This window comes from Catharus ustulatus, chromosome 15, assembly GCF_009819885.2.
Source record: "Catharus ustulatus isolate bCatUst1 chromosome 15, bCatUst1.pri.v2, whole genome shotgun sequence".
Taxonomy (NCBI): Eukaryota; Metazoa; Chordata; class Aves; order Passeriformes; family Turdidae; genus Catharus; species Catharus ustulatus.
The window spans coordinates 12509710-12578253 of record NC_046235.1 but is presented as its reverse complement, the minus strand read 5'-3'; the positions used below and the strand labels follow the sequence as shown (position 1 = coordinate 12578253).

The 68544-nt window shown below is 54.9% G+C and overlaps 3 protein-coding genes across 4 annotated transcripts; 2 read left to right on the top strand and 1 right to left on the bottom strand.

The window, feature by feature from the left end:
• Window positions 1–8438: 8438 nt before the first annotated feature.
• ARSI (arylsulfatase family member I) lies at window positions 8439–11923 on the top strand. Its single transcript, XM_033073318.1, has 2 exons — window positions 8439–8947; window positions 9995–11923. The coding sequence occupies exons 1-2, from the start codon at window positions 8628–8630 to the stop codon at window positions 11397–11399; spliced, it is 1725 nt and encodes a 574-aa protein (XP_032929209.1). The 5' UTR covers window positions 8439–8627; the 3' UTR covers window positions 11400–11923.
• Window positions 11924–18181: 6258 nt separating this feature from the next.
• CAMK2A (calcium/calmodulin dependent protein kinase II alpha) lies at window positions 18182–51934 on the top strand. 2 transcript variants are annotated; one of them, XM_033073057.2, is made up of 19 exons: window positions 18182–18455; window positions 23837–23931; window positions 26770–26829; window positions 30385–30439; window positions 30687–30752; window positions 32286–32358; window positions 32696–32798; window positions 33239–33322; window positions 33893–33987; window positions 34372–34494; window positions 35228–35311; window positions 36614–36656; window positions 38350–38390; window positions 42889–42921; window positions 44008–44056; window positions 45261–45336; window positions 46146–46240; window positions 46590–46827; window positions 47010–51934. In XM_033073057.2, the coding sequence occupies exons 1-18, from the start codon at window positions 18394–18396 to the stop codon at window positions 46820–46822; spliced, it is 1470 nt and encodes a 489-aa protein (XP_032928948.1). In that variant the 5' UTR covers window positions 18182–18393; the 3' UTR covers window positions 46823–46827; window positions 47010–51934. The 2 variants fall into 2 exon arrangements, with proteins under 2 accessions (XP_032928948.1, XP_032928949.1); XM_033073058.2 differs by lacking the exon at window positions 42889–42921 and having other exon boundaries at window positions 18183–18455.
• Window positions 51935–54177: 2243 nt separating this feature from the next.
• SLC6A7 (solute carrier family 6 member 7) lies at window positions 54178–67914 on the bottom strand. Its single transcript, XM_033073056.2, has 14 exons — window positions 67479–67914; window positions 61691–61883; window positions 60881–61012; window positions 60071–60305; window positions 59453–59591; window positions 59111–59245; window positions 58363–58466; window positions 57693–57817; window positions 57216–57328; window positions 57004–57135; window positions 56634–56733; window positions 56194–56294; window positions 55822–55989; window positions 54178–54914 (listed from the first exon to the last, which is right to left on the bottom strand). Exons 1-14 carry the CDS (start codon window positions 67509–67511, stop codon window positions 54699–54701), a joined length of 1926 nt encoding a protein of 641 aa, XP_032928947.1. The 5' UTR covers window positions 67512–67914; the 3' UTR covers window positions 54178–54698.
• Window positions 67915–68544: the final 630 nt, after the last annotated feature.

Sequence of the window (68544 nt, the reverse complement as noted above, 5' to 3'; positions counted from 1 at the left end):
ACATTTGTCCTGCTTGGTGCCCACGTTGCCTTACATGGTCTCCCAGTGCTGGGTTTGGTGCTTTCTGTTCAGGAAACTGCATCTCTTTGCTTGATCTGTTGGTTTTACTGCTGCCTGCACTAGAGTGAGCACAGCTCACCCTGACCCATGGCTCCAGGAGGAGGCTGCTCCAGGCCCCTCTGCTTTGGAAAGAAGTTATTTGCACCCATAATAAAATCTTAGAATCATTAAGTTTGGAAAAGCCCTCTAAGATCATCATGTCCAACCATTAACACACAACTGACAGTTTCACTCCTAAGCCATGTCTCTAAGCACCAAATCTACATGTTGTTTCAACACTTCCAGGGATGATGATTCCACCACTTCCCTGGGCAGCCTGTTTCAATGCTTGACTACCCTTTCAGTGAAGAAATTTTTCACAACATCCAATCTAAACCTCCCTTGGCACAATCTCACCCTGCAGAGTTTGTCTGCAAATGCCATGTGCTGCCTCTGAGGAATCACTCCTGGAGTTTTCTGTTGGAGTGAAATACTCTAGTGTTCTCCTCAGTAAATTCAGCAGAGAGAAACTGGGTTTTATTCTCATTATTCTGCTCTGTTTCCCATTCAGGAGGGAGAAATACAAGCTCCAAAGTTTAATCCTAGATTTCTCTGCTGACAGACTCACTGCACAGCCAGGAAGGGAAATTCTGCTTGGCTTTGGGCACAGCTGATACAGCATCGTGGTTGTCCTGGACCTCTCCTCTGCTAGTTTAGGTCCAGAGGGTCTCTCTAGGTTTAAACCAGGACATTCTGGTTTGACTCCTCTTGGGAAGCAATAGCAGCAACAAGGCTCTTGTGTTACAAACCCAGGGTGAAGGGAAATGTGGATGCTCAGTGTTCAAAGCTTAATTTCCTCATATCTTGCTTTCCACCCTGGCAAAATATCTGTGGGCACCCTGGGCCTTCCAAGAAACTTCAAAGGAGGCAGCACACCCTCTTCTGTTAGCGCTGAAGACTGATGAATAATAGAGTGGACCCACCCACTTGTACTTTAATCTGTCATGTTCTATGGAAATTAAGCCTTTCTCTTACAAGAAGGCAATTTGTGCTCCTGGCATCCTGGGCGAGAAGGAGCTCTCATCTCCTGCTGGATTATTGATACCTTTTGTATTAAGCAATGCAGTGTCTAATTGGGCTCTTTGCCTGTTCTGAACCACTCCTCAGCACAGAGACCTTTTGAAAGGCTGGTAGCAGGGGCTTCCAACCCCTGTGCCCAGTGCTTGCTGCTGCCTGCAGGGATGGAGTGGGCAGAGAGGGGTCTGGCCATGCTCCCTGCCCTCTTCCTGCTCCAGCAGTGCAGTTGTGGACAGCCTTGATGCAAAACTCTTTGAAATGCTTGTCCTGAGCTTTCCTCCTCCATCTCCTGCCAGGATGGAAAACAACCCTTGCTGCTGGGGAGCAGCAGCATCTCTGCCACAGTCCCCCAGAGTGCTGAGCAAACACGTCCTGGATAAACAGGCATCCGTTTGCCCCAGGGGGGTACAGGTGCGAGCCCTGCTGGCATGGGCAGGTGTGTTTTCCTTGAGCTGAAGTGGGGTTATAAACAAGCAGGGTGCTGAGGCCATCCTGCCCTGCCCTGCTGTGAGCTCAGAGGTGAGAAAGGGCTCCTTGTCTGGGGCAGGCACCTGAGCCAAGCTGGGGAGCGCTGGCCTTCATCCTCCTTGTCCTCCATGCCTTGGCTCAGGGGAGCGAGCAGAGCTCTGGGTGGGCACCCTGCCCACTGGCCTTTGCATCTCCTGCCAGCCCAAACCCACTGGCTGCCTTTGAAGAGGTTGCACCTGAAAGGGGAGATGGAATTTAAGGGCAGGCAGGAGCCAGGAGGCTGCCCAGCCCTGGGGACAGGATGGCCAGTCTCTTGCTCTGCTGTGGCTTGGGAGGAGAGCCAGGACCCTGCTGGGGTATTAGGAGGACATGGAAGGGCTGGGGCTGCTCCCATGGACCCAGGAGTTTGCTGGGTCTCTGCACACCTGATGGCCATGGCTGTTCCAGGAGGGAAGCCTGTTCAGGGGCTCCACCAAAGGTGCCAGGCTGCAGCCTGGAACAGCTTTGGGATGGAGAGACATTTGCCAGGCGGGTGCTGGGAAGAATTGCTCTTTCTTTCCCAGCCCGGGTGAGGCTGAAAGTGATGCCAGCATCTTGCATACTTTGAGGATTGAGGAGTTTCTGTGTCTCCCATGATAAATCGTGTCAGGAATGAAGGTGGGGGAGTCCAAAATCAATAAGCTGGGGAAGCCAGTGTCAGGGTCACATGGCAGTGCTGCCAGAAACCAGCTATGCTAAAAGCTTAAATCCTTCCTTCCGCTGCCTTGGGACCTTCTTTGCTTCAAAGAGAGCCCTCAGAGGCCAGGGAACTGCTGACTCTTTTTTTATACATTATTTTTTATGCAAGGCTCGGTTTTTCTGGAAGGTGAGTGTGCTGGGGTCAAAGTGAAGTCCACCCCAGGAGCCTGATGGGTGCCCACATGCTCTCTATCTTCTATCAAACACTGCCACAGCTGGGCAGGTTCCTCATCTCCAGCCCGTCCTGCCTGTAGGTGAAGGAACTTGAGTTACTTCCCGTCATTCTCTCTGAAATCTGTGGGGACCCACATCTCCTCCCTGGTTGACAGCAAAGGGAATTGGGCATCCACACTGCCAAGCCACCATGTCAGCCCTGGGACTCTGCCACAAAGATCCAGTGGGGGACACTTCGCTTCAGGGGAGTGCTGGATTTTGGGCTTGAGAAGAGGGAGCAGGACGAGGAGGGAGAGCACCCAGGCAATGTGGAAAGCTTGCCATAAGGCATGGGAAGGCGGGAGCAGTGCCAAACCCATGGGCTCCTCTCCAGCTCTTCAAAGCAAGTCGTTAGAGAGAGGAGAGAAGGCGGCAAGCTGCAGTTTCCCAGAGGGTGGAGAAAGGCAAGGGAAAGAATATTATGTGAAGGAAGGCAAGCTGATGGACTGAAGTCTCCTGAATGAAAGGGAAGGAAGAAAACAAACATGAGCAGGAGTAATTTCACAGGAGGATTTGCACAATCATTGAGATGCATCATCACAGTGACCAAAAACAGAAGAAAAATTCCTTACCCTAAGAGAAACTTTTCTTATTCAGGGCTTTTATTTCCTATTTTGCTGGTGCTGCAGGACCCAGAGAGGAGGAAGGGGAGCAGCAGTGTTTTGATGGGGAACAAACCCTGGCCAAGCCCAGCATGTGTTGTTAGAGGCTATGGTTTACATTAGAAAAGACTCTAATGCTGTGCTATGGCTTCCAAGTGCAGTTTAATGGTGATGATTATTTTCAGCTGCTCGAATGGTGTGAAATACAGGCAGGGAATTGGAAAAAAAAAATTTGGCTTCAAGGAAAAAATCCAGAGCCCCTGTCAGAGGGACAGCTGATGCTCTCCTCTGTGCTCCATAACGTGGCTTTGGCATCCTGTGCCACGGCTGCTGCTGCACTGCTCCCCGTCTTTCAGCAATGATCAGGGTTGCATAACCAGGAACTGATGCAGATTTGCTGTTTTCTCTTCCTCTGGTTTCAGTTCCCAGAGATTGAATTATGGCATGTTCAAAAACCTCCGAGTTCCCCCAAATCAAACCCTATCCCTGTAATCTGGTCGAGGTCTTGCCGCAGTGGTTGTCACTAGAAAATTGGTTTCTGTCCACAGGGTCCATGTGGGCAGAGGCAGAGAGGTGCTGGGCTCTGTGTGGGGAAAAATGAGGTCCTGGAGTGGGCAAAAGTATATGGAGGGCTGGTGGGGAGGAGGCAGGTCCTGGCACTGCCAGCAGAAATGCTGCTTGCCTGAAATGCAGCAGGGAGGGAAGGTGGTCCTTGGGGATATCCCTGGGGGATAGGACAGGGAAGGGAGCAAAGAGTGCTCATGACAGAGAGAAGTCCAGGACAGAACCATTCACCAGGTTGAGGACATGATGTCCAGGACCACCTGGAGGCTCCCAAACTCATCTCCAGCCCCATCCTCTTCTGGGTTTGGGACTGGTGATGCCTCCAGCCTCTTTCTTTCATCACAAATTACCTGGCCAACCCCTCCTGTCAGCCTTTTCCCCCCTTTCTAGACAAAACAACCTTTCCCCATTCCTGGGGCTGCTCCCTTCTTCTCCAGACTTGCCTAGGCTCTTTCATCATGCCAATAAAAGAGTAAATGCATCACACGTTGGCCAGGGAGAGTGGAAACCCTTAAACATCTAAGAGGTGAGAGCGACAAGAGGTGTTTTTTCGAGGCTCCCTGATGCCCTGCTAGGTCAAATGTCTTGCTCTGAAGCAGGAGAGAGGGGACTTATTAAAAACCTTTCATTTTTCTGATTTTTAAGGTCCTGTTTCAGCAGGCCGGAGGCCAAGGCGTGAGTGGGGCTGTCGGAGGGGAAGGGCAGCGAGCTGACAGCGTGCAAACAGATTGTGCAATATTTGCCTTGCACAGAGCTCCCATTGTAAAGCCTGGGAGTTCTGCTTCCAATAAATCCCCTGCCATAATGCCCCATTGATGGCAAGAGAAAGGCAGTATTGAGGGCTGAAACAGCTACAGCCGCGGGAAGGGTTAAAAAAGAAAGAAAAGTGGGGGGAAAATGTTTAAAAAAAAAGAAAGATTTGAGGCTTAGTTTTAAACTTTGCTGTGTGGCCCTCGTGGCAGATCTCAGGCGCAGAGAAGTATGTGGAGCCTGTTTGCATAACCCCATTTGCAGCGAGCACTTTCGGAGCCAAAACGCAAGTGCGGCCGGAGCCGGGGGGCGGTGGGGAGAAAAAAGCAGGAAGGGCTGTGTTTATTTTCATTCTTGCCCCAGGCCACATAAAATTAATAATTTTTTAAAAAAGTAATAATTAAATATTTGGTCAGAGAACCAGCTGTGCAAATGTGAGGAGCTGTGCCAGCTGCAGGGATATGGAGGGACTTGGTCCAGGCGCTGGTCAGGGTTTGATGCCTCACAGGTCGTGTTCCTGGGTGTAAAAGCACCAAAAAGGAGCATTTTGGACTTTGGCTGGTGACCTTACCCTGGCTGCTGAGTGATTCCTCAGCATGGGGAGCTTGGTTCCAGCTGGGAAGGGTCTGCAGGCACCTGGAAGGGCTGGGCTGGATGCTGGTGGGTGATGCTCTGCCCACAGAGCTGCTGCCAGCCCCACATCCAGCACCCAGCTCACCTGATGGGCCTCCCCATCACCCTGAACTGGTAATGCCACTGCAGACCAGGCTGGAAGGGAGATTCAGTGTCTTTTGTCACAGCAGCTGATGTGACAGGGAAGAGCAAGGCTGTCCTTGCCAGGGCAGATGCAGGACCAAAGCAGGCAGGGTCTGCTGGCTGGCTCAGCATTCATGGCTAGGCCAGCTGCCAGGGGAAATCTCCGCATTGTACAACATGCTGGAGCTCTCCAAGGAAGCTTCTGGCCCTTGAGATATCTTTGAGTGAGGCTGGACAAATCACTGCCTTGAATTAAGAACAGTTGAGGGTTGCCTGCAGGCCCTGAGTACTTTTTCCATCCCCAGACCTTGTGATGCATTAATCACTCTCAGAGCAGCTGTGCAGACAGCTTAAATCGTCCTGACCCCAAAACTCCAGACTTGTCATTTCTTCCTCCTCCCCCCTGCTAACCACTCCCTTCTCCTGCCTCCTGTCATGATATCAGTGGGGCTGGTAGGAGGGTCCCATTGCACCCTATTTCCTGGGATCTAGGATGTTTTCACTCTACCTCTTGCTGCTTTTCACCCTTCTATCATTTCTTGGAGGAACACCCAGAAGGTGTCTATGTGCTGCTGAGACCCAGCCAGCTGCCCCTGAACCTTCTGAGCAGGGTCATTGCCAACAAATTCACTATTTATTCACCCCTTTGGCTCTTAGAAAAGCTCCCTCAGCTGAGTTAATTCTGCTGTTTCCTCCCCAAACCCAGGGCCAGCTTGGACCCATCACTGATTTAACTGACTGTCCTGGCTGGCACAGGTCCCCTCCTCATGTCAGCATGTGTCCATGTTCCTGCTGCCATCTCCTTCCCTCCTTTCAACTCTCTGAGCTTTGGCCACTGACCCCAGCTTAAATTCAGGATGACTCTCCCAGCCTGTGCCTCCTCATCCTAAGGGTGTGAGCTGGATGTGTCCCACCACACAGCTGTGGAGCAGCAAACCCACACACCCAGGAGGTGCTTGGCTCTGCTCCTGCTCCTCAGAGGTGGGATCCAGCCCTGTTCCTCATAGGTGGGCTCCAGACTCGCTCCTGTGGCCACATATCCCTTCTGCTGCCCTGTCCTGCACCTCCCTCCTGCTCATCCTCTGGCCCCAAGCAAGACATAGTTTATCAGTGATCTGTGTTGCCTTGAACACAGTTTCTGTGCCATGTCTCAGGCCTGACATCTTCAATTTCCTCTCTCCTCTGTAATACTTACCCAAGTGGACCATTATTTATTCTTTGGAAAGAGGTCTGATTACATCTGCTGGCGATAACTCTGTCTCTGGTTTGGGGTGTGTACAGAGCCATGTGTACAGGAGAACACAGGACCCAGGAGACAGGGATCCCCCTCCTCTATTTCCCTTCAGTCAGGTCCAGGTTTTTCCAAGAGGAGGATATTGTTCAAAATTAAAGGTGTTGGGGAATAAAAGGGAGGCAGCTGGTGGGAAGGAGTGAGGGAAAGGGAGAAGAGAAGTGAGCAAAAGAAATGAGAGATGAGCCTCTGGGGATTAATCAAACCTCACTGAAGGGCTTAGCCCAGCCCTGTTGAGCTGTCGAGTGAGCAGGGGTTCCTGCCAGCAGGGAAAAGCACAGAACACAGTTATCCATCCCTGCCTCCTACTCCTGTCCCTGCATCCCTCCCTGTGCTCCTGCAAGACCCTGAGGCTGAAACTGGTTCTGTACTATCCCTGTCCTTGACCCCATCTTCTCTGCCTGTGTCTAAAATTAGGAGGGAGAAACCCATCCTCCCTTTGCTGTTCCTGGAAGTCTTTGGGAGTGAGGAGCCTCGTGATACCTCCTCCCCACTCCTCCATAGTGTCCAGGGCTCTAGGGAGGGGCGTGGCGTGGGGCAGGGGGGACACTTGGGGACTGGAGGGTCAGTGGAAGGAGCCCAGGGAGGGGACCCAGAGGAGGAGATCTGGGAAGGGGGATGTAGGGGTCCTGGAACCGTCTGTCTCATCTGCTCTTCTGAGCCAGCCCTGAAGGCAGAGCCCTCCCAGACCCGCAGTGAGCCCCCACCACATCCCTGCAGTAAAGGCAGGTGGAGTGGCTGGGCTGGGGCTATTGGATCCCCATCATTTTGGGATTGCAAACAGCCACAGGACTCAGCTCCCAGCTGTGGCAGGGGTGGGTGAATGTTGAGTGGGACTGTGCTACCAAAATCCCCCTTCCTGGGCCATGTCCTTCGCTGGGAAAGTGGGGGGGACATGATACATACCAGGCATGAGGGGTTCCTGATGCCTGATGAATGCTGGCCCTGCAGAAGGAATTGCTCAGGGCCATTGCTCATCTCTGCCAAACCCCCCTGTGAAGCATCAGGGCACCCGCCCCTTGTCCTAGCACCCCAACTCAGATCAGTGCCCCTGCACTGGCAGAAATCTTTACTTCCACTAAACCTTGCCCCTGTCTGGCTGTGACAATGGCCCTTTGCTGCCTCAGTTTCCCCACTTGGAAAATGGGTGCAGCACCATCTACCACTCCATAGCGATTTTAATAACACCGGGAGTGTTAAAAATTTTTTTTTCCAGCTTCTCATTGTTCAGGATTTATTTGGATGGTGATCCTGTCAGTGTGGGCAGCTGGTCCCAGCATTCCTTCCCAGAGATCCAGCCCTTCTTCCTGCCCTGGATGCTGCAGGGGCTTCAGCTGAGCATCCCACCAAGGGTCTTGATCCGTGTGTCACAAGCCTCGGTGCAAGCAGGGAGGGAAGCCTCGGTGGCTCAGGGAATGCCACGCTTAGGACCCTGCATGCTCTGGGGCTTCCCTGCTTTTTTGCTGGAGCTGCTGAGCTGGGAGGGGCCGAGCCGGCAGCTCCCCATAAACCTGGCGGCTCAGACCAACCCCTGGACAGATGTTGGGGCTCTGCCTTGGAGCGGAGGGTGGGAAAAGGAGAGGGCGGCTCTTGCCCGGAGAGTGAGGAGGAGAGCTCGGCACCCCTGGGCTTGAACTTTAGCACCCTCTTCCGCAGGAGTTTGCAGACGAGGATCCTCGTATCCCGAGCAAGCCGTCCGGATAGCCGGGCAGACGCAGCGCTGGGGCCGACGAGAAGCCAGAAACTTTCTCTGACGAGGATTTTGTGGAGCTCTTCACAAAGAAATAACACAGGAAGGCAGGAAGTGTTTCCAACGCTCGGGACGCTGGTGAGCGGCTCCGGGCCGCCCCTGCGAGGAGCCCGTCCTGCCGTGCAGATGTGTGTGATTGGAGCGGCGAGAGGGTTATTTTCCTTTGACTAAAGGCAACCCAGCCCCGGCGGATTAAGCTCTTTGTGCGCACGCGAGTGTGCCTTGATGGAAGCTGCTCCCGCAAAACCAGCTGCGGGGGCTGTGGGGAGCATCCCGTAGGTCAGGGAGCCCTCCCGGAGGAGGGGCAGAGCTCCTGTTTTCGTGGCTCTGAGACCATGCCGGGACAGTAACTCCTTGGCAGGCAGTACCGTGCTTCGGGATGGCCGTCTATGCCCTCACGGGCTTCTCACTCGTCAGCCTGCTCAGCTTTGGCTATTTATCTTGGGACTGGATGAAGCCCAGTTTGGTGGCCGACGTGGCCACGGACCCCATGGAGAAATCACTGCCTCCCACCTTCAGCAGGCCACCCCACATCATCTTCATTCTGACCGATGACCAGGGCTACCACGACATCGGCTATCACGGCTCAGATATCCAGACACCAACGCTGGACAGGCTGGCAGCAGAGGGTGTGAAGCTGGAGAACTACTACATCCAGCCCATCTGCACCCCGTCCCGGAGCCAGCTGATAACTGGCAGGTAAGCCAGAGCCTGCTCACAACCTACTCATGTCCCCCTGTGGTCCCTTCTGTAGGTCTGAGGGGCTTAACCCCAGCTTGGTGCTAGACCAATGTCCTGGCGTATTGGCAGAGGATGGAGATCCTCCAGCGGATCTGGGTTTCACTAGAAAGCTTCCTGGGTGAGTTGATTTCCACACAGGATAAATAATGGCACATGGCAAAAGCACAAATGTGGACGCTGCTGGGTAATGGATGTCACTTTGGGAGAGGGTGGTCTCTAGTCAGGAGGTGCTTGGTGCTGGGCAAGGAGCTGTGTCCCAGGTAGTCTCTGACACATTGGCCTTTGGAGACTTGCTGTGAGGCCCTTGGTCTGTGCTTTCCCTGCACGCATGTTCAGTGCTGCACTGGCCAGCACAGGCTGATGTTGCTCCATTGCCCTTTCCCACAGAAGCACAGTCAGATGTCCCCTTATCCTGGGCCATTCTGCCTGCTAGGATAGGCGGGGCTTTCTCTGGAGCAGTGCTGTGTGGTCAGCACTCACTGTAGGAGGCAGATCCCACCACACCTGAGGAATGGGCCCCAGGAGGGTGCCTATGGATGTGGTCACACTGCCTGGGGTGGTGGAGCCCACGAGGGTCCAAGCAAAGGCCTTCCTTCTCTCCTGATAGTTCTTGAGGGGTCCCAGATGTCACACAAAGTGGTGTGCAAAGCAGGGGAGGACAGGGATGATGGGGACATTCAGGTGAGACTCTATGAACCCACTTGCTTGTGCTGCCCTGCTGTGACACAGCCCAGCCACCTCTCCAGGCTGGCAACAATGGGGACAAATGCTGGTGGCATTTTTGTGAGATGTCTGCTGAGCCTCCCTCTGTGTTCTTTGCATCTGCTTTTGGTACTTGCAGATGGATGAGGAGCTCCCTGTCCCTGGCTGGAGCTTGCTTCATAGGGTTGGGTGACATGGAGATCTGCATTTGTTTTGGGTCTCTAACACATAAAATGCCATCACATCCTCACCCAGCGAGGCTCCTCATCACCACTGCTTTCCTCTGGCTCTTCTTCCTGGCAGGTACCAGATCCATACCGGACTTCAGCACTCCATCATCCGCCCTCGGCAGCCCAACTGCCTGCCCCTCAACCAGGTCACCCTGCCACAGAAGCTGCAGGAAGCCGGCTACTCCACACACATGGTGGGCAAGTGGCACCTTGGCTTCTACAAGAAGGAGTGCCTGCCCACTCGCCGGGGCTTCGACACCTTCCTGGGCTCCCTGACGGGCAACGTGGATTACTACACCTACGACAACTGCGACGGGCCGGGCGTCTGCGGCTACGACCTGCACGAAGGGGAGGACGTGGCTTGGGACCAGAGCGGGAAATATTCCACCTTCCTCTACGCCCAGCGTGTCAGCAAGATCCTGGCATCCCACAGCCCAAAGGAGCCCATCTTCATCTACGTGGCCTTCCAAGCAGTCCACACGCCCCTGCAGTCCCCCAAGGAGTACATCTACCGCTACCGCTCCATGGGCAACGTCGCCCGCCGCAAGTACGCGGCCATGGTGACCTGCATGGACGAGGCGGTGAAGAACATCACCTGGGCCCTCAAGAAGTATGGTTATTATGACAACAGTGTGATCGTGTTCTCCACGGACAACGGTGGGCAGACCTTCTCTGGTGGAAGCAACTGGCCACTGCGGGGTCGCAAAGGGACGTACTGGGAAGGGGGAGTGCGTGGCATTGGTTTTGTCCACAGCCCCCTGATCAAACGCAAGCGTCGGACAAGTTGGGCACTGGTTCACATCACAGACTGGTACCCGACTCTGGTCAGCCTGGCCAGGGGCAACCTGAGCAATGTCCAAGGCTTGGATGGCTACGATGTCTGGCCTGCTATCAGTGAGGGCAAGGAGTCGCCACGCACCGAAATCCTGCACAACATCGACCCCTTGTACAACCACGCCAAGTACGGTTCCTTGGAGGATGGCTTTGGCATCTGGAACACGGCTGTGCAAGCTTCCATCCGGGTTGGGGAGTGGAAGCTCCTCACTGGCGACCCAGGATACAGCGACTGGATACCCCCACAGACCCTGACCAACTTCCCGGGGAGCTGGTGGAACCTGGAGCGTCTCACTGATGGCCTGAGGAAGTCCGTGTGGCTCTTCAACATCACTGCCGACCCCTACGAGCGCTATGACCTCTCAGAGCAGCGCCCAGACGTGGTCAGGACCCTCCTGATGAGGTTGGTGCACTACAACCGGACGGCCATCCCAGTGAGGTACCCTGCAGAGAACCCCCGGGCTCACCCAGACTTCAACGGCGGCGCCTGGGGACCTTGGGCCAGCGAGGATGATGGGGAGGAGTGGGAAGGTGGCCGAGAGCCCCTGAAAGGCAGGAACAAGAAGAAGAAGAAATGCAAGATCTGCAAGCTGCGCTCCTTCTTCCGCAAGCTGAACACCAGGCTCATGTCCAACCGCATCTGACAGGACACTCCCCCAGCATCCACCCATCCTGGCCAGGGTGGAGCTCTGGACTGCAGTGCTGTGGGGTGGGAGCGAGGGAGAAGGACAGGCAGGGAGGTGGCCAGTGCTCTCTTGCTCTCCCTTGCTCCAGGGTTCACTCCAAAACACCTCCTCTCCCTGGCTGGAGTGGTTGCCGCAGGGAGTTGCCCCCAGTGGGTGAGGAAGGGTGATGTGGTCTCTGCTGCGGTGCTTGGTGGTGGTGAATGACTGTGCTGAGCTGGGCTGGCCCTGCACAGCTGCTTCCAAAGAGAGAGACCCTTTCCTCAAGGATTCTGCAACCAATCATAAGCTTTAAGTGTTGGCCATTGCAAGGGCAGGAGGAAGCATGGGGAGCTCTGCCTTCGTGTTAACTCTTGTGATTTCTGTCTATTTACTGCTGGCTCTCAGCCTGCAGCCAAGCACCTGCAACCTTTGCTCTTGCTCTGGGAACTCGAGGGCCTCCCCCAAACCCAAGACCACCTTGCTTCTTTGTGGAGGGATGGATTCCTGACCATGGATGTCAGAGCTGAGATCAGCTTGGCTGGACTAAGTCATGCTGCTACAGTGACCTCGTGTGGGGCTATGGCTTCCCCTGTTCACTGGCCTGGGGGGCTGGGAGCAGCCCTGATGAGGAGCTGTGACCCATGGAGGCACAACTGGATGCTCTCAGAGGACAGGTGGCTCTCTTTGGCCTCACATTTGGGAGGCAGGTTTGCCCCAGGCTCTGGTGGTGGACTCCACATGGGTCAGCCACCCAGCAGAACCTTTCACCCAAAATTTGCCTGGAAACCCCCTCACGTGCAAGGCACCCCTGTTCCTCCCTATGAATCCTACACATCCAACCAGCCAACCATCCCCATCTACCCCTTCCCAGTGCTGGGGATGCCCCTGTCCCTACATCCCATTGCTGAACCTGGGGCAGAGGGAAGATCCCAAGAAGTTCTCTGCAGAAGCTGCTCTGCTGTTTTGTAGCTGCTGGACTCTGAAGCCTGGAGAATGAGGATGGTGGGGACGTCTCTCACCTGCCAGCACCACGCCACATCCCCTGGCCGCAGATGGGCACTGCTCTTCCAACAGCATGTGTGTGGGGAGGAGAACACACCTCCCCACCATCCACTGCTGTGGGGAGGAGAACAGCTCCCCATCATCTGCTGCTGAGGAGAACAGCTCCCCATCATCCACTGCTGGGGAGAACAGCTCCCCACCATCCACTGCTGGGGAGAACAGCTCCCCATCATTCACTGCTGTGGGGAACCAGCCCGTCCGATCGCCAGGGAAGCCAGCAGAGCTCTGGCCCCCGCGCCTCCGGCGGGGTGCAAGCGCGCATATGTGCGCTCGCAGGAGAGCTGGCGAGGACTAAAGGGGGTAAATAGCTTTAAAATCGTTTTGGATGCATGGTGCATTTCCATTTACACAATGTGTTTTACATTTCTCCCCACAGGTTTCTCTTGGTGCAGCGTGTGTAGGCGAAGGCCCTGCTGTGAATTTTGAAAATAGTTATTTTTGTCTCTGGAAAATGAGGCCCGTTAGGACTTGTCAGCTCTTGGATGAGCAGTGTGGGCTTTCTATTTTTTTTCTTTTCCCCCCTCTCTTTCTCCCTTGCAAAATAACATTCATTTAAAATCTGTCATTGAAAGATGTGACAATTGGCAGCATGCACACTGAATACCTTTCAGTGCTCTTTCAAGTCCTGTGTGTGAGAGAGGGATGAGGATGGGAAGAAAATGACATGTTTGTATTTTTTTTTCTTTTACTCTTAGCTGGATTATTTGGGGGTATTGGGATTTTCTATAGAAACAGAGGAAAAAAAACAGCTGACAGCAAGGCAGAAGAGAGGAGGCCTCTTCTTGCAGAGCTGGGAAGGAGTTTGAAAAGCTGGAGTGTGGCGGTGTGTGCGCCAGTCCCCGCTACTCCGTGCACGCCCATCAGTGTGCCATCCCATCCGTGTGCCATCCCACCCTGCTGGCTCCCTGCATCCCTGCAGGCACATCCCAAGGACAGGATTCCGAGGGGATGCAGCTCCTCCATCAGCCCCATCTTCATCCCTGCTCCCTTAGCGTGTTGTTCCAAGAGGACTGGTCCCCATGGCATCACCTGGGTGGAGGTGAGCCTCAAGAGGGTGCTCCACATCCTCAAACTACCTCAAATCAGCCAGCCTGGTCCCTGGGGATGTGCACCTCCAGTGGGGCTGCAGCACCAGCTGCCATTTGGCAAAGCCAACCAGTTGCTGAAAATAAAGCAACACTTTGCTGAAGAAGAGGAGGCTGCTGCAGGCAGAGTCAAAGCTGAGAGCAGGGGGTGATGCTGCAGGGGCTTGGGAACAAATATTGGCTAAGGGAGAGCTGGTGCTGAAGGAAATGGGAGAGCAAGGCTGGACGTGGGGTGGTGACAAGGCTCGGGAAACAGCTTTCATTTCCATATTTATATAAATGCATCCAAGTTTAGTCCTTCTTTTATTTTTTTTTCTTCAAAAATGGAAATTTCCATGAAAACATGTTTGATTTTTCTCCCTTCCATTTTACTAACATCCCCATGAAAATGTTTGTCTGGTCTCACTTCCTCTTTCCAGGTTTGAGTCTGCCGGGCTGATGCTGGGTTTGCAGTCAGCCTGGCCACAGTGATGGATCTGCTGTCATCTGTATTTTAATTAAAAAGAGTTGGATTGTGAATCTTTGCAAGAAGAAACAGCTGAAGGAAAATCTTAGTCCCTGAAAACAAAGAGGAGAAGTAGGCAGGAGCATCTTTGGGTGCTTGGAGAGAGCAAAGCCTGCAGCTCGGGGACAGCAGTTGTCCTTCACCACTAATTCCAGCTGTTCTGTGTCTGAACATTGGGCTGGGAAAGGAGATGCAACTGCTGCCACGTGTTCTGCTCATCACAGAAATGTTCATTAATGGTCTGTGCTGGGAAGAACGCGACTATGTGCCAAAATCCCATGTTTTCAGAGAGCTGAAGTCCCCTGGGAATGTGTGCGCACTCTGGCTGCCAAGGGGTTAATGCAGCTGGAGAGATGCTCAGGCGGTGGAGTTCCCTGCACTCGGGAGATGTTTTCACAGACAGGCTGAGGCTCCCCTCCTTCCTAACCTCCCTTCAAAGCGCCTGGCAAACCCCAGCAGCTCCAAAGCCCAGCAGGAGCTGGGTGTAGGATGGGGCCTGGGAGGGATGGGGCAGGGGGATGCACCCGGGGCCACCGGGGGTGGAGGGGTGGGGGCTGCCTCTCTGTCCGCATGGACTGGCTCTCTCCACCCCGGCTGATTCCATCCTGCTGGCTGGAGCGAGTGGGAAGGGGATGGGCTGGGAATGAATGGAGTTGGGATGGGATAGAGATGGGGAGGAGGATAAGAGGAGGGTGGGGCTGGGCTGGGCTGGGCTGGGCTGGGAAGAGAAGAGGAAGGGAGGGGGATAGGAGGGGGATGGAATAAGGACGGGATGCAGACAGGACTGGGGGTACAGTCAGAGCCTCTCCAGCCCCACAGGCAACTCCCACCCGAGAGAGGGAAGAAGCCCAGTATCAGGACAGGGGATGGGCATCCCAGCAGTGGGAGAGTGGCAGAGCACCCTGAGCACTTCAGAAGGTGTTCTACATCAGGGGCACTTGTGTCCTTTCTCCAGTGCCGGTGATCTGTGGTTTTGCAAGTTCCCCTCCACTCAGATCCAGTGCACGATGTTTCCAGAGAGCCACATGGCACCCACTGAGTGTCCCCAAGTATCACGGACATGTCCACAGGAGCGTCTTTGGCTGCTGTTGGGGAGAGAGCGGCACTGAGGACCCCCTGTCTCAGCCAAAAGCAGCTTCCTGTGGTTGCAGGAGCAAGTACTGGGTCCGTAGGGATAGGGGCAGGGCACGTTTGCAAACACAGCCCTAAATGTAAATCAGCTCTCCTCACCATGGTATTTGTAATCTTACCTAAAAATAAACCAAATTCAGCTTCGCAGGGGACAGCAACCGAGCATCCCCTAGACCCCAGCTTGCATGTGAAACTTTCCCAGTAATTTTGGGATCTCTGCAACACGTAATTGGCAATCTGGCTGGTTTGGTGTGCAAGGCACTGCTGCAAGCCCTGTCCCCTGGGAGCAGGGGCACCTGCTGCAACCCCCCCAGGACATGGGGATCCTTCCTGAGCTGCCCATCCAGTGTGTTTGGGGTTCAGCATCTGACCTCGGGTGCCCACCCTAGGGCAGCCCCGTGCTGGGATGCAGAAATCAACGCTCTGCCGGCAGAGCTGGAGCCGATGTGGAGAGCAGGATCCATTTTTGGACAGGCAGCCCAGTGATGGAGCACTGGGGATGGAGGTCTCCATCAGGTGGCCAGACCAGAGCACGGCAGCAGGAGAGCGGCATGGCTCCCAAAGCCCTGCAGGAGCAAATCTTGGGATGGCTGGGAACAGACACATCCTGAGAATATCCTGAGGCCTCTGGGAGAGGACTGGGACTTCTCCCCTCTACAGGGGAGCCCCCAGCCCAGAGGTGGAAGGTTCCACGTAGAGCTCCTGCCCCCCTCAGATCGTCCCCAGGCACCCAGGATTGGGACCACGCAGCAGTTCCTGCTTGGGAAAACATTATCAGCAAAGCAGAGCATGTTCAGCACGCAGAAGTCTGACACCCCCTTACCCTCAGAAGGAAAAAATGTCGAGGAAAAGGAAAAAAAACCTCCAAACTGAATAGAGAGAAAAGCAGAGAGGGAGAAACTTTTCCTGGAGAGCAATGTCTCTGCCAGGCAGGAGAACCCTGGGGAGGGAGGCAGGGTCTTGGTGGGGAGCTTTGCCATCATCCCCTGCCCGGGTGAGGGGTTTGGGGTGTCGGGGGTGCAGCAGGGACCCCGGGGGGAAGGAGGGGACAGATCCCTCCTCCTGGCTCCGGGAGCATGCAGAGTCACGCGTGTGGGGCTGAGCACGTGTGGCAGTGTGGGGGTGGGCACGGGGAGGGGGCAGGTCACATTGCGGAGCTCACGGGGACACGAACAGCAGCGCAGGTGGGAGGGAGGTAGGAGTGAGGCAGGGGCACAGAGCCGCCCATGGGCATCCACGGGCTCTTGGGAGTGGGGGGCTCTTCCCTCTGGGGTTCCAGGGGGCTGCTGGGGGCTGGCAGCAAAACGCTGCAGGAGGAGAGCACTCCCACAAACATCCGGGTGCACCGGCCCCCACGGCAGCCCCCCACCCCCTGGCACAGCCCTGGGGTGGGGAATAAAACCCCTTTTTTTGTGGGAGCAACATGGGGAGTTGTGCAGATGCCTGGAGGCATTTAAGGGACCATGGTGTCCCCGGGGCACAGAGGGCACATCTGCATTGCCTGCATCCCAGGTGAGGGTGCCTGGTGTGCTCTGCCCACGCCAGGTCATGGACAGGATGGGTTTGGAGGCCCCTGGGGACTGTGGCCCTATCCCTGTGCCCATCCATGGCTGGGAATCAGTCCCTGCTCTGCCACCAGGGTCCCCTGGATGGGACCAGACGGGAGGCTGGGTGCAGGGATGCAAGGTGGGGATGAAGGTGGGTAATGGTGCAATTAATGGAAAAACCATTAGACCTTTCTCCTCCTCCCCCTCCTCTTCCTCACTCCGCCACTTGCTGTCCTCCTCCACTTCCACCTCCTTTCTTCTCTCCCTCTCTGCTCCTCCTCTCTCCCCTCTCAAAGATTTCTCCCTATTTTTGTCTGGTTAGAACCTTTTACTTTTCCTTTTAACCCTTCCATGTCAGCCTGAAAGGGAACTCAATCCATCTCAGCTGCCAAAGGCAATGCCCTCCCCGCCGGCACAGGGAGTCCCTTCTGCTGTGATGAGGGTCCTGCTGCTGCAAAAACATCCAGAAACGGGACAAAAGCTTAGTAGAAAACTCTTCTGGGGGAAGTCAGCAGGTGGAAAGTGCAAGGGGTGGTGTAGACAGAGGGGGTGGTGCTGGATCCCCAGTGAGGGCTGGTGGAGACTCAGAGGGAAACCCCTTCCCTGAGGTTTTGGGCCTCACAACACTTTTATTGCACTTTTGTTCTTTCTTATATTCATTCAGCACAGCAGAGAGGCCACTCAGCAACAAAAAGTCCAAGGACTGGGGGGGCAGACCTTCTTTCTATTCCCACTTTGAAACTCCCCCCTTTCTACCCTGGCTTGGGCACCCCAGGGACACAGCCCCCCAGGACACAGCCCTTTTGCACCCCTCCAGCAGTGCTTCAGGCCAGGCTGCTTCCCCTCTCTGGGGGGAACCCCAGGAGCTGCTCCATGGGAACCCCAGGGCCTCAGGCGGGATGCAGTGGGCAAAGGGGGGAGTGGGGAGCAGCCAGCCCTCTGCAGAGTGATCGGGGCCAGCCCCTCTGGGGACCCTGGCTGAAGGCGGGACGGTGTGGGGACCTGGGGACCTGCCATGGTTTCTCCAGCTCCTCCTGACACACTTCTGCTCCATCTGCTCCCTCCTGCTGCAGCGTGTGCCCATGGCACAGCCCCCAGGGCCCCCAGGAGTGCTGCTGCAGGTACCAGCAGGGCCTGTAATTTTTTTTTGGAGGGGGGATATAAGCAGTTGCTGGGGTGATAGCATCCTCCTGCAACATGGAAACCACAGTTTCCATGGAAACCTTTTTTGCCCCAATTATTTTACCACTTCCACAGCCTTTAATTTGCCTTTAATAGTTGTTTTTTAGCCGTCCCCCCCTCCGCAGCAGGTGGGTGACCCCCGGGCAGCCCCCGGGCCGGGTCCCCAGCAGGGCCCTGGTCCCCACGGAGGGCGGCGGGTTTGGGAAGCAGTTGCCCCGGCAACAGAAACAGGGCGTTTCTGGCAGCGGTGGTCACCATGGGGACGGGGATGCTGACGAAGGCTTGTGAAGCTGAGAAGACAAATTGCCCTCATCATTATCTCTGGGCTTGTCAATCAAATATATTCCCTTATTTACCTCAGCGAGGAGAGAGCCCCGGGAGCACACGGAGAGGGAGGGAGCGAGAGGAGAGCTGCTTGCCCCAAACTCCGCACTGGGAGGGAGCATTTCCAGCCCCTCGGGATGGCCACCATCACCTGCAATCGCTTCACTGAGGAGTACCAGCTCTTTGAGGAACTGGGCAAGTAAGTTGGAGATGGGGCTGGGATGCTCAGAGCAGGGCTGTGCCCTGGCTGGGAGAGAGACTCAGAGGTGCTGGGAACTGCTGGAGATGAGGGAAAGGAGGTGTGCATGGAGAGAATGCAGCGGGAATCGGAGAGGGCACACGAGTGAGGATGGGGGCTTCCAGCCCCAGACCTGCTTCTCTGTCCCTGCCTGAGTTCAGGGGCTGCTGATGGGGGTTTGGCTGGGGGCTTGGGACACCCCAGAGGTCTGGAGTTGCCTGGGAAGGGCTCGGCTGCCCCTCTTAGGGAAAAGGTGCTCCCAAAAAAGAAGGCTGCTAGCTCCCCTGGGAAGTTCTCCAGTCGGGAGGAGGGACAGGACAGCCGAGAAGGAAAGCCAAAGCAGGGAATTTATCTGTGTGGATTCACTAGGGCTTGACTAGACCTGCAAGAGATCCAATCTGCCTGGCAGACCCCAGAGAATCCCGGTGGCTTTTGGAAAGATCCAGGGCATTCCCCACCCCTGTCCCAGTGCGGGTGAGCCATAGCCCTGTCTGACCCTGCTTTCCTGCGAGGAGGGCTCAGCTCCTCTGCTCCAGGTGTCACCGTGTGTGCCTGGATCGGTGCATGTGTGTGTGTGTGTGCAAACTGGGCTGCCTGTGCACAGTGAGGGGATCCTGGGGAGTGCTGAGCACCCCAGGGTGGAGCAGGGGATGCTCCAGGTTCCCCGTGTGGAGGGATGCTCTGCGTCCCGCCCAGCGTGTGGCTGTGAAACGGGAGCAGGAGTGAGCAGGCATGTGCCTCTGTTTTGGTTTCTGTGCCTTTTTTTTGGAGCCGGTGTGTAAATCTGGGCCGTATGGCCGCTGTCCCTTTGGAGCAGCTGGCAGTGTGGTGGCTCAGGGTGCCCGTGCTCCAGAGGGGAAGCTCTGTCCATCCATAGGCACAGGGATGCTCCAACCCCTCAGCCCTGCATCGCCCGGGCACAGAGCAGCCTGTGCCTAAACGTGTGCCCACATGCACGTGGGCGTGTGAAATGGGGGCGAGGGAGAGGAGAGAGGGCAGAGATGGGAAAATGGAGAGGCTGAGGCAGGAGGACTTTGTGCTGGCTGAATGCTGCTCACATTCCCCAGCCAAACTGTGGCACCAGGGTGCTGCTACAAAGTGCAGCTCCGTGGAGGCAAAGGGACCCCCCCTGTACCGGGACACTCACATCCATCCCTGTGGCATCAGGGTGACAGAGAGGGGCTGGTGGACAACAGGAGATTGGGTTGGGGAGGGGGTCCCTGTGGCGGGCACAGCCCCAGCTGGCACTGCAGGCAGGGCCATGGGCTCCTGCCAGGGAGCTGGTGCAAGGTGCGATGTGGGACCCGCTTTTTCCAGACTTTTCTCGGCTTTTCAGGGCTCTGGGGCTTTGTGGTGGCGGCAGGGAGTGGGCAGGTGGGGCAGTGGCTGCTCCGTGCTCCGTGCCTGTGGTGAGGCTGTGGGGCTCTGGCTGGGCAGAGGTGGCTGTGGGATGTGGAGGTGAGTTTGCAGGCCAGGAGTGATGGGGGAGGACCAGGAGGGCTCCTGAAGCTATCTGGGCTGCAACGCTTTGCTGGGTCAGTGCTGAGTGGAGGGCTGAGCACCCAGGCTCAGGGACTGCCTGCATTGCCCAGCACTGTGGTGTAAAACCACCTGGACAGATGCATTTTAGCAGGAATACAGGAGCAAAGCTGGCGCAGCAGCTCGCCAGCCCCTGAGAGCATCGCCCCTGACCACCCCAGTTGTGGGGTGATGCAAGGGCAGCAGCCTCAGCTCGGTGCATCCCACAGCTTTTCCATCCACTCAACAGGGCAGGTACAACAGCAGCACTGAGGTGTTCCCGAGTTAGGGGCTTCACCGGGTTAGCCAGCGTGCTGTGGGGCTGGTTGGGGATTTTCCACTGGGATGGTTTCCAGCACATCCTGGCACATTCAAAAATCAGCGGTTTCCCATGGGGAAATTTCTGCTTCATGGGCTTAGAGGGGGAAATCAGGACGAAGTGCCGCACCTCTGCTCTGCTGCGGCAGCTGCTCACACTGGGAAGTGTCGTTCTTCCTCCGGAGAGATGCTCCCGGTGCCAGCCGGGGTGTCCTGGCAGGGCTGGGCAGAACGGCTCTCCCCGCACCAGACCCTGGCAGGGAGCAGCGTCCTGCAAGGATTCAGAGCAGAGAGGGTCCATGTTGAGTTTGCTGGCCCCAAGGGACTGGGGTGGGCTGTTGTGGGGGACACGGTGCGTCCCCAGCCTGGCTGGCAGGACGGCAGGTCTGGGTGCCAGGCTGCTGCACCCACCCTGCTTCTCTGCCGGCTCCTGGGCTGTCACCCATGCTGACAGCCGGGCAGCTGGGGCTTTGAGATGCCACTTTGGGGGCAGGCAGAGATGGGGAGGCAGATCTGCAGAGTCTGCCCAGCAAGGCAAAAACCCCTGGCACATCCCTGCAGCTCCCAAGCATGGGAGGACATCTGTCCCGAGCGGGGGACACGGAGCTGGGGAAAACCCACTCCTGCACAGCCCCCGCAAAGCTGAGCAAGTGAAGGGCTGCTCCGAGCCCCCACGCTTGCAGGAGGGAATCAGGCGGAGGGCGGGGGGCAGCGGGGGGGACGGGGAGAGGATCCTGCCCACGGCCCCCCGGAGTAGGACAAACATGAAGTGCAGCTCCATCGGCGCCTCCAAATCCGCCCCCGCAGCAGGTTCAGGGAGAGGCTGGAGACAATTACCGTGCCGAGCCGTAGGATCAGCCCCTCCGCTCCCGGAGCTGCAGGAGAGGGGGCTTATTAAAAAGGGGGGGAAAAAATATGGAGGAACAAAAAATCCCCAGCCCACACTCTTCTCTCTAGAAAGGAGATAAAATGCCTCGGAGGAGGTGTTGAAGAGAGGGAGGGCGGCAGCAGCACAGCCGGGCGCTGGCAGGGAAGGTGTGAAAAGGGAGAAGGGGAGCATCCTGGTGGCAAAGCCACTGCTTGAGCTGGTGGGGAAGGCCGTGGGGACAAGGCATGGGGTCATGCCTGGCCTAGGGACCGAGGGACAGATGCTGCAGGGCTGGGGCTCAGCAGTGCCAGGGCTCGGGGCTGCAGAAACGGGGCTTGTGCTGGGCTGTGGGTCCAACATCACCCTGCGCTGGCAGCCAGCCAGGTGACAAGGACACCTCTGTACCCGTGGCCCTGCAGGTGATGTACCCATCCCTGCTCAGACTGGGACAAGCTGTCCCATCCAAGCCAGGCAGAGATGGGGGTCCTCAGCTGCCACCAGGGTTCCCCATCTGAAGACCCAGCACCCCGTGAGTGAAGAGACACACTGCTGCCCATGGCCAGGGGACAGGACTTGATTCCTTCCTTCCAAAGGGGTTTCTTGCAGCTCAGGGGAGCTGAGCTCCCTGCCTGGCAGCCCCAGCACTGCTGGCAGTGCTCCATGAGCCCCTGGTGTGCAAGGGGATGCTGCCTTTGCCATGAAGATGCTGCATTTAGATGGAGCAAAGGAGGGATTTTTTCCCCCTAGTCTGGGAAAATCCTACATGGGACTGAGTAGCAAAGGAGCAGCCTGGCACAGGGAGCAGAGCCTGACTGGGGATCAAATACCCAATGTGAAGGGTTCCCTGGCAATGCAGACCTACTGAAAGATTCAACTGGAACAAGGATGGGGCTGTGGCAAGCATACTGTACCCCTGGGAATCCTGCACCTGCATCCAGAGTTCCATGTTCCACCCACCCTTCAGGCACACAGGGTTTTGCCTATGCTTTACAGACCACAAATAGACATTTGGTTTCTGTTAGGAAGGTCTGGAGGAGCCAAAAGCCAGGAACGCAGCTGGGGCAGTGAAACAGCTGCTTCCCACGGCTCCCCCTTTTTCGTATTCTGTTGAAATAAATAGATGAGCGAGTGGCTGTGGACACCAGGACCAGGAGTGACCATCAGTCCCCAGCCTCCAGTGAATCTGGGACACCTACACCCCTCCAGCCTCATGCTGGGTTCTGCAGTGAAACCCCGAGCTGGGGCAGAGGGACATTCATGCTTGCTGCACTCTCTGCTGCAGACTGTCCTGACACTGCAGAAACACTACATAGAGAAGATGAGTCCCAGGGATCCACAGGAGCCCACAAACCCTGCACAGTGTGGGGCTCCCAGCAGGATGAAGAGAGAGAGACCACAGGACTGCCAATAGCTCCGGTCTGCCTACCTATGGCAAGCTGGATATGAAGCATTTCGCCCACCCTTTCCAGTTAATTCTTCTCCAGGATTCAGGGATATTAACAGCTCAGCTCTTTCAGGAGCCAGGATTAAATGGCAGGATGGGGAAGCTGGGAAGCACCAGGATGTTTTCCCCCAATTCCTGCCTGGCACGTGCCATGAGCGATGCTCTGCACGGCAGCACTGGGCGCGTGGGCTGCCGGCTCTGCTGGGGCTCCATCCCCATCCCTCCACACCCGCTGCTCGCCTGCTCTCCTAAAAATCACATTCAAACCCAAATTGCCCGTCTCCACCCGCCCCCGCCGCTAAAATCAATTATCCGCCGCTCTCGCCAGCCCGCGGCCTTTTATTCCTCGGCAGGGAGCTGGAGTGGGGTGAAGGGGAGTGGAGGAAGGTGGGGCAGGAGGTGGGATTGCTTTTGATAGTTGTTATTTTAGCGATCGGAGAGGTTTGGCAGGAAAGGGAACCTGGCACAAAGGTTGTGCTCAGCAGGGCTGGAGCGTGCATGTGTGTGTGATTGCAGGGCTGCAGCTCCCAGCGTTGCTCTGGCATTGGCAGTGCCACGAGCTGGCAGGACCTGGGGTACGGGGTCCAGGGCAGACAGGAGACTTTGGAGTGTCCCAAGCACTCATGCTCATTTACCTGCCAGACCCAAGGAGAGCTTTGCACGTTGCAAGGTGCAACAGCATCCATCCCTGTCCAGCTGGGCTCCACCCTCGCAGGGTCCCCTGGGCTGTCCCTGCCTGGGTGACAGTTTTGCAGTGGGGATGATCTGGCACTGGTCACAGCTTCCAAGTCCTGCTGTGACTGAAAGCTCTGGAACAGGCAGAGCCATCCAGATTGAAGTGGCTGAGAGCTGCGTGGCAGCCATCACGGTTTCCCTTGGGAACCAGCAAATCAGTAAATCACAGCCCCTTCCCTCCTGGAAACAGGTAGGGCTGGAGGAAGAGGAGGAAAAGTGCACGGATCCGTCCCTAGGTCTGCATGTGCCTCCTCCCATCATTCCTCAGGCGCAGGGGTGCAGGGAAGTCAGCTGAGATCCTTTCGTGTTTTGCCCAAGTCCCTACCCCAGTCAGCACCTATCCCCATTCCCATCCTTGTCCCCATGCCTGTGGTTCCCTCTCACCCCACAGCCAGGTGAGGGCTGAGCTGTGCCCATTCCTACACCAAGCCCTTCACCTCTGGCTCCTTCTGCTCCCAGGGGCGCTTTCTCCATTGTCCGGAGATGCGTGAAGGTGTTGGCAGGACAAGAGTATGCGGCCAAGATCATCAATACCAAGAAGCTCTCTGCTCGAGGTAAGCACTGAGGGTGCTTTGGAGAAAGCAAGAGATGAGCAAGACTTGTGTAGTTGGGAATTTGTCCCCTCTGCATGGTGCTGGGATGATGCTTTGATGTGCAATGAGGTGGGAGGTCTGTGATTGCAATGGGGATCCCCTCATCCCACCCTGTCCCCGCTGTGGTACACACTGAGCTCCTTGATGGATGGGGTGAAAGTCCCAAGGAGGTGTTTTGGTGGCTGCTTGCTACATCCCATCCGATCACAGAAGTGCATCCACAGCCTGGCTCAGAGGAACTCCCAGACCACAGTCTGCCTCAGGAGCCAGAGGACCCCATTTCTGTCCCTGAGACCCCCCACCACCCTGCACGCACATTGCAGCAACGTGATGGTTACAGCCCTGCAACAATCAGTCCACTGCCAGCTTTGGGCTCAGGGTAGCACAGTTATTTTGGGAGCATAACCTTGAGTGGGCCCCCACTGACGCTGCATCCCTCCTCTGGGGTCTGTAAGTTTTCTTACTCATATACCTACATCAGGGAAAGGGGAGCATCCCTTCAGGTGGGGATTTGACTTCATTTCTGCCAGGAAAGGCCCTCACCCTCACTGCCATCTGCTCTGGTGCAGCACATTGGCTGTTTGCTGCTGGAAGAGGTGCTGGCGGCTCTGTCCTGGTGGGTCTGTCCCAGCTGCTCCTCAGAGTGAGACTGAGATGAGCCAGCACAGAAATCATCAAGCAGCCCTTGCCCCAAGCCAGGGACCCCTCTGCCCCCAGGCAGCTGGCAGAGGGGCTGTGATGAGGTGGATTTAAAGGATGAGGCAGCAGATGCTGTGTCCCACTCTGGCTCCTCCCTGGCTGCTGGGAGCGCAGGATGTGTGCTAGGAGGAAGCACCCTGCCAGGAGGGTTTAATTAACCTCCCTCGGTGTCTCTCCCAGTTCCACTGCTGACCTCCAAAGGAAAAACTGAAACGCAGAAAAGAGTGACAAGCTCCTTTCTGACCTGGAATTAAACCAGTATGCCTCCCACAGTGCTGCCAATGTGGCACAGCCCCTCAGGTCCTCCAGCACTGACCCCTGCCCCTCTTCAGGGATGCAGATCATTCCTTCTGAGTCAAAGGCTGGGCTCTGGGCAGGGTGTGCAGTGCTGGGCTCAGCCCTTGGCTCCTGCCCGTGTACCCCAGCTGGCAAACGCCTCCCAGTTTTCAGGGCTGCCTGGAGCAGCAGATTGAGCCGCCCTCCCTTTGCTCCCTCCTGCCTCCGCTCGCCTCCTCCAGCAGTTTGCCCCTCTCTGTTCTCTGCTGGGGTTTGTGCTGTCCCTGCAGTGCCCAGCAGTCCCCTGGAGAAGCTTCACTGGGGTTTTTTTCCCTGCTCTGCCAGCTGGAATCACCAGAGACTTTGGCTCATGGTCTGGAACCCCCCATTTCTGCAGTGCTGGCAGGGAGGATGGCACTTCCCCAGATACAAAGGGCAGGAAGGAGAGAAGTGGGGAGAAGGAGAGAGAAGCTGCAAAACATCCCCAGTCACGTCTGTTTCTTTAGGCATCCTCCTGGCTGCCAACAGAGGGGCCAGGAGGAGAAAAGGAGGAGATTTTGGAGGAAAAATGGGGTTTAGGTGTGTACAGGAGCTGGATTCGTGGGGTAGGAGAGGCTGTAACCCACCTCCCCTGAGAAGTGCTTGCTCCACTGGTCACATTGTCCCTCTGTCCCATCCCTGTTGTGCACCCCACAATGGACCTCAGTTGTGAGAACAGCCTGAACTCCATCCTCTCCTTGTCACCCTGTCCAGCCTGGGAAGGTTGTCACCCATCAGGGGAAACAATGTGGGGAGCTGAATGAGGCCACCAAGGTTATCTCAGCCTTCAGCTCAAACTCCAGCACAGGCTGCAAAAGTCACCCCAAGCCCTAGGGTGCCTCTCAGACAGGATCCTGAGCCCTGGGGAAGGCTGCAGCCCCACAGAGAAGGGGCTGTGCTGCTTTCCCCTCTCAGCAGTTGGAGATATCCAGGTTTGGTTTGATGCAGAGCGAGACTCTGGGGTGTGAACCTGCAAGGTAGCAGTGAAAGCACTGAGAGACAGAAGCCCTAATTATATCCTTGCTTGTCCTGGCTGCTGAGCTCCTGCACAAAATGCCTCCAGTCAGGCACCTCCATGCAGGGTGGCTGGGTCAGGTGTGAGCAAGGAGAGAAGCACAGAGGAAGAAACAAAATGATTTGCAGATTCATTCTGTCCCAGGGCGGAGGATTTTTTGGCTCAGCTCAACTTGCTTTGCCCAGAGCTCTGTTGTCTCACATCCCCAAGCCTGGTGAAAGCTGGGGAGTGGGACCTGTGCTTCCTGTTTGGAGACAGGCACTGGTTCCGAGATAGGGCTCTGCAGTGTAGGAGAGCAAAGCCCCAGTGTGGAATGGCTGATGATGGTGAGGGGGAGTGAAGCCCATAGCCTCATTTCATCCTGACACCTCTCACTGGCTCACTCTGCCTTCAATTGCTCACATTGAACTGTGTGGGGTCGGAAATGTCCTGGCTGATTGCCCGTGCCTGGATGAATAGAGAAAAAGGAACAGTGCTGCAAGCAAGGATAACCCAGACAAGTCCAGGGTATTTGGGAGGCGATCAGAAATTGTTCAGCAAAGAGAAGAGAGAGGGGAGAGCAAGGGATCGTTTCAAAACCAAGATTTCCCATGGCATCGATGCCTGGGGGCTTAGCCAGAGACTGCATCTGAACTTATCCCCAAATCCGTAACTCTTCAGCAAAGCAAAAAACAGCTGCTCTGTCCCCCAGGTTTCCTCTGCCAACACCTCCTCTGAGAGCCGTTGGTTCCCTTCCTCAGATCCTAATCTAGGGCCGTTGCCTCTTTCAGATCACCAGAAGCTGGAACGAGAAGCCCGGATCTGCCGTCTCCTGAAGCACCCCAACATTGGTGAGTGCACCCTGCACCCCCAGTGCTGATGCTCCACACCTGGCTTTGCTGCCCTCCCATGTCCCAGCCAGGGCTGGGGGCTCTCCATCCACAATCCAGCCTGTCTGCAGCAGCACGGACTGTTTGTCCCAGAGGCTGAGAAAGGCTCGGTGTCATTCTACAGAGCCTTCCCTCCTCTTCCTCATAGGGAACACCATCTTCAAATGGGGTCATGGGGAAAAATGTCCCCACTGGGCATCGGGGGATTGAAGTAGGTCCGGACTAACCCACTTGGCCATAGCTCCCTCAGGGAGAAGCGGAGCCCCAGGAGGCTGCAAGAGGCTATTTTTACTGCTCTCCCCCCCTCGGTGCTGTATTCCTCTGCATGCTCCAAAAAGCGGCTGCAGCTCGGAGCAGCAGCAGCAGCAGCGCGGGGCGTGTAGGAGGAGCGATGGCGGGGGGAAGCGAAGACTTTCCCACCGACCGTCCATCTGAAAGTAGCCTCCTTCGGAAAAGCTGTTTCAGGAAAACTCCTGAGCCCCTGCAAAAGACAAAAATAGGCCAGAAGGAGAGAGAGCGAGAGGGGAGGGGAAAAAACTGCAGTAAAAAAAAATCCCAAATTCCATCCTGGAAGTGATGCTGATGCAGGCTCTTGATCACTGTGAATGGTCTGGATGAACCCCCTCTTCCCTCTGCTGCACCCCAGGATGTACCGACCCCAATGAGATCCTGCAGCTTTTGGAAAAGCATTTGGTGGTTTCTGCAGCCCTCTCAACCCACAGTCGGGAGCTGGGAGGGTTCCCCTGTGGCTGAGCTCCTCCCTGGCCCCCTCACTGCTCCGGTGACCTGGATCCATCCTTCCCCAGGAGCTGCTGCAGCAGATCCAGGAAGCTAGATCCAGGGCCACTGGGACGAGCCATGTGGCTCCTGTCCCATAAATATTTCAGCTCCAAAAAAGACTGTCAGCTTCCATCTGTCTCGGGCACACAGCTGCGTGGCAGGTCTCCCCTTCCTTGCCGGGGTGCCAGACCCTGCAGCGTTCCCCAGCCTCTGCTCCAGCAGGACCGGGAGCTGTCCTGCAGGGGTCCCTCCGGAGTGTCCAGCCTCCTCTTTGCACCAAAATACATGCAGAGATTGCCAAAACCTGAAGGAAACACGTTGCAAAGTGTGTGAATAGGAAGAAGTACTAAAGCTGGAGGAACTCACTGCATGAGACCTGCAGGATGGCACCTGCAGGGTCCCCAGGTTCCCAGCTTGGCCACAGCTCTTTCCCACTGCTGTCTTCCACCCTTTCCATCACCTTCCCGTGGGGCTGGCAAGGTCTCCAAGCACCGAAACACCTCACCTGTCCCTATCCTTGTCCCCCATGCCTGCACTACCCCTTGCTGTTTGGCTGTGACCTGACAGGTTCAGAGCTGCAAAGGCTGGAAAGGGTTAAGAGCATGAGATGCTAACAAGCCCAATCTGCTGCTATTTATACCCAGGAGGCTCTTCTCCACCCCCCACCCCACACCCTCTTCTCTTTCACCCCCCTCCACTGCTCCTGCTGCCTGGAAACTTGGGCTTGCAGCTTTTCTTCTGAGCAGCAAAGGCAGCTCGTTACCCACACAGGAGCTGGAGCGAGCAGTGCCACTGCAGAGCAGCCTGGCATGAGGAAGAGGAGGAACTGCTGCTGGATTAGGCAAAACAGCCCTGTCCAGCCCTTCCAGGGGAGAAGCACCTCAGCTGCCAAGGGGCTTTGCTGTCCTTTTGTTCCCTGCAGCGAGGTGGGGTCCCTCCATCTCCCATGAGAATGCCATGCTGCAGTTCCTGCAGGAACCAACCTGTGCTCTGCATGTGCCTGCTGGAGAGCCTCACATGGAAAGCTGTAAATGGGCAGTCAAGGGCAGGCCCAAGACCCCACAGCACTGGGTGATACACCAGGAGAGAGCTGTTTCCATTCAGGGAAGTCTTGCTGTATTGGGAAAACTTTGGCTGCACCCAGACCTAGAGTTTGAACTTCAGCTGCTTGTCCTCTGACTCTCATTCTGAAGCTGTGTCCTGCTCCTGCCTTGGCTCTCAGCTCTGAGCTGGAGTGGTGTGGCCAGCACAGCTCTCTCTGACTATGGCCAGTAACAGACACTTGTAGGATCAGGCTATATTTAGAGCAACTGCTCCCTCTTATTCCTTCTTGGCTCCTGGCAGCCACAGCTTTGGGACTTCCTAAGCAGTATCCAGACCATATGCTTATGGTTACGCTGGCCCTATCTGCATCAAACTCACCTAATCCCCCTGAGAACACTTTGGCTTCTGTGCAATCCCAGCCATGATACCCTCAAATCCCTCCCAGGTGAGATGAAATAGGAGGAAATATGTTGCTTCCAGCAGAGGAAGGCAGAAAAGCTGGGATTGTATGTTGGAGAGAAACAGAGCAGACGCAGATGTCGGAGAGCAGGGGATGTCTGCAAAGGCCAGCAGTGGGGAAGGATTATTGGGGAATAAGATGAGAAAGTTATGTCAATAGTCAAGGCCACAAGAGAGACAGATATAAAAGATGCTGACCAGCCCATCAGACCTTATTTGCTCTGTGCCCTGGCCAGGTGAGGTGACACTGCTGGCAATATGCTATTGGCAACTGCTGGATTTGCCCACAGAGCTTGGAGACAGGAAAAGGACCAGCAAAGTGGTGTTTGCTGGCCTGGCAGATAAGAGTGACACAATGCAGTGTCTGGGCTCGTTATCTCCCTGGCTCACACTGAGTCTGGAGGATGTTTCCATATAGAGCTCAGCTGATTTAGAACCAGTAAAAGGGCCTAGGAGTAAAAATACAAAATTTCTCACCTGAATGTTTCTTTTTTTCTGCCTGTTTCCCAACATTCTCAAATATGTTGAAAGTTGTATCAGGCTGAAACCAGGTGAGAGAAATGAAGCATTAAATATTCATAGCTTCAAGGGAATCAAACAAAATACGAGGTGGGGGATGGAGGATGCTGGACAAGTCTGTTTATCCACCCTACCTGTTTCTGTGCCTGTCCCCTTGCTGTACACCTGCCTGCCAAGTGTGAGCAGGGATCTGAGCCTGAATAACCAGCAGGCAGCTGCAGGCTGTCAGGTTTGTACCTGGTTGTGCCTGGCAAGCTGTGTGCCCAAGGGGAGAGGGTGCCGGGAGGTGGGGAAATTCATCCCATGGAGATTCCCAAGGAAAAAAGGAAGGTCATGAGCAGAAAATAAAAAAGCCCTGTGGGTGCCAGAGTTGTCAGCTTAGCTCCCTGCTGAGCTCTCCCTCTGCTTGGGCACCTCTTCTGACAGCACTGGGGACACCCATGCCTGCAGCCTGCCTAGTGCCCAAGATAGCCCAGCAGCTGCCTGGAACCCAGCTCCAGGGCAGTCCCATGATTTGGATGTGACCTTTGCACGGGCTGGGGGTAAGGCTGGGGCCCCCTGGTGAGCAGGGACCCCCACCCAGCCAGTGGCAAGAGGAATAGCCCTGCTGTGCCCTTCCCCAGCTCCTGCTTGTGCCCAAAGGGGAGCAAAGGCATTCCCAGGGAGTGGGGTGGGAGCCAGGTGTACCCCATAACCCTTCTGTCTCTGCTGCAGTGAGGCTCCACGACAGCATCTCCGAAGAGGGCCACCACTACCTGATATTCGACCTGTGAGTAATGGTTCACTGCATTCCCTAACCCACGGGCAGCTCCCTGCTTCCAGTGTGATGTGATCTCACCCGAGCCCTTCCCACATGCTGGGTTTGAACCAAACTCGGGTCCCCCAAGCTGGGCAGAGGGCAGCTGCCTGTGCTGCACCCCTGGTTCTCCCCCATGCATGGTGCTGTGATATTTTTGAGGGATTTGCCAGGGCTGAGTGTGCTGTCAGCCAGTCCAGCTCCCCCTGTTCTCTCGCAGGGTCACCGGCGGGGAGCTGTTTGAGGACATTGTGGCCAGGGAGTACTACAGCGAAGCAGATGCCAGGTGAGTCAGGTTGTAGAGGGGACAGGAGGTGTCCCCTTCTCCCACAAGCTGCTCCCTCCCAGGGTCCTACATGTCTGGCTTTCTGCAGCACCAGCTCATTCTGTACTGGGAGGTGTTTTACAGCTGCTCTGCAACACATACTCATCGACCAGAACTGTGGTGCAAAAAGAAAAACCCACCCAAAATGCTCTTTCTAAATCACTCAACTCCTGTGCCAAGAAGTGCATGTGCTGCCATAGGACTGGCTTCCACTTTGAATCAAATGGTTCCCAGCCATTGCCCACAGCATCCTCATTCGCCAGGATGTTGGGATAGCCAACATCCGACCTCGCTGTAAATGAACAGCCCCCAGGTTGTGGGGGCTCCCTGGTCCAGGGGCATCAGCACTGCCTGGTCTGGGGGCCCCAGGGCTGCCCAGGCTGGCAGGGAGGAAACCCAACACCAGGCTGGTAGCCAGCCAGGGCCATGACAGCACAGACACCCTGCGGATGTCACTCCTTCCCCTTGGAGCTGCATTCCAGCCGTCTGCTAGGGTTTCTCTAGCATGTGCCACTTGAAAGCACTGAGGAGGAGCAGTCAAGAGGCTGTGCTGCAGCTCTGCACCCTCCCACACTCCCACTGGCACTTTCCAGGTACCTTCTGCAGAGCCATTTCAGCTCTGGCTGAACAGACCTTTGGTCCCTGCAGCTCATCCAGCGGACAGTGTCAGCCTCGTTCTTTTGAGAGGACATGATCTGGCCCTCTCCAATCTCCAGATACCACTGTGCTTCTTGGCTTTGCCCCCAGGCTAAGCATAGCCTGTATGTATGTCCAAGGGGGTGGTAAACTCTACACTACCTCTCTGCACGGAAATATCCTTTACTAGAGGATATTTCTGCCTAGAGGCAGAAAATAATCTCATTTAATGGGCTGCCTGCACTGAATCCACTTACAGCCCATCCACTTATTAGTGTCATACAAATAAAATAAAACGCATGTAAATAAAGACCTTCTGCCTTGCACACAAGCTGTTTTGGAGCAGAAGCGATCAGTGCCTCTTTTTCCCTTCCTGTCTCATGCACACAGCAGAGCTGGGCTGTAATGAACTAGATATAAAGCAAGCAGACACAGCAGAGCCACCTGTGTTAGAGGAGAGCAGGGAAATGGGGCTGGAGCAAAGGTTGCACAGAGCACATCTGCTCTGCCTGGGTTTGGGGACCAAATCTTTGCTGGTATTGTGGTTCCACTGTTGGTGTCCAGCTCCCATCCTCCAGTGCTGTTCCTGTGGGGTCCCTATGGGTCTGCTGTGTCCCCTAAGCTCCTGCTCACCGTTACTTGGTGTCCAATAGCTCTGTTGGGCTCTTACAGGGTTAGAACTGCTCCCCACAGATGTGTGAGTTTTGGTGGAGGGGGATGCTGAGCTGTGCTGCAGGGCTGCTGATGGGAAGCAGTGATGAGGAGAGGGGAAAAGGGGTGAAATGCAGCCGAGTAGAACTGTCTGACAAAACTCTGCCTCACCGGCCACTTGTGTGAGCTTTCTCCTCTCTCCCACAGCCACTGCATCCAGCAGATCCTGGAGGCCGTCCTGCACTGCCACCAGATGGGGGTGGTTCACCGGGATCTGAAGGTAGGAGCTGCAGGGAGAGAGCCTGTGGGAGGACAGGGACCCCATCTGTGATGTAAAGCACTGTGGAACAAAGCCCAGAGTCCTTCAGGGCTGCTGAAACAGCAGGGCTATGGGAAACCCACGGAGCAAAGATCAGCTCCAGAGAGAAATGACACAAGGGAGATGGGGGAGGGAGGTCTTTGCAGTGTGTGATCCCCTAAGGATCCAGGGACATCAGGACAAAGCAGCTAGGGAGCACATCCAGAGCTTCCTCTGTGCTGTGCTGGGAAGTTCCCCCTGCCAATAGCAGAGCCCCTGATGAGTTTTCACTCCTCTCCAACCTCATCTCCTTCTGCAGCCCGAGAACCTGCTGTTGGCATCCAAGCTGAAGGGTGCTGCGGTCAAGCTGGCTGACTTTGGCCTCGCCATCGAGGTGGAGGGGGACCAGCAAGCGTGGTTTGGTGAGTAGGACTGGCCTGAGCTGGGGTCTCCTCCAGCCCTCCTTGGCATGTGAGTTCAGGGGGCTCCAGGACCCTGAGCCCAGGGTTATGGGGGAGTCCCAGCCCAAGAAGCACCGTGGGTGACCAGGCTGATGTGGAGCAAACAGCTCTGCAGGGACTCTGTGAGTCACCGAGGTGTCCTGGTGAGATGGACAAGCCGGCAACAGGGGCAGAGCAGCGGGAGGAAAGGCTCTTCCAAGCGCTGGAAGTGCACAGCAGAGCACTCCAGCCTTAGGCGCCATCTGGGGTTTGGCAGAAAACACAGTTTGCTCTGCCTTCGGGAGTCCCAGAGGTTTCTGGAAGGAGGGATGTGCCAGCACTCGGGGCTCTCGCTGTCCCTGCCGGCCAGCTGTGCGGGACGGGGCTGCCTGAGGGCGGGAGTGACGGGCTGTCTGTCCCAGGTTTCGCCGGCACCCCGGGATACCTGTCCCCCGAGGTGCTCCGGAAGGACCCTTATGGCAAAGCCGTGGATCTGTGGGCTTGCGGTAAGTCGGACCGGGGCTGGGATGCCGGGAGCGGGCTGGGCTGGGCGGGATGCGGCAGGCTGTTCGTCCAGCGTGTCTCAAGCTGCAGTTGCCAGTCACATCTCGGGGAAGTCAGGGTGGAGGATTTGCCCAGGAGGTGGCACATTACCCTGGGCAACACGCTCTCTCCCAGTCCAGTGTCACCCTTCTGTGAAGGATCATCCCCTCCTTGTTATGTACCCGAAGTTCCCAGTCAGGTGGAACACTGCCTGTTTTCCCTGTGCTGCTGGTGGAGTCAGGCAATGCCCCCGTGCAGTTGCAGCCTTGGGGAGCCTTTTCCCATCCACGATGGGGAGGAGGCATCACCCACCCCTGCCAGGGCACCCACTTTGGGCTCTGCCAAGCCTTGAACCTCCCCAGGTGCTGAACTGGACCCACCAACAAGCCTTTTGCTCTTTAAACAGTGAGCAAATCTTCATGTGTCCCTAATTTCTGTTTCTCTGTTTGAGTTTGACCAGACCCCAGGTTGTGTGTATTGCTGCCTCCAGCAATGAATTCTCTCCCACTGATCCTGTCTCCTCTCCTGGGCAGGTGTCATCCTCTACATCCTGCTGGTTGGGTACCCACCCTTTTGGGATGAAGACCAACACCGACTCTACCAGCAGATCAAGGCTGGGGCTTACGATGTGAGTGGGTTTGTCTTGCTGCCCCCTTTCACAGCCTCCTCTCTCTCCTGCTGTCCCTGCCTCACAGCCTGCAGCTCTGGGAGAGCAACCAAGACAAGATAAATCAGAACAGATAGGAACAAGTACTTTCCTCTGTGCTGGTTGCAGAGTGTTGGCCTCATTGCCATGCCCAGGCACACACCTTGGCATATTTCAGGGCCACTTTGTGGGAGGGACAGTCCTTGTCCCAAGACTCATACCTTGCTTTCACTCCTGCTCTTTGGTTTCTTACTAGTTCTTTCCAGTGGCTACCATTTCTCCCACCTGTCCCAAGTTGCAGGAGAAGCAATCCAAGAGCAGAGGGGCTCTCTGCCATCTCTCACCCTTGCCCCTTTGCTTTGGCAGTTCCCCTCCCCTGAATGGGACACAGTCACTCCTGAAGCGAAAGATCTCATCAACAAGATGTTGACCATCAACCCATCCAAGCGCATCACGGCAGCAGAGGCTCTGAAGCACCCCTGGATATCGGTGAGTAGGGGCTGAAGGCAGAGAGATGTGGGGATTCAGGAGTGGTGAACATCTCATTGGGGATCCTTTGCTATCAAACATGCTGCCAGCTCTCTTCTCCATCCTGGGAAGATGGTTTCCTGGCACGGTTCCTCCCAGTGCTCTCACAGCAGCCTTCCCCTGAGGTTTTACAGCAAAAAAAAAAAAAGCCTGTGAATGCAAACAGCATGTTCCTGGGGACCTGGTGATGGGAGGGACACACATGTTCCTTGCCCTGGTGGGGACAGGCTGATTACTCAGTCATGCTGTGCTGGGGATCTTTCTTCAGGGGCAGTGGGAGCAGGCTCGTGTTTTTCCATCCATGCACCCCAGCAGCAATCCCTCCACCCTTGGCTACATCCCCCTGTTTCAGCTGCTGGTTCTCACCCTGAATCAGATCCTAACAGCACCAGGAGTCTGTGGGCTTAACCACACATGTGCAAATCCTGAGCACATTGCTAAACATGGCTGGTCAGTCAAGGGGTTAACTCAGGGGCAGCCAGTTCTCCACACACCCTCACCTCCAGAGCAGATCCTGCTGACTCCAAAGCTTCAATCTCCCACTGCCCATTAAACTTTTATCTGCTGCTGCTGCAGGCAGCTCTGGCCCGTGCCTCGGCCATGGGAGGTCACACACGTGTGTGAGCATGTGAGAGCCAGGCTGGGGAGCCCCTTCCCCCCAGCACTGCTCTGAGCCAGGTCTCTCTCCCCACAGCACCGTGCCACCGTGGCATCATGCATGCACAGACAGGAGACGGTGGACTGCCTGAAGAAGTTCAATGCCCGGAGGAAGCTGAAGGTAACTCTGTCCAAGCTGGCTGCTAAAAGCACGATCAGATCATTGGTGGGCTTGTTCTCTGGGTGGGAATGATAGGGTGGTGTCTATGGGCAGTGGTGTGGGGGTGGTGGGCATTTGGGGACCCCCAATGTGAGGAATGGGAAAGAGACTGAGCAGGGTGACAGCTTCATCTGTCTGGGGTTCCCAACTGCTCAAAGAAAGCTGTGGTGAAGGAAAGCACTCAGTCACACTGGACACTGGGTGAGGATTCTTTCACTGGAGCCAGTGTCAGGATAGCTTCTTTTTGGGGCAGGGCAAGGCCCTTAGAGGCACAGTGAGACCCTTTGCCTGATGGCCCAGAGACTTTGCAGCCAAGAAATAAAGTGATCCACAGACAGACAAAAAAACTCACCCACCCCAGCAGCCCCACAGCCTTTCCTTCTCGGATGCTGACATGTGCCACAGCCTGCACCCCTCTGAAATCACCATCTCCAGCTTGAGCACCTCCCTGAGGCACCCATTTCCCGGGTGCTGCTCAGCCTCAGCTGGCAGCAGGGCACTGGAAATGGGCTCTGGAAATCACAATGCCTCCAGCAGAGCAGGGTGAGTTTGGTCTGAGCCACAGCCAGAGCCATCAGCGCTCCAGGCCTGAGCGCAGCGTGGCACAGAGCAGTACAGCTGCAGGCTACTAACAAGATTATCAAGCAAAGAAGCTGGCTATAAACTATTATTACTTTTCAGCTAGACAAGTAATCAAATTAGTTCAGGCATACGCTTCAAAATAGTAATCCATTACTGTAAGCAATTAGTCCAAAATAATCTCATTATACACTTAGCAACTAGTTAGTAGACTCAGCTGGAAAAGGGGAAGGATTTTTACAAATGTTGTTTTGTAGTGGTGATCTTCCCGTGAGCAGTCCCTGTCCTGCTGCTCTGAGCTGGCACTGCTTTAATCACAATTAAATCTGGTTCCACTCCCAGTGGGTCCCCTTGTTGCCAGCTGCTGGCCCCAGTCAGTGGGGTTATGCTTCATCTAGGACAGGCTAGTATGAGACTGAGAAGTGCCCTGCAGATATTTAATATCCCTTTAATCTCAGAGGGATGACAGTTTTGGAGAATGCAACCCAATGCCATGGTGCTGGGGATATGGAGGCATTGAGAGCTGCTTTTGATGGCAGGAGGAGAATATCAGTCCGTGGGCCAGTTTCCTTCCTTCCAGTGGCTGGGGGACAGGTGCTGAGCAGGGCTTTCCTCCTCCAGGGATGGGGGGAGCAGCAGGGGGCTGGGGTCCAGCACACCCTTTCCTTCTGCCTTGTCTTTCAGGGAGCCATCCTCACCACCATGCTGGCCACCAGGAACTTCTCCGGTAGGTGCTGTCTCTGGGACTAATCTCCTTGTCCTACAGGATACCCAGGGCAAATCTGGAGGGTCCCTGGAGAGCTGGCTTTGCCTCATGTGTCACAGAGAGGCTGAGGATGCAGCCTTGTGCCTCTGCAGGTGTGTGGCTTTGTGTGCTCCTCCAGGAGAAGTCACCTGGCACCTCCAGGCTTGCTGCTGGCTTGGGATACAAAAGAAAAAGTTTGTGGTTGAGGCCTAGTGATCCATAATGCTTTAGAGTTTTGGGGTTTGTGTGCACCCAACCATCTGGCTTGTGCAGGAGTGGAGATGTTTGTGCTGGGGGCAGCCAGAGCTCAAGCAGCTGGTTTTGTCTCTTCCTGGTGATCGCTCAGGGAGAACATCCTCTGCATTGGGAGTAGGGAAAGGGCCCTGGTGCCACTGCAGGCAGATGGCAGCAGGATCTCATAGGTGTCTCCCCAGGCAGGTGGATGCTAATTGTGCAGGATTCCCCACTCTCCTCCTGCCTCCCTACATCCTGAGGGCTGCCAGGGCGACAGGACCGAGCATGGCACTGGGAAGGCCTCAGTGCAGCCAGAATCCCCTCTGCTCCAGTGCCCTCCCTGAGAGCTGTTCCCTCTGGGGACACCTCATTGCAGATGGGATTTCACAGGCGATTCCCCAGGCATGGAACCAAACGGAGCCATGTGACTGCAGAGCTCATCCACCCTCTGTCGCCTCCAGCCCTCCCCAGTGCTGGGGATGGCCCTGCAGCGGTGCTACAGGGTGGGACACACCAGCCAAGCCCTGCGTGCTGCTGAGCCGGCCGGTGGCAGCTGTTTGGGGTTAGTTGGGTGCTTCAGGGTGCTTTGTGAGGCTCCCCGAGTGTCAGGTGCAGCTGGGCAGGGGTGCCAGGGCAGAGGGCTGTGGCCCCGGCTGGTATCTGCATTTGTCGTGGGGGGATCGTGCTGACACATTTAGCCTTTGTGGCGGGCGCTGGAGGAGTCCAGCAGCTGGGGGTATCCGATGTCAGGCCCCACGCCGGGAGAGGCGGACAGGAAGCACCGAAAGGCAGGAGGTTCAAAAGCATCTCTCGTAGTGCTGCACGTCCCACGCGTGGCCCAGGGATTCAGCAATCCCCGGTGCCCGGGAGCAGGACAAGGCTCTGGGTGACCGGCACTGGGCTCCACCGTCCCTCCTGCACTGGGGTGGCTTGTGCAGCCGGGGGGGCTGGGGCAGTGTCGGCAGCGGTGGGTGGGCACAGGGGAAGGCGCCTGCTTTTCATCCTTGTCAAAATGCGGGCTTGCAGCTGTCGGGCCGGCGGGCCGGCAGCACATGATCCCGGCAGCATGGGGCTAAAATTAGAGGGCGGCAGGCGGGCAGCCCATTCCTCCACACTGCACCACGCCGGGTCAGCAGCACCGCCCGGCCAGAGCCCGCCTCTGCTCTCAGCCCTGGCGGCCCCTCCAGTCGCCCCAGGGACCTGCCGTGACGTTAGGACACGGGTCATGCCCCTGGCCAAGAGCCACTGGGGTAGGACGGGACAGTGCTGGCAAGGTCGCCCCTGAGCTCCCACGGGCTGCACCGGTGACTGCTGGAGAGAAGACGAAGCCCAGCAGCTGGGGGTCCTGCCGCCCTGGCACCCGGCACCATGCTGCTGATCCTCGCCCTCCTGGTCTTGGTGCCCTGCCTGGCTCTGCTAATCTCCTTCCTCCTCTCTCCAGGAGGCAAAAGTGGTGGCAACAAGAAGAATGACGGCGTGAAGGTAAGCTCAGCCCCGGTGCGCTGTGTGCTGGGGTCTCTGTACCCTGCCGGCGCTGAGCATTTCCGTGCCCTGCTGGCGGTGGGGTCTCCGTGCTGTGCCCGTGGTCCCCGTGCCACGCCGGCCGTCCCTGCGACACCCTGCACTCTAAAGGGCAGCTGTTGGCTCGGCTGTCCCGGTGTGTCCCCGTGCCACCGGCTGGGCTGCTGCCAGCACGGGCAGTGCACAGGAGGCTTTGCAGCGCAGCGGGCGAGGGGAGAGGGCTGGTGCTGGAGGGGGCACTGCGGGAACTCGCTGCTGTTTCATTGCCGGCAATGTGCGCTTGTCCCTCGCTGCCCCCAGGGAGGGGGTGAAGCAGAGGCTGGGCCAGGACGGGGATCAGGAGGAGGCAGCTTTGCAGCCCAGAACCACGGCTCCAACAGCAGCTATCTAGTGGGATGGGTGGCCTCATCTCCTGCTCACTCAGCATGGGGGCCCTGCTGCAGCTGGCGAGACTGGTCCCAGTTTCTGTCCCATCCTGTCCCTAGTGTGTGCTGCTGGGTGACACATGGGTGCTTTTAACCCCCTTAGCAGTGCTGCTTGTCCCCTGTGCCCAGGGCAGACAGCAAAGAAACGTGGTGATGCTTCGACAGAGTAAATGGCTTGGTGATGCTCTAAAAACAAGCTGGTGCTTGGTGGATCTTGTTTCATGGATTGCAGAGCCTGTAGGTTCATCAGTCCCTCCAAGGTGGGGCCACAGCTCTGCTCCAGGACAAGGTAGCTTCAGGAGGCAGCAAAATTCTGCTGTTTCTGGTGACAATGGAGATGTGATGGCTGGCAATGGTTATTGAACCCTGTCAAACTCCTCCTGCAGGAGGGAATGATCCATGTGAAGTTCTTTCTCCTTTTCTTTCTCTCCTTACCTGTTCCCTTCATGAATACAATGGATCACTCAGCAAGGGAGAGCTGGTGTGGTGACATCTCCATCGTGGTGACATCCTCCATTGTCAGAGCCCAACTGCACTGTGGCTGCTCTCCTTCCTCCACGGGGCCCTTTGTTGGGAGAACCTACAGAACCTTCTCCCTCCCTTTTGCAGGGCCCAACTGTTGGGCTGTGATGAGTGCAGGGTTTTGGAAGAGCAGAGCCCTCAGCCAGCTTCTTCCTTCCTCAGTACAAATAGTTGGTGAAACTGGAGTTGTAGGGATGGCATGTTTCTCTTGCTCTTCCCAGACCCAGCAGCTGGGACAGGAGAAGCCTGTAAGGACTGAGACCATGTACAGCCCTCCAAACCGGGGCTCAGCTCCACAAGAGGCCATCCTGGCCCTGCAGTGTTATTCTGTAGCATGAAGCTGATGGCCTGGATGGCTTTGAGAGGACATTGCTTTGGGCTGTCAGGGTATTATGAGACTCCCAGAGTGAATAGGGCTGGTGCTGGCAGATCCCATGGTAATCACAACACCCTACGTACCAGACACTGCTGGCCTGTCCTCTGCTGCTCTGAGGTTCCAGTTGCTTCTGAGAGTTACCTAAGATATGACACCACAGGTAGAGCTGGTTTGGTACAAGTTGCTGGAGCACAGGTGAGACCAAACAGAAGATGCATTTTTAAGCTATTAAAGGAGAGGTTACTGGATGAAAAGGCTTCATCAGTTCCAGTCCTGAATCTAATTTTCCAGCAGAAAGGGACAGCTTTGAATTTCTGTGTTGTGGTAGACAGCCATTTGTCAGCCCAACTTGCTAATGATGCTCCCTGTTGGACTTCAAAGGAACTTTGAGGGCGGACATTATCCTGGGAAAAGAGGCACTTCCTATTATAGCAAAATAGTTTGTTTGGGGGAACAGCTTTCTGACTCTTCACTGAAACTCAGTGAGGAGAGTCTGGTTTCAGAGTGGGATCAGAGAGGTTGATTTGCATCCCCAGCCCTCGCTGGTGAGAAGGGAGCAGATCATGAAGCTTCATTCCAAGCACAATCTAGTCACCAGCACTCATCTGAAGACTGTGGACAAGCTCTGACAATGAATTACTGCCCCCTTTTCAACAAGTAAATGGGAGACAGCTTGGCTAGATGCCCAGGAAGGTGCGGAAGGAGAAACCAAGGTAGAGACAAGCTCACTCCCAACAGCTTCCTTGCATTATCCACCTTCAGCATAACCATCCCCACCTCTCATTCCCGTGCTCAGTCTGGGGGGACCTGCAGCATAACTCATTCAGGGGGACATGGGGAGGTTGGATGCTGTGAGTGAAGTTCTAATGGCCCACTGGGCAACCAGCAGACGTCAGGACTCTGCTGAGCAGTGTTAACTTCTTTAACTGGCTGGAAAAGCAAGGTAGGAATCTGGAAGCTTGCCTTGAACAGTTGGCACAGTGGGAAGGGAATGGTCCTGCCTGCTCAGAGCAGGGCCACGTGATGTGGGTCACTGTCAGAAGAGTTGTGCTTCCACTTGGAGTAACGTGCTGGACTGGCCATCCCCACAAGAGATCCCAGGCAGCCACCCCTGCCTTTCCTGCCCAAAGCTGTGCTGGTGGGCAGCAGGCAGCTGGAGCTGCCCTCTGGCCTCTGCACAGCTCTCCAACACCAGCACAGTGCCAGCCCACGCTCAGAGGGCTTGAAACCCTTCTGAGGAGGTTCCTCACCTACCAAAAGCATTCTGGGACCAGAAATCCCCCTTGAGCCCTGCTCTGGGATCTGTGGGAGGTCCTCTGGTCCCAGCAGCTATGACACTTTCACTGCCCTGTGTAGTGTCACATCTCGTCCCATTGTAAATTGATGGAATCACTGCCCCGTGTCACATCCTGTCCCGTCCTAAACTGACGAGCTCACTGCCCCGTGTTGCATCCTGTTACTGTATGTCCAGACTCAACGCGGTCACTGCTTTGTGTTGCATTCTGTTGCGTCTGAAATTTCTGCAGTTTGCTGCCCCGTCTCATGTCCTTGGGTAGCAGAAGCTGTCAGTCCTTCCTGCAACAGCCCAGCTCCAGTGGCTCCTTTCTCCATGAGGTTCCTGATAAAATACCACAGCTCACCCTGCCCTTTAGGACATTTTTTTTTGTTGTTGTTGAAGGAAGGGTGAGAGTTGACAGAGGGCCCAGTGCCTAAAGGGGTTACAAGAGTGCTGGAGAGGGACTTTGGACAAGGGCATGGAGTGCTAGAACAAGGGAGAATGGCTTCACACAGATAGAGGGCAGGGTTAGATTGGATATAAGGAAGAAATTATTAATCGTGAGGGTGTTGAGGCACTGGAACAAATTGCTCAGAGAAGCTGTGGGTGCCCCATTGCTGGAAGTGTTCAAGGCCAGGTTAGGTGTGGCTCTGAGCAATCTAGTCTAGGAACTGGATGATCTTTAAGGTCCTTTCCAATCCAAACTATGCTGTGATTCCATGATTCTATGACCTAGCAAGGAAGTGGGGAGCAGCAGTAGTAGAGGGGGAAACTCACTGAGGATGCTGATAGGAGCCAGTTAGGATGTGAAAGGAGCAATGAGGGGAAATTGATATAATTGGGTTTTATGTTGTAGCCCACCCACGCACCCTAATGGGTTGCTCCATGGACTTTTCCAAGAGATTTGCACAGTGTGTGCTGCTTTTCCCTCTGCGGGGCAGGCACAGCTGGTGCCTTGTTATATGTGCTGGTACAGCACTTTGTTATTTGGCACTGCAGATTCTGATTTCTGCACGTTGGTATTCCCTGACTCACACTGGGATTCATTCCCTGGGAGCCAGAGGTGCAGAAGTGTATGAGGTCAGCATGCATGTCCCCCTGTCTCCTAGCTAAATTAAAGATGGAGATGGGGAGTAGAGCACAGTAAGAGAGGAGAGTCCAGAAGTAGTTTGGGATTGCAAGCAGAAGAGTGGATATGGGCTCATCCAACCCAAAAACCTTAAATCTTGGTGGTAGTGGTCAAGGATGGAGAAAAATATGCACATCTTCTCTTTGGAGTCCTGATTTAATGCACTGAAGCTGTGCTCAGGACTGCTTCCCACACTGTGGGCCTGCCTTGAGGCCTAACGCCTTGCTGGCCTTAAACCAGCCAGCTTAGGACTGGTTTAGTTTTAAAGCTAAAGGAGTGTCTCCACACCGGTCAGTGCCATCAGCAGAGGAAGCCAGAGCAGATCCAGGGAGGTCGGTACAGCATTCACATTGGGCACAGGGCAGTGGTGAAGCTGCTTTAGCTTTTCAGTATCTTCTGTTCCTGTGAGCTTCCCAGCCTGGTCACAGGCCACCAGAGTGGTCAATGACTCCTAGGGAATTCCCTTTTGGACTAGCCAGGTCCTTGGGATAAACAACCCCGGAGACTGTGGCAGGTCAGGAGAGAAAAGTGCTGGCAGGAATGTGGGGAGGGAGCTGGCAAGTCACCACCACCACTGCAGCCAGCGGCACATCCCCACAGGAGCAACGAGTCCCTCTGCGCCTTTCGTGCCCAAGAAGGGTGGCTCAGGAGCTGCTGCCTTTCATGTGCTGCTCTCAGCCTTTCTCACTCTGTGTCTCTTCCTGTTCCATCTCTTCTCCTTGTTTTTCCAGAAAAGAAAGTCCAGTTCCAGCGTTCAGTTAATGGTGAGTGTCCTTCGTCTTCCTAAATGCCGATATTGCTGGGCCTCTCCACATGTTCCAGCTTCCCCCGTTTTTGGAAGTGTCCTCGGGGTAGGGAAGAAGGGACAGCGGGGTTGGAGGGAACATCCTCAAAGCCGTATCACCCACAAACCCCATTAACAGGGTTGGTGCAGACACTTGCTGGCCACCAGCTGGTGGGAAGCCAGCCCTGGTTCTTGCTGATGGGTTCTCATGCCGTTTCTCCCAGTTCTCCTGACTCAGGTCTGCAGGCTGCATCGGTCCAAGGAGCCTTGGAGAAACACCTTCCATGCCTCTGCGGGGACTGTATGGTCATGGGACACCTTGCCAACCTACATCGGGGTCTTCTGGGTAATACACAAGCAAGGCTCTGCTGGGAAGAGCTAGCAGAGCCATTGCTCTAGCTCCGCTAGCAGAGTTGCCTTGATGAGGCTCCTGGAGAGAGACAGGGGTCAGTACCCCTCTCCCCCCAAATCTGTGTAGTGCTCAGCTGTTTCTTGAAAGAGCTGTGTCTCAGCCTTCAGTGGTCCATGTGGGTCTTGGAAGCACTGTTTTATCGTACATTTCTCTCCCTACTCTGCGGTCAGTGTGGTCTCTCTCACTCCTGCACAGTCCCCTCTTTCTCATCCCAGCTCCTCCTCGCTGTTAATTTGTACATCTCTCTCTTTATTGTACAGTCAACATGGTGTCTTCCACCCCTGCACAGCCCCTCTCCCTGCCCCTCCGGCAACGCTCCTAGGAACCCACCACATGGCCCCTGGACCTGCCCCCATCTCTGTCCCCACAGGTGTCGGTAGGAAAGGCAGCGCCGTTCCTACAAGACCCTCCACAGCCCACCTCTTGTGCCCTTGGCGACAAGGGGTGGAGGTCAGGGAGGGCTCTGCCAGTGCTGCCCTAGAGCTGTGGTTGAGGACAGGTTGGACCTGCTGGCGTTTTCCTTGGTTTCTGTCTGCTGGCACAGTTGAGCGCTGTGGGGTCAGACTCGGGGGGCTGTCGAACACACGAGCACCATCTGTCCCGGGGAGAAGACTCTTCTCACCACCCCATGTCTCCTTTCTGTTCTTTGCTCAGGAATCATCGGAGAGCACCAACACCACCATTGAGGACGAAGACACCAAAGGTACCAGTGGGGGCAAGTGGGAAGGTGGGAAGGTTGTTTTGGAGGGATGCCCATGGGTCTGGCCACCCCTCATGAGATATTTGCCACAGCAAAACCCACCACCATCGAGCTGCCTCAGGGTGCATCAGAAGTTGCTTTAACTCCTCAGGTGGTTTCACTGCTGGGTTTTTGACATGAGCAGCTGGGACACTGGTGGTGAGGAGCGAGGTGCTCTCATGAACAGGGGTGTTTCCTGAAAGCAGGTGTGGAAATGGCAGAAATCTGCAGGGATAGCAGCCTGGCTGCTCTTTTAAAATAAGTGTCCCTTTGGGAAAAGCCTCCAGGGGAAATCCCTGTCTGTCGCCCGCCTGCCTGCCAGAGGCAGCTTTCTAAGAATAACCCAGGGAATAATTTATCGGTGCTAATTTGTAAAGTCTCTCGATGAAGTGATCTCAGCACAAAGCAAGATGGACTTTGGCCTGACATGAGAGCTAATGGGACAACTTGTCCTTCTGGAGAGGGGCCCCTTGAGCCTGGATGATGAGGCAGGTGGTGCTCAGGAAGTGATGGGATTCCCCTGCATTTCTGAACAGCTCCTAGGAGCACGCTCCCTCCCCTTTCATTAGTCACAAGGCAAAGGAAAAACAAAAGTCGAGCATGATGCCAATTTGCATTTGAAGCAGAGCCTTGTTAATAAATCTCTGGCAGCAGCTGCACAGTTCTGTGCCCTTTGCAGGGTCCCTTCTTGTATCTCCTGGGGTGGCTGCACATGTCACTCATCTGTTCTCCTCCCCTCCTGAAACCCTTTCCTCCCATTTTAAAGGCAGGTGAGAGCATCCTTGGACCAGCTTGCCCTAGCTGGGCTCTGCTGTGAGTTCATGGGGCGGAGGGTCCCAATTTAGCAAGGCTTTACAGCCAAGACCAGCCTGTCCCAATTTCTGGCTGAGGGTACCTTCCTACTTGGTGATTAACCTTTTGGCTCTTTTGGAAATTACTGGCATTTTCAGTTTTGCCCTGACTTTGAAAATCTGGAGATGAAGAGCCCTTCTCCACCTGTCTCTCCCCAGTCACTCTCCTGTTTTTTTCCCTGTACAGTTTCCAAAGTCCCCCCACATCCTGTGGTCTGTTTATGATGAGATAAAAATCTGTCACCAATATCGTAACACCAGTGCTTACTTCTGGTTTGTTATATCCTTTTATTTCCCTTTTCTCTTTAAACCGACAGTACGGAAACAAGAAATCATTAAAGTCACAGAGCAGCTGATTGAAGCAATAAGCAATGGCGACTTCGAGTCCTACACGTGAGTGTGCCCAGTGCGGGTTTGGGCTGGGTGAGGGCTCAGCCTCCCAGACCAGGGTCTCTCACAGTGCTGCCCAGAAGATTGTAGCACTGCTCAGGGCAGGGTGATGCAGTGGGGGAGAGTGGAGACCATCCAAAAGAAGAAGGAGACATCAGTTTCCAAGCCTGATGCTGCTCTTGTGCTCAGCTGACCACAGTTCTGTGTCTCACTGTCACGGATGAGCCCGATTTTTGGTTTGAAGAAAGAGGAATAATTGTAAACATGACTTATGGTGAAAGAAGTGTTTGTATCCGTGAAATCCATTATATCCAGATTGCCACAGGCTGCTCTGAAGAGTAGATGATTTCTGCTTGCTGAGCTGATGCTGTTCAGAGTACACCTATTCTGTGTCCAAGGCTGATTTAATTAGTGATGTCTGAGTGAGTGCAGGTCGTCATCCCTGCCTCAGAGGATTGCAGCAGGGATATTTTCACATAGAGCAGATAATATGAGTTTTTTCCCTGATTACTTCCTTTCTTGTAAAGAAGATGACAATGTTTGAGGAGGGTTAATTGCAGAGGGTGACTGATGGAGAAGGCACCCTGCTTTGGTGAAGTCCTGGCTACAGTCAGTGGAGAGGAGGGGAGGTGGGTTGTGCAAAATGCAGGATTGGGGTTAGATTTTTCAAGGAATGACTCATTGGTGCAGACACTCCTCAGCCTCAGGCTGAAGGGGCCATCCTGAGCAGGAGGCGTTTGGGTTCTTCAGGCTCTCATGCCAGAAGTGGTGAGATAACCTCTCCCTTTTCTCTCCCCTTCCTGGATCCCCAGGAAGATGTGTGACCCTGGAATGACTGCTTTTGAGCCTGAGGCTCTGGGCAACCTTGTGGAAGGCCTGGATTTCCACCGATTCTACTTTGAAAACCGTAAGCAACTCGCTTTCTGAGGGACCCCTCCCACCTCCCATGTGCCTGTCTCAACCTCCATCAGTTTGCTGCAGGGAATAGGGTTAGGGTGGCTGTGGGAGCATTTCTGGCTGATTTGGAATATCCCAGCAGGAGGTGTTAGGTCAACTGGGACCAGGTGTCTGTAGAGGAGTTGTAGCTGTTTTCTAGATGGACCCGTCCTGAATCCACCTGTACAGCATTTACTCAACTCTGTCAAGCCGAGTGCTTAACATAATTGTCTCCCCTTCCCACATTACTGCCTCCCCGAGCAAGAGCCACCCAAACTTCTTCCCCTGCCTGAATCCACTTGTGCTTGTCCCCTCTCCAGTGTGGTCTCGGAACAGCAAGCCCGTGCACACCACGATCCTGAACCCCCACATCCACCTGATGGGAGATGAGTCTGCCTGCATTGCCTACATCCGCATCACGCAGTATGTGGACTCTGGAGGGATCCCCCGCACCGCACAGTCCGAGGAGACCCGCATCTGGCACCGCCGGGATGGCAAATGGCAGATTGTGCACTTCCACAGATCTGGCGCGCCCTCGGTCCTACCGCAGTAAACCCTGTGAGCGTCCAGGGGTGGGGCACAGGGGATGGGGAGGGTTGAGGCTCACAGGATGTGGGATCCTGTCCTGAGGATCTGTAGTGGGGAGATGGCTGATTGCTGTGAGATAGCAATGGGGAGAGGTTGCTGTGCCAAAGGGATGGTCAAAGCAAATTCCGGCTCTTCGGGTTTGTGTTTTGCAGCTGAAGCGTGGCCCTGCCCGTGTTGGGTTTGTCACTGACTGACTACCAAGGGAGACCCCCTCCGACATGTTCACCTACGGGACTTTGGCTGTTGGCTCTGCTGCTTGGTTCCCGCTGGAATAACCCCTCGCTTCTCACCGCACACACACGACAGCCCCGCCAGTGCAGCACAAACATCCCATCCAATCCCACCCTGCCGGGGTCATGGCGCTGGGCCCCCTTCCTCTGCATGAACCAGAAAAACAGAAACCATGAACTTAAACCGAAGCATCTGGCCAGTGTACAGGCCCCCCTCATCAGCTGCATAGCGTCAGTGGGCCTCCTCACTCCCCAGCACATCTCCTGAACTGGGCTCAGACTCATCCTCCACCTCTGTCCCCACCTCTGCTGGAAGCCCTCCAAGGAAGAGGGGACAGTTTTGAGCTGCTCTCTGCTGCATTCTCCCTGCGTGCTGGTGGATTTTGCTTTGCTGCTATCAAGGTCCCCACCTGCTGCCATGGCTCCCGCCTGCTCCCAACCTGAGTTCCTGCTTCCCAGCAGCCTCGTCCAGGGAACTGCAATTCAATCCATTTGCTAATTCCATTTTTCATGCGTACCTGTGCAAGGAGGGCCGTGTTCAGATTGGTGAGTAAAGACTATCTGTTGATTTTCCCTTCCCAGTGCAGGCTGGCTCCTTCCCAGGAGAGCAAGTAGGTTTGCACCCTGGCTCCAGGCAACTGCTGTGCCAAGAAGGATGCTCTCCCTCCTTCCTCCCTTCTCCCTTTGGAGCAGAGACTGTCGATGCTGGGAGAAGAGAGGAGGAGAATGACAACTGCTTCCCAGTGCCACATCAGCACAGACAGAAGCTGGGGCTCTCCCATCCACGTCTGGGCTAGCATCGCCCCTGCACCCTCCTCCTCACGCACCACCCAGCCCGGATCCTTTACCCCAGCACCCACCCCTGCCCCCCACATACAGCACTGGTGTTCCCTTGCTCCCAGCTCCCAGGATGGGATGGGGACAGCCAAGCTGGCTGCTGGCTTGGGGCACAAACCTCCATGGCCCACGTGACTCCTTCCAGCGACAACAAGGAATGCAAGCTTTAGTGACAAACTGCAGAATCTGATTGTGCTTCGACAAAAACAAACAAGCCTTTCGCTGTCTTCTCCTTTGAGCGCATGCCTTTTTATAGGGAAAAGAAACCAACCTACCGTGTTTCGTAACTTGATTTTGAGTATTTGCTGAAATGGATCTTTATGTAATAACTAGAAACATTCAACTGTTTAAGTGGGGAGGGAGGGGGGATTTTCAGGGGTTGCTGTTTTTCATTGCGTTTACATTTGAAGTGGGGTTGTTCTGCCACGATGCTCCTACCAGGGGTCCCACGGCTGCCAGCCCCCTCCTCACACCGTGGTGGCTTGTCCTGTTCTGTCCCACAGCGTTGGGTGGCAAAGGCACCCACCTCCAGGGGCACCCACCTCCAGGGGCACCCACATTGCCGTGGCACCTTCCTGCACCCCATGGGTCTTCCCGCAGGGCAAACCGCAGCAGGGGTTCTGGGAGTGCCACCAGTGTGTGGCTTTCAGGACAGAAGACATGGCCAGGAAGGGGAACGTTGGTCTCACCTCTTTGCCATCAGGTAGAGGTCCGAGGGTGGGTGTTTCTCCGACAATTCTTCCATTTCACATTCTCTTTTTTCTGACTGGAGCATCTTCACTCACTGATGTGAGGCTTCTGCAGCACTGCTGCCCCGGGGTACTTTCTAGCTCCACTCTCTTCATCTGCATGGTGTTTAACTTTCTAGACGGTGTGTGTGTTGAAAAACAAAGAAATGAACAAAAACTGCTTGTTTTGGACCTAAAAAAAAGAAAAAAAAAAAGGAAAAAAAAAGAGGAAATGTTTCCTCCATGTAAATTCTGAGCGTGTATTTTGCCTTTTCTGTGGTTTTGAATGCTTTGCTCTCTGTTGAGGCAGGGATGGCCACCATGCCAAATGCAGCTGCATCCTTGCAGGCTGCAAAAATATTTTCCCACTGGATGGAGGGGAAGAAATTTAAACTGCCGGGGCATGGACAGCCCCTGAGAAGTGTTTTGGTGTGTTCCTCTGTGCCAGCAGTGCAATGGCTGCTGGTGATGTATGTAGGAGATGCCTTGTTGGGGACAAATCACAGAGCTGATCCATGGGTGCCCATGGGGTTCCCTGTGCCTTTGGTGGACCTGTGCACCATAGGCTTGCAAGAGTTCCCCAAAGCAGGGAAATCCATGCAGGGAAAGGATTAGCTTTTAAGGTAGAGTTTGGGTGTTTTTACAGATCTGTTTTTCTTCCTGTAGTCATGTAGTGCTGAAGTTTTTTTTAATTTTTAAAGGAAGGACTCAGCTCTTCCACAGTTCTCTCTCTCCCTCTCCGGAGCTGGCTCTGAAGCCAGCCATGGTCAGTGTCACCCACCTTCTGATGTCCAAGCTCTCTAGGTGTCAAGGGGATTTTTTGGAATTGGTATAAGATGGATGATGATGGAGGACATCATATTAGAGCTCTGCATGGGATGCTGAAGGGCAGATGCCATTTCAGCCTGGTTTGCTCATAGCTGTGGACCTTGGATGGGCTGTGAGGGTGAAGTTGCTCCAGCAGCTGCTACTGGAGAAAGGACTGGGACTGCGGGTCTTGTGGGATTCACTGGGAATAAGAGATGAGGTGTTGGGGTAGATACAATCTCCTTTCACTGAGAACCCACAGTCACTTCCAGGGAGAAGCATCTTGGTTCCCAGGAAGGCTTTGAGGTGTCTTCTTGGAGGGAGTTTCTTCTCCTTGAGGTTTCCCTAAGGTCATCTCCCCAGGAGGCAGCTGGATGTCCTTGCAACACTCCTTTCCAAGGGGAGCAGAGTCTGAAGTTTAAACTCATTCTAGTCTTCCAGTCAAGCTGCATCCTGACCAAGGAAGACCCAACTTCCCAACATGCCCATGCTGGCAGCATTAAGCACCTGCACTTTAGGGGTCTGTCCTGCCTGGTGTCTCTGCCCCACCTTGCCCTGCTTCTCCAGAGCAGGTTCCTGTATCTCCAGAGCATCTCAGCAAGCACTGATGGACCACCACATTTTGTTTTAGTATCCATGGAAAACATCTGTTTCTGTCTTCCTTTGCATTTGCTGATTCCTCCTAAACTTGCAGGAAAGCTATATAAATAAGTTCCCACCATCCTTCTTTGGCTGGAAGAGCCAGGGATGCTGCTCTTACATCTCTACTTCTAAGCTGTTGGCACTGTCCCTGACACATGCAAACGGGTATTACCCCAACAATCCCACCATGGTTCTGGGAATGGCAACGTCCAGGGATGTTCCTAATAACCAACATGGAAAAGGCCACCTTGTTGGGATAGAGTTTACCACCATGGGCCTCCTGTCCCATTGGCCTCAAGGCTATGGCACATTTAATTTCCTGGCATAGACAGAACTCCTCTTCTCTGGTCTCCTGGGTCAAAACAAACTCGTAAGGGATTTGACTCAGACTCCTCTTCCACCTCTCCCAGATCACACAGGGGATGTCTAACTGGAAGCACTTGCTGTAGTGGTGTTGAGCTCCCAGCTCCACAGGTGGGCTTGGGATTTGCCTGTTTTCCCTTCCTGTCTACCAAGGTCCACTGGCAACATCATGATTTCTCACATCTTGCTGATGCATCCCCTCTGGAGGCCAAGGAGGTGACTCCTGGGCCTCTGCTCTTTGCTCGAGGAGCAGGCGCCCTCCTCCTCACTCCAGCCAGGTACAGCTGGGAAAGTTGTCTTTCAAATGCCCCTTCTGCCAGGCACCAAATCCTTGTCTGACCCTAAACCTGTCTCTCCTCCCATGGATGCCCCCATGGATCCCCAGAGCAGGCAGCAGTCATCTACTCCCACTTGGAGCTCCTGGTGGGCTCTGCAGCCCGTGGTGGGACTGCAGTGCCATGTGAGAGAGGGCAGCCACACACCCCCATGGACCAAGAGGTGTCTGCCAGCAGGAGGTCACATAACCTCCTCTGACCACTCCAGGAGACAGACTGACCCTTCTTCCCCACTACAGGACGGGTTGTGGTGTACACCACACTCTTGATGCTGCACAGATCCTCCAGCCAGCAGAGACCTTGCCCTTGCCCATGTCCCAAGGTTCAGGCCCCATCCGTATCAGACAGGGAAATCCAGATGTGAGCAGGCTGTGGGGGACACCAGAGCAGGGGCTGGTGGCCACTCTGCCACCGGATTCATCTGAGTCTCCTTCCCTCCTGCAGGTCATAAACAGGGACTGGGAGAGAGGGAGCAGTGGAGGGGACTGCATCAAATGGCTCCTTCCTTCTTTGGATTGTTGTCCCTTTTTTCTAACTGTTGCACAATTTTAGGGATTTTGTAACATTTTTTGGACAAGCAGGGAAAATATGTTAACAGTGGTTTAAGGAAAAAAAAAGAGATCTATCTCTCTCTCTTATATATTATATATATAAAAATATATATACTTACAGGAAATCTCTATGGAAATATTTATTTAAGATGATTGCAAAAAATATATTATAATTAAGAGTATACTGAGCTTTGTCACGTAACAAAAATTCAAGCCCCGGGGAGGGGTAGCTGCCTGTCCCCTCGTGTCTGTTTGTCTGTACGGTTGCAGCTGAAGCCTTTCTCTTCTCTTTTTGTAAGTGCACTCGAACTGTTGAGCAGTGTGACCGTGTTGGATTCAGTGGGAGCTTGGGGGGGGTGGGGAGAGGGGTGAGGGAGGATTGATTTTGTTTCCTTTTCCTTTGTCTTTTTTGAACCTGCGGCTGTGAACAGAATGATCACTGCTCAGATTGGATTCTCTGTTTGGGGAGAGCAGTGTGTGGGGGGGGGACAGGGAGCTGGGTGGGTGTGGGAGGGAGGGCGAGTGTCAGTTTTATTCTTGGTGTTCAAGTGCAATAAATAGCTACCAACTTCTGAGCATGGAAACGGATGATTCTCCCTCACTGCAGTGACTCAGACTGTCTGCCACCCCCTTGTCCCTCCATCACCGCACTCCTGTCCTCGAAAGCATCAAGGCTGGGACCAAACCTTGGGAAGGGCCCAAAACCATGATGCTGGTATTCTGGACACTGCCCATCCCTGGTCTGCAGCATCTCTGGGGTTTCAGGGAGTTTGATGTCATGTCCAGACCCAGCTCATTGCAATCCAGCCATTTACCCAGGGACAGGGCTCTGGGCACTGCAGGTATTCAAGCTAGATGGGGGGTGGGGGTGCCCACGGGGCAGTTTGGGGAGTTTAGAGGAAGCAGGTGCTACAGGGTGAGGGGCACAGAACCTCCAGCCAAGCCCAGGGAGGGTTTGGGGGGCTCCCAGGGGCATCTGCTGGGCTTTACTCATGCGGGTGGGCTGGAACCTCAGGGGAACTGGAGTCAGGCTGTTGCATTCCCTGTTCCTGCTCCACCCCAGGCCCTGGGTGCCCCTTTGCCCCCCTCTCCCTGCCATCTGCCCCGGCCCCGGCAGGTGTCAGCACTGGAATGTTCCCTCTGCTGCGTCCCCCCCCAGCCTGGGCAGCCACGCGTGGTGCAGGACACGTGTGCTCCGGATGTGCCACTGCCCCACTGCCTTTTGCCCTTGGTGTCCTGCCTCATTGCCAGCTTTGCCTCCCACCCACATCCCTGGCACAGCTCTGGCTCCATCCCTCCCATTGCTCTGCAGCACAGTGCTGGTTGATGACAGCTATTGAAGGAGAGCCCCGAGGATCTCAATGGGGATTTGGGGAATATGGTAGGACCCCATGCAGGTAGAGAAAGCTGAGAAACATGCAGAGATTGGACCATCTTGGTCAGCCCAGAGCAGCTTCAACTCCATGCAGAGGGAAGGCATCAGGTTCTCCTGGTTCTTCTGGTACCTTGTATCCAGCAGCCACACCATGGAACACGGGAGTCACCCCATGCAGACCCCTGTGTGTGCCCCTCCAGGGCCCAGCCCAGCCCAGGCTCCCTGGCCAGCACCCACAGCGATGGCTGGGCAGCACCGTGACCTCCTGAGGCCTCCTGCTCAGCAAATAGTGTCAAGGTTAGAGCGAGGGATTCATTGGGGCCATAAATGTTTATGGCAGGCCCTCCCTGCTCCCCAGCCGCCATGGCCTGAACTTTCCATCAGCCAAGCGTTTATGGCTGGACTCTAATGATTAACCCGGGGCCAGCAGCCCAAGGCGCTTCACGGTTGCGCTGCCGGAGCCCCGCACAGCCGGAGGAGCCGGAGATGGGGGACCCCCATCACCCCCACAGGCTGCAGCCACGGTGGGGTATGGTGAGGAGGATGGGGAAAGCCATCAGTGCTCCTGCAGGAGAAAGGAAGGACACGGCCATCTGGAAATGAGCTCAGCATCCCTGGACAAGAGGAGGTGAGCAGGCAGGAGGACAAGGTGTAAGAGCTGATCCTACACTCTTGGAGAGGCAAAGGCAATAATTAAATCTCCTACGCTGTAGGGAAGGAAGAAGGCTGCAGCCTCCTGACAGAATTCACCCTGGAGCTCAGGCTACAGTGCTGGACCCAGGAGCACATCCAAAATCCAGACATAGACTCAAATTTTTCTCTTTGTCCTACAGTTTTGTCTTTTACCAGGACAAAGATTTGCAGGAAAAAAACAGGAGGAGCTGTGCCCCTCTAGATGGGCATGGGAAGCCCTGGAAGCTCATCTAGATGTGCCTTTCTCCCATGCTGAAGAACCCCCAGTTAACCCAGGCAGGGGCTGTGTCACACAGCACTGTTACTGGTGAGCTGATGGCATGTGGCAGAAGGCACACATGACACTGGCATGATGGGGACTGGCAGCATCAGGTCCAAACAGCCCCATCCAGGAGGTCACCAAGACCCTCAGGCCATCAGTGTTGGCAGGAGGTGGGACAAGGGCTGATGTATCCCAAAACCACCCACAAACACTGACACCCAGCCCTTCTCCTTTCTCTGGGAAAAGCAGCACTCAGGGCTGGGGCCACACCTTGGAACTCCCTTGGCAATAGACACATGTCCTCCTTGCACACTGGGTCCACCTGAAACCTGTCCCTGACCTCCGGCACACACAAGGGACAGGTTACACCATCTCTTCCCTTCCTTCAAGTCACCCCAACCCTGCCAGACACCACAGGGAAGAGCCACCCTGACCCACCAAGGTCCTTGGGGGATCTACAGCCTGGTTTATTTATAAAGCCTTTTCTTTTATTCTACTTGTTTTTAACTACTCATTTATTAGGTCAAATTGCTTTAGGAGGACACTGCTTTGTGCTGGTTTTGCTGGAATACCTCCATGGCAGACGCTGTCCTTGGGGCATGGAGGCTGTTACAGATTCTCTCACATGTGTTTATGGGTTATTGGAGTCAAATACAGTCAAAGAGAGACCAGATCAACACACAAGCGCTCCTTCTCCTCCTCCCCACATCCTGCAGCCTGGACATCCCTCCACCCTGGACATTCCTGAGAGGGGACAGCAGGGCTGGGGCTGTGGGTGGGAGTGGAACAGCCCTGACACTTCAACCAGACACTGTCACACAAACACATCACATAGTTTGTCACACTGAACAGAAACACATCGGGGGGGCAGGGCCAGGGTGGTGATGAGGAACCTGGCAGGGTCAGCAGCTCCTGACTACTCCTTGAAAGACCCCCCAAGCTGTCCTGAAGTGCTGCAGTGCAACCTGTGCAAAATGGGAGGTGAGCTCCCACCCAGCCTATGGGACACTGGGTCCCCTCAGATCATGGACTCCTCATCCTCCTCCTCCTCCATCTCCCGGTCCACCTGGATGGCCGTGTTCTCGTAGCTGGTGATGCCCCCGTATTTCCGCATGTGGACCATCAGGGGTTTGGGGGACTGGCTGCCAGCCAGGCTTGCCACGTACATGCCGGTGCGGTTTTCCTCCAGGGACGGGCCCCAGTCCATGGCTGGCCGGCTGGCTTGCTGGACTCGCTGTGGGGGGACAGGCAGAGGGAGCACAGGCACCCTGCACCCTCCCCTCCCCAGGTAGCACCCCACCCTGCAGCTCTCCCAGTGCCCCAGGGACTGAAAGAACCCCCAGTGAGGATGGGATGGGGTCAAAAGCTTGTCCTGAAACCTTTTGGGAAGGCGGCTCTGTCTGAGTGTCTTGCTGTGGGCTGGGGAGGTGTCATGGGCTGTGGGTGCTCGTGGTGAGGGCTTGCAGGAGCAAGGGGCTATAGTAGGGCTGCAGCCCTGTGCTGTGGGGTTAGAGCCACTCAGGCAAGGGGTTAGCCTAGGCCAAGGTGGCTCCTGGCCATGCCACAGTGCCCCTGGCTGTGCCAAGCAGGGGATTGCTACATGGGGAGGGCATCAAACTCTGCTCCTCTGCTTTTAACAGCCTGGCAAGAGCATGGAGGAGTGACGGGCTGGGAAAGCTGTGAGCAGCCAGCAGCTCTGTAACCTGCTCCTGGGAGAAGCCTTTCAATGCAGGGATCCCATCTGGGCTGCCTGTACAGTCTGGCAGCTGCCTGCCTTGCTGTGTCATTGCTCTTGCCAAGTGGGTGCAAAGTCCCAGGTGCCCATGGCCACCCCACTGGGGACAATGTGCTTCCTCACAGGGCACAGCAGGCTTGTTTTGGAGTGGAAATGCACACTGGGCTGCCCCTTGGGCAGCAGTTTTGCTCAGTACCTGCCTGGCATGGTGGGAAGCAGCACTGCTGGACATGCTTTGGGATGTGCCAACTCTCACCCCTCATGGGTGGCAAGGGGGAATGGGAACACACTTCCAGGAGAGAGGATACAGAAACTTCCAGAGGATACTGACTGGGCAGGGGCTTGTGCCCACTGCTGCGTATTTCTGGGGTGCTCCCCAGCAGTGTCAGGCCCCAGTACCTCCTACCTCCCACAGTGTCCCTTCTTCTTGGAGCACAGCCACCAGCATGCCCATGGGAATCATCAGGCAGGAGAGCACTCCCATGAGGATGCCCAAGACCTCTGCCCAGGTGGGGAAGCGGTAGTTGCCATACTCAGAAGGCTGGTACTTGACAATATTATACACCAGCAGAGCCTGTGGGATGGGAAGAAAGTGAGGTCATCCCAGAGGTCTCATGCTCAAAAAAGACCTGGAGATGATGGGCACCTCCCATCAGAAGGATGGTCTCTGGGGTAGGAGATGCCAGCAGAGTAACTTATCACACTGGGAGGACACCCAGGGATACTGGCATCATCATGGATTTCCAGGACCATCCAGCAGCTCAAGCTGAGCAGTTACCATCATTGTGGCTGGGGACAGGACCATCCAGCAAGCTCTGAAGTAGGGCCCAGGTTTGAATCCCAGCATCATGTGGATGTCTCGGCAGAACCTCTTCATGCCTGCAGGAGGGAGAGGGACTCAGAAGCTTTGATCCCCAAGAGCCTTGTGCCTGTACCAGGCTGCACAAGCAGCAGTTTGTACCCTCTACAGCGATCTCCCCTCTCCCATCTGAGAGGTGCAGGTGTGGGGCTCAGCTGGTGCTGCCTGAAGGACCAGGCTCACCACCACGTGTATCTTTGGAGAGGTGAATCAAGTGATAGCCAAGAAGAAACAAGTGGTGGGAGTGGAGTCTCATGCTCCACTGTGAGGCTGTTGGCTTCCCTACTGCTCCCTCTAAATCTCTCTTTTCATACAGACAGCACATGTTCCCTGTGCCCCTGTGGGGAAGGCGCCCTTACCGTAGACACGTGTCACCACAAGGCAGGTGGTGATCACCACCACCATGAGACCAAAGCCTGCACTGTAGTCATCCAGTAGGACCAGCCAGTACATCCCACCCTGTGGAGACAAAGCACAGAGGTCAGCATCTCCAGGACCATCAACCCAGTAAACCTCCACCCATGTCCTTTGACTTTTGGGGACCCTGGGGAGGACAGCAGTCAGCACTTTGTCACTCCCCTTGGCCCTCACACCTTCTGGAAGGCCAGGCTTGTCACTCTTTCACCTGGCTGTTTGATCACACATCTGAAAACTTGGCTGCTGACCTAAGCTCTCCCTAAAACGAGTCCCTAGCTGGTCCCCACAATGGATCCATCCCTACACTCATACCTCTGTGGTGAGGATGAGCCCCATCAGGAAGAGGGCGATGCAGATGACAGCTGAGAACGAAGCTTTCTTTGGCCGCAGGTAGTAGGGGAATTCATCTGTCACTGCAGTAACAATGGTCTCCATGAATGCAAACTGCAGGCACAGGAGGAGAGGGCCCCTGAGTCCTCAGGCTGCCTGGAGTCCACGGCTGTCTCCGTGGGCTCTGTCCTTACCTGGCTGTCCAGGCCCAAGGTTAACAGCATGAAGAAGAACAGGAATGACCAGAATGGAGAAAGGGGGAGCATTGTCATGGCCTGGGGGTACACCACAAATGCCAGACCAGGACCTAGGGGAGGCAAAGGACAGCCCGGTGAAAAGGTGGGGACAGAGTTGGGCATGGGGGAATGGAGGAGAGCTCAGCAGAGCAGAACTGGGGCAGAGACTTGCCAGGACTCTGGCAAGCTGGGCAGGAAGGGTCCTGTGACAGAGGGTGGAGAAACAGCCTGCTCCTTGCTCATTCCTTCATTAGACATCACTTGTTACTCAGTATTTATACCACAGGAACTCATCTGCTCCCTTCCCTCCCCCTGGCCAGCTGAGCATCCACCTTCATCCCTCATGCTGACACCCTCAGGTGCCTTCCATCCTGGAAGGAATGCTCCTCAGCACACCCAGGCAGAGGGGGAAGGGGAAAACGTCTTTGGTCTCACCTGCTTTTGCCACCTGGTTAACAGGGACCCCAAGCTCCTGGGACATGTATCCCAAAACGGAGAAGATGGCAAATCCTGCCAGGATGCTGGTGATGGCATTGCCCAGGGTCACTATGAAGGTGTCCCTACAGAGAAGGGTGAAGATGCTCTGACACGTTTGCTCCTTCCCACCCCACACCAGGGCACAGCAGCTCTGCCAGCCCCAGGTGCCAAAGTAAGGTGCCACAGTGTCTGTCCTTCAGGGCCTCCCATGGCTTTCCAGGGCCCAAAGGAGCCTGTATTTGATGGATAATATGTGGGGTTCCTCCAAAGCTTTCTGTCCCTTGTGGATGGAGTCAGACCAAACATCCAACACCCATCTCTTTCAGTGAACTACACTGGATGCTGGAAATAGGGCACACATGCACAACTCCAGCCTCAAATATCCTCAGCTTTCAGCACCTACAGCCCAAAGCTTCTGAGCTGGGTGCTCTGCCTTGGTACTTAGGAGAATTTTTTCCCCACAGATCCCTCTGTTCCTCTCAAGCCTACACAAACTGCCAGCTATCCCCTCAGTGCAAGGAGCAGAGCAAGGTGACTGTGCTGCACCACATGGTGCTGAGCCCACCAGCTCAGGTTTTCATGGCTCCCTCCAACCCACAATTTTTACAAGACAGCAGCTGCCTCCTACCTGTAGATATTCTGATGGAAGGTGTTGTACGAGGCGAAGGTGAGGAGGCCCCCAAAGCCCACCCCAAGGGAGTAGAAAATCTGCAGGGCTGCCTCGATCCATACCTAGGGGAAGGAAGCAGTTCTGAAGAGAGCAGGGGTTTGGAAACCTCCACATGAGGAAGATGGCATTAGAAATCTGTTTCCCCAGAGCCCTGTCACATCTTCCCTAGCACTCCAGGCATGCACAGCCTATGGGATATTTGTCTTTCCTTGTCAACACTTACCACTCATAGTGGATCAGCTGGCCAAATGGAAGGGCTAATTGGAATGCTTTGGGGCCAGCCCAGTGTGGCATTAAATGCCCTTGTAAAACTGGTGGTCTCTTGATGACCCCCACTGCTGACCCCACTCCACATGCTGGGATTTGGGTTTGGAACACCAAACAGTCAAACCCACCACGGGCACCCATCAGCCCATCACAGGGGCTGGGATGATCCTGCCCATGGTCCTGGTACTCAGAGGAGTCTTGGCACCATCCCATCCATGCAGAGCCATAAACACATGCATGGGGTCGGACACACGGCAGTAGTGGCCCAGACAAGGTGTGGGACAAAGACTTTTGGTCTTGGAGCACCCAAGAGAGCTTTAGGTTAGGGTATGGTCAGAAAAGACACCTGAGGAAGGGAGCTGCCTCTGTTGCATTCAGGAGGTGACAGGAGAAGGCACATTTTTGTGTCTTGAACAAATTGCACAACATCCTTACTCACCTTGGAAGACAGTAAGTGATCAAACTGGGGTGTGAGGTAAAACTGGATCCCCTTCCAGGCCCCCTCCAGGGTCACGCCACGAATGAGCAGCATCACCAGGATGAGGTACGGGAAGGTGGCAGTGAAGTACACGACCTGTGGGAGAGCAGAGCCAGCTGGGAGAGCTGGGAATGAGAGCAGGGCCAGTGTGCCAGCCCTGCTGGTGTCTGGGTGTGCAAGGCATCCCCAAAGTATCTGATACTCAGCAGATGCTGTTTGTGAGTCTCACTTTCCCAGAGGTGCAGTCACACGCCCTGGTGGGTATTGCTGGAGGTCCCCCCAGAGAGAGCAGACAGCCCTTACCTTGCCAGAGGATTTGACTCCCTTAAGGATGCACAGATAAACAATAGTCCAAGAAAGGAGCAGGCACAGACACAAGTTCCAGCGGATCCTCCCAGGATCCCCAATCCCCGAGCTTCCTTGGATGTGCAGGACATACCGGCTGGGGAAGAAGGAGAGCTGCTAGTGAGCAGCCATGGGCTGCCTTCTTCCAGAGGCCCTCTGACCCTAGAAATGCCTCTGCTGCCAAATAACCTTGTCAACAACCATAGGCACTGGCAGCTCCTTGCCAAGCAAACAGGAACAGTTGGAGTGATTTCTCCACCACGTATTAGAGCCCAGAAGGGATGCCTGGCATCTCAAGAGCAAATTCCCAGCCATTCCAGACGTGGGATGCATTTTAGTCTAGTGTATCTCCAGGCCAACAAAGCAGCACTAGAACATGGACACCTCCCACATTCCAGTGGCTAAACTGAGTTGTCACCCACAGCTGGGCACATGAGCCCATCGCTGCACCCACACCCCCAGCCATGAGTGAGACCTGCAGCATCTGTGCTGTGAGACGTGCAGATCCTTCCCCCTCATCCCATCCCCATCCTCTCCCTGAGCAGACAGCAGCCCAGCTCGGGCTGATCTCGTTACCTCCAGTACTCCTCGCTGGGGCTGACAGTGTTGCTGATGTTGACGGGGAGGGTGTTGTTCCCCGCCTTGATGACATGGTGGTCCAGGCACAGCTCGGTGTTCCACCAGTTGCCACAGTGCTGCCAGGGCAAGTCGCTTGTGAGGGATGCAAAGAGGTAGAAGAGAACGTAAGCAATGATCATATTGTAGTAAATGGCCACCAAGGAGACGATGAGGATCGTGCCCATGCCAACGCCTGAAGGAAGGAGAGGGTAAAGAAGGAGTGAGCTGGAGCAGAGCAAAGCACATCCAAAAGCAGGGTCAGATACTGCACCTCAGCAGCCAAATGATCAACCAAGTCCAAGGTTCACCTGATGGGGGAGCCTCTTATTGCCATTTTAACATCTGGACATGCCTTCTCTGTGTTGATAATCTATTGCCTCATACAAAACAATTTACACCAGCTTAACGTTGAGAATAAAAGTATTTGATTTTAAATTTTTTTTTTTTTAATGCTTTATTCTTGCCTTTGTTTTTAACAGGTATTGCTTAGCTTTCATGTTCTATTTTGTACAATAGATGGTTTAATAATCTTCATGCCATTTCTAGAGCTGGCCAGGTCATCCAGAGCCCTCAAACACTGAACAATCTCATGCATATCCTGCAGCTACTAAAACAGCTACCTCAAAATTCCAACCTGCCACACCTTCCCCCAGGTTCTTTTGGTTCTAACAAGAGCATTGAGGACCATGGGATGCTGCTGCTGGTGCATGTCCTCATCCAAGAGCTCTTGCAGAGGTCCCTCAGAGGCTCTGGACTTCACTCACGCACCTTTAAAGAGAGGGCTTATCTTCCAGACTGCGAGTGGCCCCAAGCTGGAGAACTGGCCAAGTGACAGCTCCATGAAGAAGATGGGGATCCCACAGATGGCCAGCATGATGAAGTAAGGAACCAAGAAAGCTCCTGCAAGAAGCAAAAAAATAAAATTAAAAAAATAATAAAATCCTGAAAGTAATACAGACCAAATGCCTAAAAGCCAACTGTGAAAGGGAATAAAGCTCATTCAATATGTGTGGCTCTGAGGGATCTACATCAAAATCAGGAAGACAGGGAGGAGCAAGAGCTCACTGTTAGTGCAGGAGAAAGGGACAGTGATTCACCTGGTGCTGTGCTTCCTCTCTACTCCCAACCCTCTTTTCTCTTTGCATCTTTCACAAACACCACTAAATTCTCCAGTTACTATTGCTCTGGGAGGAACTGAACCAACATTTTGCACTGTCACCCAGGGCTCTTGCCTTGCAAAAGGTTCACTCCCTCCTTTGATAGCTGGAAAGTGTTTGCTGACCCTTCTGAGTCCTGGAGGACACCAGACCAAGAAGCTACTGGACACCAGGAGAGCTGGTGTTTGGTTCAGCATGGAGACAGGGGTTTGTCCAAGGCCAGGAATACAGAGCTGGGCTTGCAAGTCTCTTCCACACATGGATACAGGCGGTTAAAGCCCTAAACAAGCAGGGGAGGCTTCACCCCACAACAAGCGCTACTTTCCAGCCCCAGGAAGGGGAAAGGATGTTTCTTCAGGGATATTCTACCAGCCCAGGTCAGTGGGTGGAAGGCTGACCACTCCAAAGGATGCCCAAGTACCTCCTCCGTTGGTGTAAGCCCTGTAGGGAAACCTCCAGACGTTTCCAAGGCCCACGCAGTATCCGATGCAGGAGAGCAGGAAATCCAGCCGCCCTGTCCAGTTCCCTCTGTCTTCTGGGCACTCCGAGCCCAGGTCCCCATCCTGGCTGCTGGGGCTTACCAGGAGATCTGGTGTCACTGGCTGAGTGAGGGACTGGGGTATGGGAGAGGGCAGACAGGGATTGAGCAAGGAATAAAAACAGAGAATGAAGAATGGGAGAGAGGGGAGAAGTGCCAAGAACTCATGAGTGAGTTTGTGACCCCAAGCCACAGCATTGACACTTGTCCCTTGGGAACACCCTGTCCCAGCAGCTCTCTGTTCCCCACCTCAGCCAATGCCCTGCTCTGCCACTGAGCAAACAAAAGGGATAAATGTGAGCCCCCGGGGCCAGAGCTCCCCTGGGAAAGGTAGGATTGTCCCAGTTCATTCTGGGAAGGTTCACCAGGACCCAACTCACAACCCCAGCTTCCAAAACATCCTTTCAGAGGGCCACAATAAACTCTCTGGATCTCCTGCAGAATATGGGCATGAGGACAGCAGGAGAACCACTGTGGAGTGCCAGGGAGCGTGACACCCAGCCCCCTGTGTGCTGCCATGCCCAGCACTCGGCTGGCTGCCATTAACTGCTCTGTGCATTTTTCACACTTTTCCAGCTGCCAAAAGCCTGCACTGTGGGAATTTTGTGATACTCCCAGTTGTCCCTGCTGAGAGATGAGAGACCTCCTTTAAGAATTCCTAATGTGCTCTGAATCAATGCAGCACAGGCAGGGCATTAACCCATTCCCTTCCACCCCACTGCCTCAGCTCTGCAAGTGGAAGTGTGAGTCCTGCAATCCATTTGGGTTGGGGTGATGCACCAGGAGGGCACCTCTGTGTTTGTATGGGTGTACATCAGGTTTGCAGTGAGGTGTTCAGCCTGAATTCCCCCAATTTCCTGACCTCAGGAGAGCAGGGAAAGCATCCCCACTGATTGCAGAGCTGAAAGCCTGAGCCAGCAGCTGCCAGATGAGATCCCATCACAGATACACCCACAGCAAAAGCAGGCAGCACAAAGGGGTGGAATGAGGACCCTGTCCCTGTGCCACCACGTGTTGCTGTGTCCTGGCATGGGAGTTCATCATGTTTGTACTGAGGCACAGGAGGATTCTGAGGTCCTTGCTGACAAGGATCAGGCAGGAGGAGCCCATTTGGGAACTTTCTCTTCTTGGGCTCTCTGAAGAAAAGAAGCAGCCATCTCGCTGTCCTTCTTCATAACTGTAGGGGACAAACCCATGGGATGTGGCTGGGGGAGAGGGACCAGGGTTTGGAGTGATCAGCCATAAGGAGCTGTGGGTCTCCTGTACCCCTGTGCTGCGGTGCTCAGAGCCTGCAGCAGACCCCAGTCCCCAGGAGGCTGGAGCTGGCTGGTGATCAGAGCTCAGTGCTGCCCTTTCATGGCCTCAGGGAAGGTGGCAGCCACGTCCTCTCCTCCTCCACTCCAGCTGGACTGGACCAGAGGATGCTCCTGCTGCAGGTTCCCATGGAGACACGGAGCCACATGCTGAAGGAGAGGGCTGCCAGCTCCCACCCTGTGCAGGGTGCACCCCAAACCCCCGCTGCTGGCACTGGAGACATGCTGCTTGCAGCCCAGAGGCACCAAACACACAGGCAAACTGCTCCCCATCCCCACCTGGTGCACAAACACCTCGAGGGACAGGACAAGGGCAAAATCTTCCCAGAGCCAACCTGAAATGTCCAGCTCCAGCAAAGCTGTTACACCAAAATCCGCTGTGAAAAGCCCATCCCTGCTGGATGCCACCATCACAAGGCAAGGGCCAGAAGAAAAACTTGCAAAAACACAGGCTGAAAAGTCAAAATATGACCCAAATGTAATGCTGTTGCTATAAAACCATCACTACCTGACACCCTCCTGCAGCTGCTCAGCACAGCTCTGTGGTTTAGCAACACCTCCAAGCCATGGCCGTGCCTGCTAATTAGCCCAGCACACACAGTGTGTGACCCACAGCTGTCTGTGCTTGCAGGGGATGGGCAGGCTGCTCTGGACTCCTTCCCAAAGATTTCAGCAGCTAAAACCTGTACTCACAAAGATCCCTGCCAGGTAGGGGCCATCACAGATGGGTCTTCCCCCTGCAAAATAATGCTTCTCAGTCCATCACACTGCCTGGGGAGCTCTTGTTTTCCAGGTTTGAATCACAGAAAACAAGTAAGCAGGGATGTTGGGAGATCATTAAATCCTGTTGCCTAATTCCTGCATCTCTGTCTGAAGCCTAAACACCTGCAGGAGGGCACAGGTACAGCTGCAAGATCTCATTACATGCAGGTGCCTGTCCATGAGATGTAGCACAGAAATCAACACAGAAGCAACAACACGAAATGAAAGGAACCAATGGGAGCTTTTCCAAACTGTAAATGGCCTGTTCCCCACCTTAGTCACCATTTCAAGGGCCATGGGATGTAGTTTGTCACTTGTGTCTCAATAATGACTGCCTCCCTTGTTAATATTTTTATCTGGAGCTCTACAGCTCAAATTTAGGACCCCAGATCAGAAAGCAGAGACCACTCAAGTGTCAGATAAACCTGAAGGACAATGACTGTTGTCCCCATTGGGCAAGCTGAGGAGATACAGGTCAGGGATGCTGCTGGAAAACACACACAAAAGTGGCTCCCTGACTGCAATGCTCAAAATTCTCCCAAATCTCAGCCTTTACATAGAAATCACAGAAAAACTGCCCTATTTACCTCACTTGAAATGAATTACAAAGCACAATATTTAAGCTTCCAGCCTATCTTTTTCCCAAATCGCAGAGGGAAGCATACCTCCCTTCTTCTGACTGCAGGAGATCTCACACACCAGCTTGACTCTAGAGCTTTTTTTAAAGGATTAATGCTCTCTTTCAGCCTCTGTCATAACAGAAATTCTCTTTTTCAGCAGCAGCTGAAGTGCTCCAGTGCTACAGTACAGCTCCAGTCCTTTCCACCATCAGCTGCCATCCCTCAAGCTGGGCTCCTGTCTCGCAGTTATAAACAGACGGGGACTAACAGCTCCCTTGGCAACCACAGCCCCTTTGAACACAGCATCACTTTCCATTATTCACCAAAAGATGCTCCCAAAGAAGTCAGCAAAGCAAAGGTCACCAAGAAGAAAAAGCACTTTAGTCTCTGCCAAGATAAGAGCTCAGGTCTGTAAGGAAATGGCTCTGTGGCAATTATTTTCTCTAAACCAATTTACTTAAACCAAAACTCAGCTGTATCTGAGTAGAAAAACTCCAGCCAGATCAAAGGTATGTTTTCATCCTATTTTGTCTCCATTCAAGCTGCATTGTGGGATTATTTTGTCAGTGTTTTGTGCGTGGATCACAGCCTTTGAGCAAGACAAATGCCACCCGGCACCAGATTTCTCCCCTGCGGATCTGAGCACAGTGAGTGTCTAAAGTGTGAGTCACTTCAGATTAGTTTGAATTGCTTGTTAATCTCTGAGAGAAAAAAATCTTAAAAAGGCATAAAAATTAATTCGCATGTAATGTCACTTAGAAAGCAAACTTAGAAAGTAAACAAAGCACTGCTGTGGTGAGGAAGAGCCCCTCAAAGGGCTGAGCTGACCCTGGGTGACCCAGCCTGGGGTCACAGCTGATGCCATGAGAGGGAGCAAGTGTTGGTGGAGCCAGCACAGGGAGGTTGGAGATGACAAACTCATTAGAGAGATGACAAACTCATTAGAGAGATGACAAACTCATTACAGCAGTGTCCAAAGTGTGGGGAGTATGCACGATACAAATGCTTGTGTTCTTTTATCTGAAAACCCTGGGGAAGATTTGAGGCAGTTTGAGGGGGCCAGAGGAGGGCAGTGGCTCGGGTAGGAAGATGCTGCTCAGGTATTGGCAGGGACAGCAGGAACCATGGCTCCCACCACTGGCTCCAGTGGGATTTAGTCCATTTCTACCCAATAAACCCCAAAGAAAATAATCAAATAGATGAAAACAACCACTCAGCTCTTCTGGAAATACCATTATGCAAAAACCAACCTGGAATCCTTACAGTCTGAGAAATGTCTTCTCTGATCAAGAGGTATTTCCATATGTCTAAAACATGTCTGGTATGAAGGTTTAAAACTGCAGCTCACCAATGGGAAGTGGATCTCAATGAGAGGAAGAGGAGGCTGTCAGAGTCCTGAGTGGGTGCTGCAGTGGGGATGGGCACATCTCTTCATCAGCCACCACCAGCCCAATGCCAGCACTGGACACAGTGGTCCCAGGGTGACTGTGAGCACCAGGTCCTTCATCTGGAGCTCAGCAGTAGTATTTTTGGGTAATGAAAGACAGAGGGCTCTGAGCAGCACTGGGACTGGGGAAAACAATGCCAGAGACATTTGCTTTCCATCCCAACTGATCACCATGGGACTAAGTGCATTCCTGAATAAATGCTTAAAAGGGTCACCAGCATCAAGTAACTGAGAAAGGCATTGGAAGGGGCAAAGACCACTTTTAATGGATCTTGCAGTCACAAAGCCATCTGGAAAAGCAATTTGTAGGAAAGAGGAAGAAAGAGAAGAGCCAAATGATGCCTCCAAACAAGAGTAGAGAAATAGGCTGTCAGGGCCTGCTGGTTGTCACCAGGATACTGCTGGGTTTTTTACGTCATTTCCCAATATCCTAGGAATTTCCTGGCAGGGATGAAACTGTCCTGGGTTTTCATTCATCTCAACAGAGTCAACCTGCCCTGTGTTCAATGGGCATGGTTTGGCACAGAGTTTAGCTGAAAAGGCTCCCAGCCCTGGGTCACTGCCCTGGATGCTCCAGGAAGGGCTGATCTATCCAGCAGCACATCCCCTTGATGGAATTGTGGCTGACACCATCTCTGCCACCCTGCTCCAGTGTGTCCCCAGAGAAAGGACTCATTCCTCAATCTGCCACCCTGCTCCACCGTGTTCCCAGAGAAAGGACTCATTCCTCAATCTGCCACCCTGCTCCACCGTGTCCCCAGAGAAAGGACTCATTCCTCAATCTGCCACCCTGCTCCACCGTGTCCCCAGATAAAGACTCAGTCCCCAACGTGGGGGGAAATGGGAACTCAGACTGGAAAGAGCAAAGTGGCAATGGAGGGGAGCCTAGGATGGGAAAGCCTGACAATTGGATTTATAAAGGGTTTCCAGCAGGATGTAAAAAGGGTTTGTAGCTCTGCCAGCTCTGAAACCAGAGTTCAGCGTCTAGCACACCCCACATCACCCACACTCCTATAAATCCTGGATGAGAGGCAATCCAAGCTGCAGGGCACAAAGGCACTGCCAGCCCCCTGCGCTCATCCCCGGGCAGGACCCCGGCCCGGGAAGTCCCCGGAGCAGCGTCCCCGAGCTGCCAGGCTGCGGGGAGCCAGCTCTGCCCCCGGTGCCACCCACGGCTCCCGCCAGACACAACATGAGTCACCCACCGCCGGGGTGTGACAGCCCCTGCTGCCAGGGGAGGGCTGGGGACACGAAATGCCCCATCCCGCTGCCCACCGTCTCGCTTTGGCCCCGCGCAAGAGCACTTCCCTATTATCCCCAATATTTCCTATTCCCTAATATCCCCCTGATCCCTGCCGCTGCCCGCCGAGGCTCCCGAGGACGGGATGCGGGGCGATGTGCACGGCTCCCCCGCTCCCATCCCGGGGTGATCCTCGCTCCCTTTCACAGCCCTGCGGCACCCTCACTCCTGGCTGTCACCTGCCGCGGTACCCTGGTCCCCTGCTCCTGTCCCCGCTGCCGGCTCTCACCTTCCGGAGATGCTGCTGCCGAACCTGCTTCATCCCAGACCCTGTTGCTATGCGCTCCCCCTCCGACACTTTCCGTCTCGCTCTCTCCGGTGCTGGGGAGGGCGAAGGGGGAGCGGGGAGGCGATGGCCGGCACGGAGGGCTGGGCACCCACCTGCTGCCCAGGGAGCTGGGGACGTGAGGAGCCGAAGGAAAGGTTTGCCTTGAGTGGAGGATGGCTGCGTGCGGAGCAGGAAGGGAGGAGGGAGGTCTGTCTGTCAAAAGCACTCCTGCCGGGGAAAGGGGGGCTCCGGGACCTCAGCCCGGGCAGCGAGGGGAACGGCTGCTGTCTCACTCACGCCACAAATGCATCAGGTGTCCCTAGAGAAGGACCTGACTTTGGGGTCACTCTGTCACTGAGCAACCCGTGCAGTGATGGCAGCAGATGCCAGGAGCTCACAGCACCTTCCTGCTCAGCTCTGAGATGATTTTCCTGTGGCAGGACACAGCTGGAGCTCGAGCAGATCAGAAGTGATTGTTCCCCATGCTGCCTGAGCCCAGCCCTCAGTCCAGGGGAGGGGAATGCTCCACAGTCATCAGTCCCTTTGGGTAGGACCAGTACATCCCACCACACTGAGGGCAAGAGCAATCCTTGGGCACTCCCCAGGGTGAGCATCTGAGCCCAGCACATCATGGCACCAATGCTGGAGCACAGGTCACATCTCCAGGGTCCAGATGTCTCTGTTTGAGTCAGCAGTGGGATACCGGAGCCCCAATGTCCAGGGAGATGTCAGCTTTTTTTTTTTTTTTTTTTTTTTTTTTTTTCCAAATTCCCAACGAGGTGCCAGAGCTGGCCTGTGCCTTCTCCTCTCACGGTGGAAATGTCTCCCATGTGTCTGGGAGAATGGACAACCTCACATGCTCCAGGGCCAGTGTGGGACCAGGACAGCTCCAGACTCACAGTGGTACCTCTTTCCCATGTCCAAGTGTCCATCACTTCATCCCTGCATTGTGCCCAGTGCTCTGACACTGAATGTGCCCCTTTTCTCCTTGCAAATGCCCTACAGGCTCCAACCTGAGCCAGACCTC

Bases quoted from the DNA above. Each gene is read 5' to 3' on its own strand.
- ARSI (XM_033073318.1), top strand. From the start codon at position 8,628: ATGGCCGTCTATGCCCTCACGGGCTTCTCACTCGTCAGCCTGCTCAGC. The intron at 8,948-9,994 runs GTAAGCCAGAGC...TCTTCCTGGCAG, and splicing joins AGCCAGCTGATAACTGGCAG to GTACCAGATCCATACCGGAC.
- CAMK2A (XM_033073057.2), top strand. From the start codon at position 18,394: ATGGCCACCATCACCTGCAATCGCTTCACTGAGGAGTACCAGCTCTTT. The intron at 33,323-33,892 runs GTAAGTCGGACC...TCTCCTGGGCAG, and splicing joins CGTGGATCTGTGGGCTTGCG to GTGTCATCCTCTACATCCTG. The intron at 34,495-35,227 runs GTGAGTAGGGGC...CTCTCCCCACAG, and splicing joins TGAAGCACCCCTGGATATCG to CACCGTGCCACCGTGGCATC.
- SLC6A7 (XM_033073056.2), bottom strand. From the start codon at position 67,511: ATGAAGCAGGTTCGGCAGCAGCATCTCCGGAAG. The intron at 60,306-60,880 runs GTGCGTGAGTGA...TCCTTCCTTCAG, and splicing joins GATAAGCCCTCTCTTTAAAG to GCGTTGGCATGGGCACGATC. The intron at 59,592-60,070 runs GTAACGAGATCA...CTTCTTCCCCAG, and splicing joins CCCAGCGAGGAGTACTGGAG to CCGGTATGTCCTGCACATCC.